The following is a 70,975-nucleotide window of genomic DNA, read 5'->3' as shown; positions in this document are numbered from 1 at the left end:
AGTCCACTGTTTTATAGGAATTTTCTGCCCTTAGGCAGTCCAGGTGTCCAAGGTGGGTTGAATAGTCCGGATTTCTTTTCGATGGCCCTCCCGGACCTCATTAAGTCTAGTTGTCTCATTCCGGGAAGGCTCCTTTCTTATGTCAATTCCAAAAGTCCGTCTTATGTTGATTTCATTCCGCTTGTGGCACCAGAAGGTTGGTGAAATTGGCTTCGTCGTCAGGAAGGAATTTCTCCTTGCCTTGGCGAGGAAGTGATTCTTATCAGGGTTGGCCAGTGTCTTTTGTCTAAGTTGATGACCTTGTCCTGTCTTTGCAACTGAGATTAGCAGGCTGAGAGAGAACGGTTACCCTTCTATTGGATTTTACAATTTTACTTTAGCTTTGTTTCATTATACATCGAATTATTATTTTATACACGAATTTTTACCCTATTTTTATCACAGTCCCCCACCTAATAATTCATCAAATTAAAAATTCGCTTTTCTCCCTTTATTGACCTCAATTTTAGTTTAAAAAGTCACATTCTTCCCAGTCCTCCTGGGAGGATTCATCACCTTGTTGGAGCTTCCGCTCCTTTTCGAATTCCCTTAGGGCCTCTGCAGCCCTTCTTTTACCTTTTTCTTCCTCAAGTTTCATTATTTTGGACACAGTTTTCCCTTGTGCTGCCTCTGGATCCATGGGAAGGGATGCTATTTGCATCCCTTGGACGACTGAATGTATCAGTCGAATGAAACAAGGGATCAGACACGGGAGGAAGACAATGCCTGCAATGGAGCACGTTATAAAGAATATTACCTTCTTCCACCATTCCCCCTGTCCGAACAGCTGGTCCCACCATGAAGCCTGAAGAATTGAATTCCACTTCTGGACTGGCACATGTGCCACCTTTTTGATTTCCTGTGCTAACCCTTTGATAGTCTCCCCATAGTCATCGATTTCGATGCAGCATTCTGATTCATTGAATCTGCCGCAGACCCCTCCTTCCTCTGCTAGCAGGTAGTCCAGGGCAAGCCGATTTTGATACACAAAAGCCCTCATTTGTGAATGCTGTTTTGCCAGGAGTTCCAAGGCCTCTGAGGTGTGGTTAGAAACCACTTCTACCACTGCTTGCAGCCGAATTAACCTATTCAGGAGGTAAATAGGTGTTCGATATCCCCAACTGCCATCGTTAGCCCAGGTGGCTGGCCCATAATACTCAATGATTCTTTCAGCGGGCCACTCCTCCTCCCCCCATTTCTGGTTGCCTCCGGCTATGGGTAGCACCCGTCTTATCTCCCTTCTCTGTCGGTTTAATGTTTCGAACAGAGGAGCTCCTAACAAACTGCTTTCGGCTCTGGGCAAGGTGAAAAAGAAGGGTCTTATCATTCCTAGGGTACAGGACCCCTTCCATTTCCGGGGAAGTTCGCTATAGGCCTTCTTTCCACAAATCCAATATATCCCATCTGGAGCTTTCCAGCCTATATTGGTTCTACCCGGCTCGTCCCAGTACTCTCTCAGTCCCGCTAGTGCCTGAAATGGATTAGCCCCGGGACTTTTGTGCCAACAAAGTCCCATAGTCTCAAACCACTCACAATCTTTTTCTCGAATTTGGCTCCAATATCCGGAGGGTGGTTCAGGTTGCCAGACCCGTGTTTTGTCATTCACCGTTAGGGTATTTATGCAAGGAGTATAACCCACCAGGTCGGTGAACTCCTTCCCCTCCCGGCTGATGCAGATAGTTCCTACTATCCTTTTTTTCCAAAATCCATCCCTCCGGTCTCTTTACTATTTTTGACAATTTAGAGCTTTCCCATTTTAGAAGTTGTTCTGGGGCTAATCCTTCTCCTTTCCAGGGCCACCTTTCGGCTGACTTTAATCCCCCACAAATCCAGCAATCCGTCAGCCCCAATTCAGTGGCTATCTCCTGCATTAGTTCTACAAAGAGGTTTTGGTTAGGGGCCGGAAATCCCCCATCCCCGTATTGCCTTTCCAATTGCTCGTACTGTTCACTGAGCGATTTCAACCTTTCCTGCTCAATTCTCCTCTTTCTGGCCTCAGCTTCCTTTTTCCTGAGTTCTAATGTTACCTGTTTCATTTTACTTTCAGGGTCCATCCCTTCCTCGTCCCTTGAAAAACAAAAAACTTGGTCAAACTGCAAACACACACGCTTATCTCTCGGAGGCAATAACTCGAAAATGATGGGTTCTGAGTCCAAGAAACCCGTTTCCTCATGTTTGAGATTCCTCCCTTCCCAATACAATTTTCCACCCATATTACATATTTTTAGTTTCGCTTTGTCGTAGCACAGGGGGTTCACCTTATAGTAGGCAAGGAAGGTAGATTGCCTTTTTCCTCCCATCCATACAGTTTTGTTACATTGTTGACATGTTGGTACCGGGTGAGGAGTTTCGAGCTCCCGCCTTCGTCTAACGAGTGAGTGAGCAGGATCCCTGAACAGCCCGCCCTTAGGACTTGCCCCTGAGCGTTGGCACCGGACCCTTCCTTCTAATTCACAAAGGTGAAATCGAGTGCCATTAGCCCAACAATCACCCAACTGCCTTTTTAGAGGACAATCCATTATCGGCCCGGTTTCTGGTGCTGTTAAGCACCATTCACACTTCGCGGGAGGATTCTCCCCCAGGAGCGCCCCTGGAAGGGCCCCCTTGGCCCAGCACACGGCTAGGCTCAGGACCGTCAGGATTCCCCACCGAAAAACCCCTCTGCCTTGCCCATCGCCCGTATGGGAACATACGGCAGGGTAAACCATCTTCTCGACAGCAAGGGTTTGCTTCAGGGGCCCGTGTGGTCCTGATGGCAAACCTTCTCTTATAGGTTGCCCACCGGGATAATTTGATTGTATCTCCTCGGCAAGGTACCTTGATGGTCCTCCGGCACTCAGTTGCTAAGGGTTCTGCTTTAGCGTCCAATTTTCCCTTTATTCCCTTTTTGAAAATCTGATACCACTCAGGAGAATCTAATTCAAAAAGTCCGGCCCGAGTGGCAAGTACTAAGAGGCGGTCTGTGTTAACCTGCTCCTCGATTAGACAGTTAGTGCACAAACCTTTAGGTCGACTCCCTCTCCAACAATGGGTGACCTAAACCTGTTTACAGTACACGCATTCAAAGTGAATGAAAGGAAAGCACTCACAACCTGGGGTATTACAACTTATCTGGTCGGTCATCTAGGTTGACGCCTGAGTTTGATTTTGAGCTCTCCAGGAGGGGTGGTGACCTTCCAGTCCGAGGCTTTTGAGTCCTCGATCTTTTTCACCCTTGATGAATGAGTCCAACCCTTCTCAGCGGTTCGAACTGCAGTGTCAGTTGTGAGTAGTACCAGGAACGGTCCTTCCCACTGCGGGGCGAGAGGAATCTCTTTCCAAGTCCTGATTAACACTTTATCTCCGGGCCGAATGTGATGAATCGCAAATCCGAGAGGGGCACTTTGGGGGATGAGTCCACGCCTTCTGAGCTCCTGTAAATTTTTGTTTATAGTGATGAGATAAGGTTGTAACTGCACATCCTCGACTCGGGGATGTCCCACAGGCATTCCGTGTTTGTATGGCATCCCATACAACATTTCAAAGGGGGACAGTCCCGTATCAGAATGAGGCATGGTTCTTATGTTCAACAAAGCAAGGGGAAGGCATTTTACCCAACACATCTTAGTTTCCAGCATGAGTTTTGCCAACTGAGTTTTTAAGGTCTGATTCATTCTTTCTACTTGCCCTGAACTTTGAGGGTGCCAGGGGGTGTGATATTGCCATCTGATTCCCAAGGCCTCGGTTAATTGTTTTATGATTTTCGAGGTAAAATGAGTCCCTTGATCTGAATCTATGCAATCCACGATTCCGTACCTGGGGACTATTTCCTCTAATAATACTTTGGAAACCGTTTGAGCCGTGGCTTTTGCCCTTGGGTACGCCTCTACCCAATGTGTCAATTTGTCCACAATAACCAATAAGTACCTATACCTCCCGACCTTTGGTAATTCAGTGAAATCCACCTGGATCCTTTCAAACGGCCGGTATGAAAGAGGACGACCTCCCCAAGCCGCTTGTCTGGATCTGGATCGATTCACTTTCTGGCAAGTCACGCACCCCTGTACCTCTTGTTTTGCCAACTCAAAGATCCCCTTGCACCCGAAGAATTTCAGAAACTGGTCAGCCAATGCCCGTGTTCCCCAGTGGGTCTGTTCGTGCAGGCGTCTCAGGATCCCTCTGGCCACACCTTTCGGGACCAATTCCCTTCCATCCGGCAATTTCCATTTTCCCATCTCCAATGCCCCTCCCATCTCCTTAAATCCTTCAATGTCCCTTTCAGAGGGACATATTTGGATTCCGGAGTTTTCCTCCCCAATCACCTCGGGGATTCTTACTGTGAGTAATGCTGCCCTTTTTGCCTCTTGGTCAGCCAGGTTATTCCCACGCGTCTGAAATTGCAATCCGATCTGATGCCCTTTCACATGCACTACCGCAATCTCTTTTGGTTCCCTGATTGCCTCTAAGATTTGTCGAATCATTTCGCCGTGGACCAAACCTTTCCCTTTTGTGTTTATCAAGCCCCTTTCTTCCCAAATTTTCCCAAAAGTGTGAACCACCCCAAACGCATACCGAGAATCAGTGAATATGGTCCCCTTCTTTCCCTTTAACCCTTTGAGAGCTCTCAGCAGAGCATAAAGCTCACAAGCCTGGGCCGACCATTCGGGTCTTAGGGGACCCGATTCCACCACTCTTCCTGTTCTGCCATCCACCACTGCGTATCCTGATTTTCTTTTCCCCTCGACTACTCTTGCCGACCCATCCACAAACCATTTCTCTCCCCCCTCCAATTCCTGATCCTCCAAGTCTGATCTTACTTTTGTCTGAAGTTCCACGATCTCAGCACAATCATGCAATAGTTCCTCAGAAAGGTCTCCAAACATGAACTGTGCAGGGTTTTGTGCCGAGGTGGTTTTCAACTCCAATCCCGGGGAGCTGATCAGAATGGCTTCATATTTCAGAAGCCTGGAATCGGTCAGCCACTTTTCCGCTTTTTGTTGCAGAATGTTTCTCACATTGTGAGGGGTGTAAACTACCAGAGAGGCTCCGAAGGTAATCTTTCTCGCCTCTTCCACCAGGAGTGCCACTGCAACTATAGCCTGCAAACACGTAGGCCAACCTCGACTCACAGGATCCAGGATTTTTGATAAAAATCCTATGGGTTTCTTTTTGCTGGCCCATTCCTGAGTCAGGACTCCCTGTGCAGTTTGCCCACTAACATCTACAAACAACTGGAATTCTTTATTCACATCTGGAAGGGTCAGTACTGGGGCTGTCATGAGAACCTCTTTTAGTTTTTGAAAGTCTAATTCATCCTGTTCGGTCCACTTCACCCTGTCGGTGTTTAATCTTTCATACAGAAATTTTACCTTTTCACTGAAACCCTCAATCCACTGCCTGCAGTATCCCAGGAGCCCTAATAATTGGCGTATTTGCCTTTTAGTTTTTGGCGCGGGCAACGCTATAATTCCCGCGACTCTCTCAGGGTCCAATTTCTTTTTCCCTTGGGACAGCCAATGCCCCAGGTACTTCACTTCGGGCTCCGTGAACTGCAGTTTGGATTTTGAAACTTTCAGACCCTTAGCTCCAATAAAGTTTAACAATTCCACTGTACATTCCCTCACCCGCTCCTCTGAAGATCCTGCTATTAGCAGATCATCCACATACTGCAACAATTTCGTCCCTGCCTTTGGGGTAAACTGAGTCAAGAGGTGCTCCAGGGCCTGCCCGAATAGATTAGGGGATTCTACAAATCCTTGTGGAAGCACTGTCCATCTCAACTGCTGTTTTCTGTTGGTATCGGGGTCCTCCCACTGAAAAGCAAAGTAATCCCTGCTTTTCTCATCCAAAGGGCAAGTCCAAAATGCATCCTTCAGGTCAATCACACTATACCACACATCCTCAGGCGTGAGCCGATTCAACAAAGTATACGGATTGGCCACTACCGGAAACCTGGTCCTGGTTCGGGCATTCACTGCCCTCAAATCCTGAACTAACCGATAGCTTCCATCTGCCTTCTTTACAGCCAGTATAGGGGTGTTATGGGGGGACATGCATGGCTCTATTGTTCCTCCCCTCAAGAGGTCATCAATAACCTGCTTCAATCCCTTTCTCCCTTCCAGGGGAATGGGATACTGTTTGACCCGTATAGGGTCCTCGGGGTTCTCGATTATAATATGAATAGGGTCTATTTCTAGCTTCCCCACCTCCCCTTTAGAGTGCCATACCTCTGGATTGATGTCTGCCTCATCCTTCTCAGTGAGTTTAAACATTTTCACCACAAGATCGGAACTTCTTACAACTATGCTAATTCCAAGGGCGATAATCATATTTCTCCCTAGCAAGTTGTAATCAGCTTCCTCTACCAACAACAAATTCCCTAGGCAGACTTTATTTTCTGATTCAATTTCCACGCTTTCTATCACAGGTACTCTAAAGGGATCCCCTTTTGCACCCACCACCACAACTTTCTCCTTACCGACCGTGCACCCTATTGGTAGATTTTGTAAAGTGCTCCTTTCTGCCCCGGTATCCACCAGAAAAACGGTTTCTTGACGCTGGGGACCTACTTTTAGTTTTACCAGGGGCTCGTTAGATGTCCTGGTCCCCAAGGTGAAGAGCCCCTGACACCCCTAATCTTCCTGAAATACTTTTTCATCTTTCATTCTCTTTTTGCAGTCCCTCCGAAGGTGTCCTACCCTTTTGCAATAGTAGCACTCGGGCAGTTCCCTTCTTGTGTCTGGGGCTGCTTTTCGGGGGCCTTGAGACTTTCGGGGTAAGGTTTTATATTTCCCCGAAGCCTGTTCCTGTCTCTGGGCCTCCTTCACCGCAGCTACCAAAACCTTAGCTTGTACTTTCTGCTTTTCATCCTCCCTCCTCATGTATATTTTCTGGGCTTCCCGCAACAATTCCTGCAAGCTTTTGTCCTGCCAACCCTCTATCTTTTCCAATTTTCTCCGAATGTCCTCCCATGACTTTGCCACAAACTGAGTTTTGAGCAGAACTTCCCCCACAGGGGAATTAGGGTCCGTCCCAGAATATATCTGTAGACTTCGCCTTAATCGCTCAATCCATTCAGTGGGGGATTCATCTTTCCCCTGACATTCATTGAAAACCTTGCTAATGTTCTGACCCCTTGGGACAGCTTCCCGGATGCCCTGAATTATGATGTTCCTTAGATCTACCATGCTCCTTCTCCCGTCCTCTGTTTGTGCATTCCAGTTTGGGCTAGAGCTGGGCCACTTTTGATCCCCAGGTGTCCCCTGTGGGTTCCTCCGGTCCCAGTCTCTGATACCCGCCTGTTTTATCATCTCTCTTTCCTCACTATTGAATAAAGACCTCAGGATTGCCATCAGGTCCTCATATGTATAAATGCTGCTCCCTAGGAACTCATCCAACCTGTCCGCCACACCAAAAGGATCATCCAACAATCGCCCCATTTCCTTTTTGAACGCTCTTACGTCTCCTGTGTTGAGAGGCACATTTACAAATCCAATGATCCCTGGGGCAGTTGGTACTTCCCTTAATGGAAGTAAACTGTGTCCCACATTCTCATTCTCTCCCCATTCATCACCCACCATCCTTGCTTTCAATCGGGTTCTGCTAGCAGGGGGAGAACTGGTAGCAGTGGGTTGTCTCCCTTTCCCGGACTGCGGGGGCGGGACTGCCGCCTGTGCAGCAGAGGGGGGTCTTTCCTCCGCTCGGAGCAACCCTGGTGGCGGCGGAAAAGGTGACCGAGAGTGCCCCCAAGCTGGCGCAGACGGGATCTCAGAGGGGGCTCCCGCGGTCATGGCATCTATCAGCGGGGGCGCCGCCGACGGACCCAGGCCAGACGGGAGAGGCAGGAGCGGGGGTGGCAGTGAGGGAGCTGCCAGTGGGGACAATGGAGGGGAGGCATGACTCCCCACCTGAGATGCCTGTGCCCCCAAAAGCTGGTTTGGAGGATCGGAAGGGGCTGTGGGCACCACTTGCTCTGGAGAGGGTGGGGAATTCAGCCCAATGTAGGGAGGTGGGAGGTGATCTAGGGGCTCCCAGGGCTCGGTCCCGGTTCCGGGCCGCCCTTTCTGTTTTATCGGGAACAAACCAGCTCGGGTGTTTAGCCAAAGCCGGGCGTATTCCTTCTCCTCGGGGTCCGAGGGGCTCTTGTTTGTCACATAGCGATTTAACTTACTACATGTCCAGCTTTCAAATGATCCCATTACCGGCCATGTGAGGTGTTCCCCCAATTTCTCTCCACCCCACACATCCATGCAATAGTAAATCATTCTTTCCTTAGATTTCTCTTTCCTCTGTGGACAATCTCCCCAATGCTCCAACATCCACCCCAAGGGACTATTTCGAGGGATTTTCATGGTTCCCTTTCCCTTACCAGTGGGGGGTCTTTCTGGGGTTTTTTTCTGGGGCTTACTCTTTTTCTGTCCCATGTTTCGCGAATTTCCTTACCAAATCTTCGAAATTCCCTGCAAGTCGACTTTTCTGCCTGTGTGTTGTGTCTTTGGTTGTTTCTCAGGGGATGGGGCTTTTCGATCACTCCCCCTCCAGCGAGCTGTGCCGAGGGTTCCTGATCGGTTCTCTAATCCTTTTGGATTTTCTTTGGACCCTTACCTTGGTCCGCTGGCAAAAAGGGTTTACCGATTCCCGAGCTCAACAGGACGTACCCTTCCCCTTTTTGCCCACTCCGTGATCGGTCCCCGAGACTTCCCTCGTCCCGGTTTTGACGAGCAATGTGAGAGAGTTTCACACGAAATCGCTTCCTTCGCGGCCGACCGCTCCCCTCGCGGGAAAAGACGGAACTGCGACCTTGAAGTCCACACTTGCTTCGTGATCAGATCACGTCTCACACACTCGCCCAATCACCCGCTCAACCAGCAGTACTTACAGCTCCTTTTCCTGCGTGGATGTCTTCGTGCACGTAGACGTTTTACGAGCAATTGCAAGCCGCGGCTTTTCCGAAGGCCCTTTGCCTTCCCGAGCTCTCTTTGCCCCCGGATCCGTTCTTTCCCCTGTCCTATTTTTGTGGTTTTCTCGCTCCTAAATTTGGTTCGGAGGTTCGGGTGGAGCCGCGGGGTCTCCTCACTCACCAGGCCGCCGAAATCAGCGGGGGTACCCTCCTGGATCGCAGGTCCCCGCAGCTTCCTCCGAATCCGAGTCACGGCACCAAATCTGTTATAAATGCAAAGGCAAATTTCAGGTTAATAAATGACAATTTATTAATAACAGAATATCGAGCACCTGAAAAAGAGAAAAACCACAATAATAGGAAATTGTCAGCGCGCGCTGGGTGGATAGAGGTCCGCACCGATGTGCCAGACGCCCTAGTCCACGCCAGTGCAGCTCTCAGTCCACTGTTTTATAGGAATTTTCTGCCCTTAGGCAGTCCAGGTGTCCAAGGTGGGTTGAATAGTCCGGATTTCTTTTCGATGGCCCTCCCGGACCTCATTAAGTCTAGTTGTCTCATTCCGGGAAGGCTCCTTTCTTATGTCAATTCCAAAAGTCCGTCTTATGTTGATTTCATTCCGCTTGTGGCACCAGAAGGTTGGTGAAATTGGCTTCGTCGTCAGGAAGGAATTTCTCCTTGCCTTGGCGAGGAAGTGATTCTTATCAGGGTTGGCCAGTGTCTTTTGTCTAAGTTGATGACCTTGTCCTGTCTTTGCAACTGAGATTAGCAGGCTGAGAGAGAACGGTTACCCTTCTATTGGATTTTACAATTTTACTTTAGCTTTGTTTCATTATACATCGAATTATTATTTTATACACGAATTTTTACCCTATTTTTATCACAGCCCTGAGAAAGGGAAACCAATATCTGTGTTAGAGTGTTTTTAACCATAAGTAATCACCCAAGAATGTGCAGTTGTGTGTTTTTGCAAACAAGGTGTCATTACTTATGTGTAAATGAAATTCCACATTTTGACATCTTACCAATAATATGGTAATTACATTGAGTACATAATAAAAAATATTAAACTGAGCTTGATGACTATATCAGAGTACTAAGGAGGGGTTGTAGTTGAATGAATGGATGTGTCTACTATAGCTCAACTTTCTTTGTGCAAGAAGACATGGGGAAATCCTAATAAAGAGGCAACTGGTAAATGTTCAGTATGTTTAATATTTTACTCCCTCATTTAGAGAACAAAGAGTTTCCTGTTTCACACTACTGGTTTGGACAAAAGCAGGGCATGGAAATATGTAATCTGCATTTTCTGAATAGTCAAGATTCACAAAGATGATTTCATATTTCCTGTTGTTTTATGTTGGCATGCTAGCAGAAGAGGACAATAAGTAATCCAATGTATAATTTTTTTTTTTTTTTTGCTAAAACCCAGAATCAGGCTCAGAAATATTCCCAGCTCTGTTGTTTGTAATGCAGTGTGAAGCATTGGTCTAATCTAAACACAGGACTACCACCACAGAGCGTAAAATTTAACTGATCTTTTAAATCAGTCTAAAATTACCACTCCTATCTCCAAGACTCAGCCTAATAAACTGATGAATATGTATGAGTTTCTGATATCCAATGAGAAATCCAACTGTATAAAAAGAATAAAAGGATGATGGGAGAGTCTGATTCTTCTTAGAAAGCTGCTTCTGCTAATCTGATGAGGAAACTCTCTCTGTGAGCCATGTTGCTTCCATCATGTGGGACAACTTTGAGACCATGTCATTTTGTAGCTTTGGAAAAGCACTGCAAAATTATTTTTCCTGGCAGTTTTGACAACAAAATGTGTTTTACCTTATGTTATAATGATCAAACGGATAGACTTTCTGTAAATAATTCATATAAAAATTCATAACATTCATATGCAATTCAGATCCAGAAATGTGCACCTGTGACATTGCCAACACAGAGAACTAAGTACTCATTGCAATCAATTTCACTGGGCAGTTCTAGTTAAATATGCCCTATAGTGGTGCATTTTTCGGTTTACCAGTTTTCTGTATGCATTTGTTCTTTGTTTTATAAGTTATACTGTTTTTATATAAGTTATAATGGTCTCTGTGATAAATTTGGGGTAAAAATTCGTGTATGAAATAATAATCCGATGTATAATAAGAACAATGTTAATAAAATGTAAAATCCAGTAGGAAGCAAACCGTTCCCCCCCTCAGCCTGCCGGCTTCAATTGCGAAACAGGACAAGAATCATCAGACTAGACAAAGACTCTAGCCAGCCTCGATAAGAATCACTTCCTCGCCAATGCAAGGAGAAATTCCTTCTTGACGACGATGCAGATTTCATCAACTCCCTGGCCCGACATGCAAACTGAAATCAACATAAGACTGACCTGTGAAATTGACATAAGAAAGAACCTTCCCGGAATGGAACAACGGGACTTGACAAGATCCGGGAAGGCCATCGAAAAGAAATTCGGACCATTCAGCCCACCCTGGACACCTGGACTGCCTAAGGGCAGAAAAATCCTATAAAACGGTGGACTGAAAGCTGCACAGGCGTGGATTTGGGCGTCTTGTACCCTGGTGTGCAGACCCCTATCCACCTGGCGCAGCGCTGATATTTTCCTATTTTGTGGCTTTCTCATTTTGCTGGTGTTCGATATTGTGTTATTAATAAATTGTCTTTTATTAATCCGATATTTGCCATTGCATTTATAACAGTCTGTCCCATCTACCCCCATGTTAACTCCTTCTTGGTTTCCCCTGAGTGATTGTCAAGTGTCAATCATAATTGTGGGTCCTGTCCATCACTTCACAGCCTCGCCCTGATGTCTAGAAGGTTCTAGTGAGGACGTTGAGTGATTGGCAGGGTCCCCGGTTCTCCCCTCCCTTGATTTATGGATTTGTTCTACTGCCTGTCATTTATGTTCAGGGTCACTCCCTTCACCTTTTGGATTGGTTCCAAGCTGTCCCCTTCCCATTTCTCCACCCCCATGCTTAAGGTGCTGTACAGAGAGGAAACCTAGCTTTGGCAGGCTGACTCTCTGGGGTATGAAGGAGTTCCCCATGGACTTAATAAAACCCAGCTGAAGTTCCCCACCAGAGTCCTCCCTTTATTCCTTCACCACTGTTCACGCTTCTGCAGGGCAAGGACCCACAGGATCGGGGAAGTATCTCAGGATACTGAACCGTACCTTCGCTGCTGCTTTGGTGCCAGGGCTAGCCAGTACATGGGACACGGGCCCCGAGAGACACACCAGACCACCACAATGCCCTATATTTATTTAAGTTTGAAAGAGAAGAGAAAGAATGATTTAATGCTGGTGTGTGCCTTATCTATTAATAGTCTGTTAAGTAACTGTCACCTTTTGGCAAGTTTAATTTTTTCTGACACTGGTGGGAAATAGTTAAACAGCAAAATGTGAGATGTGCTTTTACATTATTATGAGAGCTAACACCTCCCATTAGTGTTCCTGGTTGTTATATGAATTTATTATATTGTGCTGTTCTCACCTCCAGGCATGGGAATGTCTCATCTTTCTGGCCTGGGGAGGGTTTTTTGTGCCTGAATGCATATTTGCTTTTCTCTTAAAACCAGAAGACATTAATATCCAAACCCATATTTTCTCCCAGTCCTGGTGGACGTGCCAGCGTTGGCCAAGAGTGTGAAGTTTCCCATTTGGGGAAACAACTTCCCCTTTTCCTGGCCCAGGTCTGAAGTACAGCTCTGGCCCCATCTCCTTCTCTCTGTTCACCTCCTCCTTCCCACAGCAGGTGTTTGCTTTTTCTTTCTCTGTTCAAGGCCTTTTTGGATTAATTTCTGTTCTCCACCACTTTTATGCAAAAGCGTCCCTAAGGCCCTTGATTTCCTGAACCCTTCTAGCAATTTTCAGTGTGAGTATCTGTGTAGCAAATGTAGAAATTAGGACAGTTATGAGGTCACCTATCCCAAATTGGACAGCTGGAAGCTGCGTGGGGAAAGGCCACGGCAACACTCTCTGTCCAGGAGCACAGAGTAACAGGGTGCAATGGATAAGCACCTGCACTCCACTTACTCCTTGTGGGAGCCAGGCCCTGAGCCTGCCCCTGGCTCTGCTCTCTGGGGAGCTCCTCGCCCAATGTGCCCACCAGCGTCAGCTTTCTCTGGACATCCTCAGCATCAACCCGCAGGGTTGTTCCTGGAGAGACAAGGGGAATTTGCAAGGGAAGCCCAGAGCTCCTCTGTCTGCGTGGCAGGGCTGAGGCAGCCAGGGCTGCCTGTGGATGGAAGATAGGACACAGTCTTGCAGGGGAGGAGGGACGCGAGCACAAGAAGGAAGGGATGCCTGTAGAGAAGAAAGGATGCCTGCTTGGAGGAGAGTTGCACACAGGAGAAGAATGAGGGATGCTTGCTGGGCAGGAGTGAGGCATACGCGGGACTGGGGATACACGCAGGGCATGGGGATGAATACATGCAGGACAAGAGCGATGAAGGCAAGGAACAGCGGGAGAAGCCACGGCAGAGCAGCCCGACGGCGGCAGGGACAAGGATGGGGCGTGCCTGGCTGGAGCCTCAGCTCTGCACTGCCCTGAGTGACTTCGCGGCCGCCCACTCGCAGCGCGGGGCCGGTGATGTGCGGGCGGGCGGCCCAATGGGGCCGGGGCGCGCCGAGCGCGGGCCGCGGGCGGGGCCGGTGCGGCGGGACGGCTCGGGACGGCTCGGAGCGGCACGGACGGTGAGTGTTCCCGGGGCTCCTCCAGCGCGCCTACAACTCGGGGAAAGTTGCGGGCGGTCGCCTCGCCGCTGGACGTGCGCCAGCTCGCGCGGGGCATCTCGGCCGCGGCGGCGGCGATGGCAGCGGGAAGGCGCCAACCGGCCCCGGCGGCTCCGCCGGGCCCGTCCCGGCCCTCGCTGCTACCCGGCTCCGCTGCCGACCAGGCGTGTCTCCGGGGGGTCCCGGGGCGGCGGGGCGGGCACGAAGCCCGGAGCACATCGGTGCTGGCAGGACGTGGGGGACGTGTCCGCCGGGCGCGCTCCTGCCGCCGCTCCCGGCTACCCGCGGCGATGAAAAGGCACTTGTCTGATTCAACCCCCTGGAAAACTTAACCCCCGGGCTGAGCCGGGCCGGGCCCGGCCCAGGGGATGCGCTGCCCGCGGCCCCTGACGGGGCTCGGCGCTGGGATGGAGCCGCGGCTGTGTCAGACTCGGGGCTTTGTGCGAGTTGGTAGAAGCAGAACCCGGCCGAGGGGCGGGGAGGTACCGCTTTCCGCTGTGGGTTCCCGCATAGCGGCACTGAAAAGGGTTTCGGTTTGTATTTCACTTTTATCTTTTGTGCAGGGTAGTATTCCCAAAACAAAGAGTGTGAGGAAATGGGAACGACTTCTCATCCCATTGAAGCAGGGTGAAATTAAGTGAAGTCGTGGGACAGCTGTGTGGGTTTATTTTTATACATCTCTAATTCGGACTGGTAGAGGAAGTGTCACCCTACTCCCACTAACAATGGCTTCTTGTTGGGAGTCTGGGAAGGGAAAGAGAAGAGCAGGGAATTTTTCAGGACTTAAAGCTTCTAACTTTCCTTTGCTGGGGCACCCTGATGTTGGCTGGAAGTATTGTAATGGATAACATCAGGTCCCAGTGCTCACAGAGGTAACAAGTCTGCAGGCATGACTGTGCTCCAGTTCTAAGTTTTTCTAAGTAGAAATAGTGGTGAAACATGTCGATGGGAACCGACCTCCAGTTAATGCTTCCTTGGGTCAGGCTGCATGTGCCTGCTCTGTAAGAGCATCCATACCTTCAAGCAGGGCATCACTTGGACTCATTGATTTCTTTTCAGGAGAGCTGCTGGTATAGATCTGAGCAAATGCCATTGAATCAGCCTTTGGGGTTGTTATTGCTGTTATACAATTCCAGTGGAATGTGAGAGCTGGGCTTCCTGTTTTTGGTCAATCTGTAGAAGTGACTATAAAAGATAATAGATATCTCAAGTAAATTGCTTTTGCATGACAATTTGGAGCCATTGTTCAGCCAGTAACACTTGTGACTTTTCCAGTGAGCCTGGTAACCTGAGAAGCAAAACTCCTTAGTGCTGGGAGACTTGCTCAGAGTAACTTTAAAGACAACAGCTGGAACCTGGATATAAAGAGGGAATAGTTACCGAGATCAGCATGTGCTAGTGCTGTGCATAATGATGTATAGAAATTCAATTTATTTTGAAAAGAAATCTTGTGCAGAGGAGCTGCTGGTAGTTTGTGAGTGGAGAGCAGTGATTCAGGGGGATTAGTGGGCACAAGGCAAGTCTCCTGGGTGCAATATTCTACAGCTGATTCTGCCCTGAGGCTGTTTGATGGCCTTATGTGGGATGTGTGCACACACAGAGACTTAAAATTCCAGATGTTTGTTTGCATCTAAATAACGCTTGAAAATAAAAAGTAATAAAAGAATTTGTTAAATGAACCCTTTTCCAAACACTGTTGTTATCATAGCCTGTTAATCTTGCCAACGGTTTAACAATTTGAGGATGTTGCTTGGTTGTAACCAAGCTCCTTTGAAGGAATTTTTTGCTTGTGAAAGATGAATTACTCATTCTTTGTCTGAGTGAAGAGATTATAATGTGATTATTAAACTCAGTTACTCAGTGCTAGATATAAATAATTGTGTTTAGTCAGGGTCTTTGTTCTCTTATCAAAGTTAATCTGATGAAGTTTCCCCTCCTGTAAAATATACAAACATCTCCCCAGATTAAGAATGCCCCAAACTCCGGAAACCTATTTACCAGTTTTGGCTAGATGAGCTTTACAGTGGATGGGGCTCTGGAGACTGATGACTTCATTAGGTATTTGGATAAATGCAGGGCTCCCTTACTGACTTTTCTGCTCTGGGTTTGAATTGTTGTGAGATTAAGATGGTGAGTGAAGGAATTGCAGCCTTGTTAAATGAGTTTGTGCTGAATCCACTCATGTGGGATCTTCTAGTAACTCTTTCCTGTGTTTACTTGTCTTTCTAGTGCAGTGACTTTAAATGGCTTTGGAGAAGCAGAAATACAGCAGTTCTGACTTTAGGGAAGCAAAGTAGAGTGCTGCTCGGTGATTGATTGTCAGGGATGTTAGGGACAGTTAATTCAGTAGCTGTGCTTAAGCAGCTGCTGGTGATCTAAGTGATCGGTGTGCCTTGTGAACCACTTTATCTGCACTTTTTGTGTAGTAAAACTGCAAGTGCTCCACTTGGAGCTTCAGTATGGCAGTTGCATTTTTGACAACGTATAACAGTGCATTGGGAGAAGATAAACACTTTTCTTTTACATGATTGGCAGTGAGTTTAGGGAGGGTGTGCTCATCATAGATACTGTAATGCACTTCCTTATCTAAGTAGATGATGTGATCAGTAGCTCATTTCACACCTGAGGTTGTCTTGGTGGTGATGTTTTAAATGGTGATAATTTATTTGGTGACTTGTCCCAACACACAGATAATGTTCTTGGTAATCTATTTTACACAGCATTAAATAATAGGTGGTGAAACACAAAGGGGCTGTATTTTCAGCAGAGCCAAAGACCAAGTAAGTTCTGCTTTATATCACTATGAGGTATTTCTTGTTTGTGGTTGAGGTTTGTTTGTTTTTTTAAGTTACAATGTTTTGCATCTCTTTGTTTCATAAAACTGAGAGATGAGAGATGTGGATTGGAATTCTCTGGGGACATTTGTCCCTCTTTAGATACAGGCCTGTTAGCTTGATTTTCTTGCACATGAACTGCCTGTGGTGGAGGAGGTGATGGCAAAGCAGCATCAAGCCTGCTTGTATTATTCCAGCACAGGTTTTGTACAGATCCATCAGCACCCTGCAAAGCACAGTTCCAGCTCTCTAATGGTGTTCACGAGGGCAGCTCTTGACCTGCCACGTTGGAAGGCAGTTTAACCCTGTGCAGGAATATGGTGGTGCTTCTGATCACAGAGTGGAAAGCAAAGGTGGGAAAGGAAGGAGGGAGATACCAGCTGCTACAGTGTTGCTGTGCAGTTTGCAAAGGGTTGGACCGGTGAAATTTATGCGGCTGCTACTTGGTTTTTATCTGTGTACCACCAAGTAGCACTAAGCAGCAAAAGAAACAGTTATGGTTTAAGTTGGTGTTTTGTTCAGCCTTTGAATATTACTCTGCCTCCACGTATATTAGAGCAGTAATTCAGCATTAAAAAAAGCATATTCTCATCTCTCCAGGCCAGCTGTTGAAACATGCGACTGATAAGCTATCAACCTGCCTGGTGCAATAACAGATATTAATTTTTAACTTTCTTGTCAAATTTGGAATAGCCACAACATGATATGTTAATATTTATCAACCAATTACTGGTCTTGGCATGCTCAGCACTTTTTGGACTAAGTACTAGTAATTTAGTAATCTGTGTATCTTTTTGGACATTGAGCTCATGAAGTAATTAGAGTTGCTAATTACATCAAAAAAGCCAAACATGAATCCAGAAACCCCTACCAGCAGATGTATGAAAGGTGGATACTGAATTTTAAAAGTTTACCAAATAGCCTTAATGCATACGCAAAGCAAAACATTCCTGAATATCTTTTCTTTTCAAGCATGTTGCAAAACTGAGATCAGCTCTTGTAATGAGGGTGATGCAAGGTTGAATTAAACCAGTATTTGTTGGGTTACTGTAACAAATGTCACAACATCACCTATCCCTGGCCCCCAAGCCCCTTGATAGGCATCTGTCGACATCTTTGCACATACATTCCTGTTGGTACTTTGGAAATTGGATTATTGCATAAGCAGCAGTGGTTGTTTTTGTGGTGGGTAGTGTCTTGGCAGAGCTCTGCCCACAGCACTGCTGGTAGGGGAGGGCATGAAAGGACTGTTTCCCCTGTGACCATCCCAGAGAGTTGCTCAGACTCTTATGCAGAATCAGTTGTCCCTGCTTGCACCATTAAAGCTCTTTTTTAACTCAGAGGTACCTGCTGCTCTTGCTGCTGGTGGGTAAGTAGGTGGGAAGTGTGAAAGCTGAAGGCAATTGGGCAATGGTCCAACATCTGGGCCCTGGGTGCTGTGGCTGTGAGAAATGATGCTCAGGGGCCATCCTGGAGGTCCTCTGAGCAGTAGCAGCTCAGCTGACAGTGACTGGGCTGTAATCTCTTTCAGCCGTGTGACTGCTGATCATGAATGAACTACTGTCGTGTCCCCTGCTCCGTACACAGGGGTTTGGGTGTTCCTGTGGGTGTACTGGGTCTCTTGGATTTATTAAATTAAAAATAGGTATCTCCAGTGTGGTCTGTGCAGGGAGTAAGTATGAGGTGGGTGGTGTTTAGACACAGCAACATTAGTTCAGCTTCAGTCTTAGCAGATGCCTACTTTGTGCTCTTCAATGCTGAAGTTGTAGGTGATGGGTCAAGCCTGTCCTGTCCTTGCTAGTGTTTCCTGCCCTGGATATACTTTCTGCTTTTAGATCAAATTTCTCTGAAGTGGAGGCTTGGATAGCACCTTTCCATGTGTTGTGAGATGCACTTGGAGCACTGCAGAATGGTCTGTGAAAAGTCTTCTGGTTTGTGCAAATACTTCCCAAGTGAAGGGCTGAAGGTGTAGATTTTCTCTGCTTTACCTGAGTGGCATTGCCATGCTGTGCCATCAGCATGGAGACAGGGGATCCTGGCTGTCAGAAATCCTCCTTCCTCATCTCACTGTGCTGCAGCCCCCAGTCCACCCCATCTCCACTGGCAAATGGCACTGGCACACCTGGGGTGGGTGTGCTGTGACACTGGGGACATGCTGCCTGGGGAGGGTGATGGAGGCCCACTCTTTTAACTGTTGATTGAAGAGATGATTTGATTATAGCCAAAATATGGGGGTTATGTGTTTGTGGCTGCAGAGCCCAGTCGGGGCAGCAGGTGCTGCATTTGACATTTCAGGTGTTTGGTGTGTTCCTGTGTGATCTTGCCAGCCATGTAAAGAGCAACCTGTACCAGCTAAACAAGAAATTGTGGTTAATTGATGCAGCTGAAGACAGAAGTCCTCACCTAATAGGGCTGGAGAGTGGGGTGGGAGAAGACATGCACATCTCCACTCTGCTAGTGCCACGCTGTTTGATCTGGAGGTGGTGGCATTGGAGGTGATAGAGCTCTTCCCTGTGGTGGGCACATCTAACATCAGTGCTGACCAGCAGTTGCCCTGTCACCAGGACTGTTTGTTTGGCTGCTCTACCTTCTCCCAGCAGTTCTCTTCCTATCAGGGGTATGGCCTTCCCTGGGCAGGGTGCTGAGGTGTGGTGGCCAGCCAGTCCATTCAGTTACTGTGGCATCTGCTGGTCTCCTGGGAAATCTATAATCTGTTGGCTTTTTTTTTTGGTAATAGATTAAAAATGCCAAGGATGATAAGCAAGTCCTGTCTGGCCTGCTTGGAAGAATTATATCACATGTGCTCCTCTAACAGCTAGGGTTTCCTGTCTGGGTTTGTGGGTTCATGCCTGGGCTACTTAAAGCTAGTTTTGTACTGGGTTTGTGAGTGGCATGATGATGAAAAGGGGGCTTCTATGCCCCCAGGAGAGCTGCTATCAGTAGAGATGGAGCTATCCACAGTCATTCTTTCCCTTTTGTTTTGCCAGCTGATTCCTGTTAGTCTCTACCTTTCAGCAGCTGAGCCATGAGGGTGACCACTGCCCATAAAATGCAGCATCCTTGGCAGGTGGGCTGTTTGCCTTAAGTCCCCTTCCTTGTGTCTTTCTGTGCTGGCTGGTCTGCACTCTCCAACACCCTGTGCTGCTGGGTAATATGCACATTCCTGGGGGCAAATTGACTCCTGCAACATCCAGGCTGTCCCCATGGGCTGTGGTGGCCTGTGCACTACTAACATTTGAGAGTTAATATGGAAGGAATAAAATAATGATTGATTTGACATGCATCTGAGGATGTGGGGAGCAGGATCACTGTCTGAAATGGGAAGCTCTGGTTAGGACTGCTGCCAATTGCTCATGTCAATCAGTATGGGCCATATGCTTCTAACCAGTCTCCTTGTCTCATTTCCTCCTCTGAAATGCTTACAGCTGTTTTTCCTGCTGCTTCAGTAGTTTTTTTGCTCCTGTAAAAAGAGTGACAGCTCAGATGCTGCTGGGAGTCCCCACTGAATAGCTGGGAAGAGAGACTATTACTGTGATCTTCAAGAGAAGATAAAGTGTAGTGTCTCTGCGGGAGGCCTAATTACTGATGTTTTAAGTAAGCTTTTTTGTTTTTTCTTTTTAAAGCTGACAATAGACTTAGCTGTCTCATTCACTGTTTCCTCATCGCATACTGCCCTTAGTGATATACACGAGAGGAGGTAGTTGATGAGGTCACTTATGTGTGGAACAAGGAAGGATGAAGTGAAGTTGTCGATAATCATGTGTTGAGGTGTTCAACATCCAGTTTTGCTGCTATGCTTATAACTTCACAATGTTGCTTAGATGTTGGCTTTTTTCCTAAAGAAGTCTGTGACCAGAGTGATAGCAGTGCTTGAGGTTCATCATTGTTGGTCCTCCACTTATCCCAGTGTACCATCTCTTCATCCTGCCCTTTCTGCATTCTGCCAAGAGAAGTAATTGCAGGCTTCTGTAGTTGGGTTAATGATCCAGCCCTGGCCAGGTGAAGAAGGAGCTGTAGAGATGCTGACGTCTATGCAAGTGTTTCACAGTTTATGGATGGGTGGTAAAGGGGCACCTGAAGACAGTGAGAGAGGCTATCTGTATCTGCTTTTAGACAAATGACCTGTGCACTGCAAGGAACGTGGGGCTAATGTGGCAAAGTAAATGGCTGTGTTGAGTTGGCTGGAATGCCAAGTTAAGATAGGGTCTGTAACAAATAAAAACTAGTGGTATGTTATGTCTGAAGTCAACATGATCTTGGATTCGTTTAGGTGCTGAGAGAACAAAAAATCTCTGCTTTTAGTGGGTCGGTTGCCTATTAGCCATAAGCCCTAAATAAGCAAAACTTGCCTTCTTTTCCAATCCTTTGCTTTGTCTTTTTTGCAGTCCCAATGCACAAAACAGTGAGGTGTCCCAACAGCTTGTTGTACTGGTGTCTGAGATAGGAAACCTTGTATGGGATCCTCATGGTATGTCTATGGCTGGTGACTGTTTTCCTGCCTCGTCCTTTCAAGGGTCTCACTGCTGTGCAAGGAGCCACGGATTGGTTTTTTCTCCTGTAAAAAATATGCTGGGGCTGTACTCTCCTCAGTCCATGTTATAAATTATAAACTGCTGTGGCAAATGGAAAATAGAGTAATTCTGATTTGTGTTCCTTTAGAGCCCTGTTCTTTAGACCAAAATACACAGGATAAGTCTGGACCTTCGCTCTATTTGCTTTTCATAGCCTCCTTTGTTTTTAATTTATATATCTTTTTATTCTTAATTCCTCCCATCCCCAAAATAGAACAGACATCAGCCTGCAAGCAAAGATTGCCAGGCATTGGTCTTGTGGATTATAGTAGCTTTTTGGCCTGGTTGGAGACTGAGCCCCACCCTATGTAGGCTTGGATTAAAAATAGTCTTCCCTTTCATCAGGCTGAAAACTGTACACAACGCATCTATGTCTTGGTTTCTGGGGTATTGGCAGCCACAGGAAGCCCTTCAGCTATAAAATACCTCAGAAAATCTGTTTGCTGCTAATTAATCCAAAAGTGCTAAGGTGACTGCTGTTGGAAGGGTGTAGAGCCAGATGTCTGACTGCCAGCCACATACTTATCATAGATGTTGATCAAAGCTTAGCTGTGCTTCTTGAAGGACCTGAAAAAATTGAAAACTCTAGTCCACAGCCTGTGCATTAGGCTGCCACTTTAGGAATGTTTCAGCTCAGGTGCTGCAGGGTCATCCAGTGACCAGGAGAGTCAGCCTCCAGCCTCCAGCTCAGTCCTGTCTGTCCAGACCTGAACTGCACACTCCTCCCTCTTTGTATAAAACAGAAAAAACATTGAGGGCAAGAGGCTGACCAGTATCTGGTGTAGTGATCTCATTCCCCCACTGCTTCTTGGAAAAGCCAGGCCTCAAACCCAAGCTTCTTAGGCAAGTCTGAGTGGTTGGCCATGGGATAGCAGAGGGAAGATCTAAGTGTCTCCTTGCCCAGGGCATCTGTTCTCTGCCTCACGAACCTCAGGTGTTGACTTCTTGTGTTTCATTTGTTTTCCACTGTCCTTGGCCATGCTTGGTGGGGCAGCAAGGTGGTAGGAAATGCTGCTGGCAGGCTCCAGCCTGCTCTGTGGGGAAAGGAAGGATGCAGCTGACCCAGGATTTGGAAGCAGGCGGTGCTGCCTGGCAATTCCTCCAGCTTAGCCCCAGCCTTTATGGCTGTTTAGGACAGGGGTGGGAGTAAATGAGCAGGGGAGTGTGATGGGAGAAGGGCAGGGAGACTGCCCAGTGCCCGTTCTATGGCTGCTAATGACTAGCGTGCTCTGTGCACCTGGTTTATGTGACCTTGGTGATCAAAGGTCTCTCTGTAATCAGAGAAAATGCTGCCTTCTCTTCAGTTTTTGTAGACTCTGCCTTGGCCTGTTCTGTTTCTGTTAATTCTATTCTAGAATAGACTGTAAAAAAACTTAAAAATGTGAAATATTGTATTGTCTCATAAAACCTTTGTAAACAGTCATGAAACTGTCTGTAGAAGGACACTAGAAGGATTTTATTTCTCCCCAAAGACTAGGGATGAGCTTTTAGCCTTTGTCTAACTCAGTTGCATGTTTTTTTACTTTGAGAGTCAAAGGGCTATTTATTCGTATCTCAAATTCTTAAAGTGGAAAAACTGACTCCTACAGTTAGGTCTTTACTACAGACTTTTTTTTAATTCTTTTTTTCCTAGAGGAAACCAATTTTTTCTTGAAAATATGCTAGCCAAGCTGTTTTAAAAAATTGTGTAAATACAGGAACTTACACAAGGCAGTGAGTTGCTGTCCACTGCAGGGGCAGGTCAAGACAAGGAAAAACCTGCAAAACACCAACTTGGGGAAAAGCATAAAGAAGGTCTGATAGTCTGGTAGATGAGACAGGCTGAGTAACATCAGAAATGCTGCTGGCTTATATCACTGTTTCCCATACCAGCTGCAGAATGGAGCTGTGGCTCAGAGAGATGCTGTAGGTAATCCTGCCCCTGGCCTATGTCCTGTTAGTGCAGCTTCTGCTGGAGTTTTGTGTGCTAGAACTGCTTCTTCTGCCTTGTGTCCAAATTATGGGGAGACTGTCTTGCTAGGGGGAAATTAGAAAGAATTGACTGCAGAGTTCTGGGGACATCCTCTTGGATCACTACTGAAATTGTTGTCTCTTTGAGGTGGTGGGAAAGGAAGCTTTAGAAAAATCCCCTTTGTTTTCTCTTGCTTTTTTTTCTGAAGGTCGACATATGAAAAGTATTTCTATACTAGAAAGAAAATAGGAAGGTGTGGTGGTTTCATGTTTGCCGAATTCTGTTTGCCAACTGGGAGATAGGATTCTGGGAGAAAAAGGCAAAACAGGCTCAACTTAAAAGTAAAACAAATAGATTTTATTAACACACACTAAAGGAAAAGAAAAAGGAAAATGTAACTTTCAAACACCTTTCCCCCTACCACCAACTGTTCACTTTCCCACTCAACATAGAGAGAAAACTATGATTTTCAGTCAGTTGCAACCATTTAAACACAATCCTGCATCACTTTGGGAGAGGAGCCTCTCTAGTGTTTATGGAGATAAATGCCACAAGAAAAGGTCAGGTGGCTCTCAATGTCACAAATCTGCAACCACCCAGAATTTTGCAGGTTCTGTGCAGTCCCACCCATTTAATAGTTTCACAAGCTGTTTATGGGCCTCAGCAAATTTGGGGTACCGTTTTAAGAATGCTTCTTCTAGTATAAAACAAGGATTCCCCTATCTCTAAAATCATCTGTATCTCAAAAGAAATAGAGACCTCCTTTTATGCCCAGGAGCCGGGGACATACTCTATTCAAAATTCTCAATTAAATCTAATTTATATCAATACACACAACCCATTGGCTAGAACTTGCATTCCCCCAAACAGCACTATGATATTACAAGAAATAGTCCATTTCTCCATAGTTCACATCCAGAGAAGTCTGGTCAGAAATGTCCACTTCCTCCATCCCTTCTTCCAATAGTCTTTATCAGTTCTTTCGCTGACTTCATTTCATACTGTCTCTCTATGTTTTAAATCACTCTGTCTTCCATGGAGGAGAGAAAGGGTTAATGTCTTTGCCTAGAGTTTTTCTCTCCTGCTGACTCTTGGAACTTCAAGGCTGCAGGTGATGGGGGGGGGGGGGGAGGGGAGAAGGGGAGGATGCTCAGGAACGCTGATAGATGACCCTCCCCCACCCCTGGTCAGATCCAAAGCAACTCAAACTTGGATCAGCTCCCTGGAGCTCCGGAGAAAGATTCTCATGATTCTCTCCTCCCTCGGACCAGAGGCTCCGGCAGCCAAGCCAAGAGCACGGCAGCCGCGGCCCCTGGCGCAGGGTCAGCACTGCTGATCTGCAATCTTCCTCCTCTACCCATCGTCAGGAGCCAGGGGAGAGAGGGGACACTGCCGGCCCAGGCAGCGCCCCCCCCAAAGGCCTAGCCGGGCGTGGCCCTAGGGAGCCCAGACCGAACTTCTGACTTACGAAGTGATGTTAACTCCTTGCCAGCCGGAAGAGGAAAAAAGGGCCGAGTTACCTGGGATCTCTGATTTAAGCCGGGGTTCTCCATAGGCGTGGACAATTCTTCTATTGGTCAGCTAGGCTGCCAATCCAATGCTAAACCACCACAGAAGGCATGTGATTCTGCATTATATCTATGTGGCTTATTTTTTTGCCAATATATTACTGCTTAAATTAGGGGCTCTCCAGAGCTGAATGCACAAGATGTTTGAAATTCAGACTGAAGACCTTGGATAACAGAAGCTTGTATTCTGTCTGGATTAGATGGAAGGTGATGTGCAGTGGGTTGTTCCTGAAACAAGTTTGCACAGTCACCTATGTGCCATTTCAATGTACTTCCTTGCCTGTTGTGTTATCTGTAAACTATAGCTGAAGTCCATTTTTTCTATGTGCTCATTCCCTCAAAGTACCTTTTTTGATCAGATTTGGGTTTTTTTGATTTTTGTATTGATCTTTGCCTCAGTGATGTTGCTGGTGCATGTGTTACTGTCCCAGCCCTGGTTGCAGAAGCCCAGGTCGTCTGCTTCATGGATTCTGCTCAAAATAACAGGGAAGGGGTGTTGCTGATCTGCCTCTTCCACTCTTTTCTGTACTACAAGGTCAAAGAGTGTCTTGCTCTACTTTCACAAATAGTAGGACTGAACTTGTTGCCTTTGACTCTGCCCTGCTGGGAAGGTCAGGAACTGGAGGAGGTCCCATGGGTTTTCACAGTCTCTGTCCCTGTTTTCATGGAAGATCTCAGTGCAGCCCCTCTCGGGAGATGAAACTGCTGGGCAAGCACCAAAGTTCTCAGTCTGTCCAGTGCAGTGCTAACCAAGTGGAAACTTGAATTCAAGCTACCCATCCCTGTAATTTGCATTCATATTTTGTGAAGCAGTGCTTCAGCTGGGTCTGAAAGATCATAAATTCTGGTCCTTGTTTATGCTGCCATCACAATCTTGTGCTCCTTCCTGCTAATCAGCCAGGAAGGGTTTGTGGAGTGTTGTTTGGGTTTGGAACAGGGCTGTGGTTTTGAGATTCCAGGATGCTGAGTCTTGTCCCAGGGACTGGCTTGGATGCTCTCCTGCCTTGGAGCCTCTGCAGCAAGATGTTAGTGAGCAGGCTGATATTCCAGCCCATCCCATCCCTGCTTTCCTTGGGCTAAACCAGTGTTTGCCTTCTGCTATAACTGTTGAGCAGCTGCAGTGCTGTGGTGATATATACACATATATATTCTCCTATGAATCCTGTAGTTAAACATTTCCTTGACCCAGCAAAGAACAAGGTGCTTGTCTCCAGCTGGTCACAGAAATAAAGGGAGTGAGTTCCAAACCAATATTGCAATTAAGCTGTTTTTTCCTGAATTTTGCACAAAATGTTTTGCCTCCAAGAATGGATTGTGAGGAATTTATTTTAGGGAGTACATAGGATGTTGTGGCTATATATAAAGTTACCCTGTTGTGATTAGTATTGGGCAGGCGTTCAGGGAGAAAGTTGGCCCTTGCTTTTAAGAACTGTTTCTGAGATAGCAACATTGTCCTAGGGTGACTGTGATGCTTGTATCCCCAATCATCTGTTCTGTGTGTGCTGTGTGTTCTGTACCTTTAAGACTGGTTCTGAGAGTGAGCAGGGAAAGAAGAAGCACACAGTTTGTTTTGAGAAAACAGTGTTCACTCCTCTGCATTTTTTCTTCTTCCTTGGGACAGTGTGTTCGTCAGATGCACGGACAGCGGCCAGAGACAGGGGTTTTTTTCCTTTTAGTTAGTCTAGCTAGTTGAGGCAAAGAAGCTTCCTGGACTGTTTTTTTTTTTTTTTTTTTTTTTTTTTTTTTTTTTTTTGTTTTTGTTTTTTTTTTTTTTTTTTCTCCTTTTTCTTGGGACTGTTTAAATCTGCTCTGGACTGAAAAACCCAGAGGAGGACCAGGATCTTGCGCCTGTGGCCCACCGGGACCTGGAACTCGGCATTTTCCAGCGCCAAAGGGACTGGGACTGATAAGAGGCTGAGAGAGCTGAGCCAACTCACGGCAAGGACTTCTCTCAGTTTTGCCATCTCTCTTTGGAGTGGTGAGAGGTTTTATTGTTTCATATTATTCATTTCTTATGCTTGTGGGAATTTTGTTTGTCAAATAAATAGTTTTTTCCACTTTTCTCCGAGGAAGTTCTTTTCCCAGACTGGCTGGGGGGAGGGGCCGTTAGGGTTTTCTTTCCAGAGGAACCCCATTTGGAGGTTCCCTCCCAAATTTGCCCTAAACCAGGACACACATTCTGAAGGTTAGTAGAGAACAAATGGAAATACATTTACAAAAGCATTCATGTTTCTCAGTGCTCCTGGTAATAATAAGCAAGTTTCTGAATCGTCACTTAGATAGAATTTACCTTTCCATAAGGAGAGAGGGGAAATCAGGCCTTCTGAAGACTGAAAATATTTGAATAAGCAGCCTTAATGTCTGACCTAAACTTTAGCCTGTTCCTTTTTGCACTGTTTGGCTGAGGCTGGGACTAAGCTTTCCATGGGGACGTGGATGGGAGGTTCCTGTGCAGTCCTGCTCCTGCCCTTCTTTTGCCCAGCCCTTTGTAATTTTCTCGTTGATCTGATTTTCAGCTGGGCTCTTGCCACTGTATTATATAAACCAAATGCTCAAGCAAAGGTAGCATAGTCAGACTTCTTGCTGAAAACTTGAAAAACTGACATTGCTTCTGCCCTGCTAAGAAGCTCCTTGAAGTTACTGTATCTGTGCTGGATGGATGGTAATGGCAGTGCCCAGCGTCCATTAGTTAGATCCATCACTAATGGCAACAAGTTTTATTCTTCCCTCCCCTTTTTCTAAGTAGAATATACACTTTTTCTGGGTTATATAGGGTTGTTTTAGTTGGTCCCTTTGCTCCCTGTGTTTCGAAGGTCTGTATAAAAAGAGTTTTGAAAGTAATGAAATGGAGTAGGATTCTGCCCTGTACAGTCCTTGAAACCTGCTGTTATGCAAGAGCCTTTACAACCAGTACCAGTCAATGTTTCACTTTAGCAATTAAAGCTCTGTGCATTGGTTTGATATCAACTTGGCACACAGCAAGGCATTGCACTTTCTTTAGTGCATTGCCCTTTCACATATAACACTCATAGCTGATAGTCTTTCTCAGCATTTGGACCTCTTTGGTATAATCCGTGTTGAACTCTGTGGTGTCATTGCTCCCAGCTATAGATCTACCTCTTCTGCCTGAGCTCCAAAGTTGCTTCATGCCTTCTATCAAATACCATGCCTTGTTTGGCTTTATGTAGGATCTGTAGATGTTTGGGTTTTGGTTTTGTTTTGTTAACTTCTAGGATGAGGGTTTCTTTAATACTAATTCATAAAGCATTAAACTCAACAGCAATAACAGACTAGAGAATATAAGAAATCTGCTGTCAAAGCAAAGGCTGACTTCACAGCACAGAGATCAGTCTGCTACTAGTAGCTGTTTTTTATGGTCTGGAAAATGTGAGATGGCTTACTAATTAACAGTGTAATGAGCTGTGTGGTGAAGATTACGCTCTAGGTACCTGAAGGCTATGGATGACAACTACAGCGTGTGTGTGAGTGGTAATCCAGCTCTACCCCACCTTTCTACATAATTGAAAAAAGTGCAGTAGTTGTGGAAGCCCCTGGAGTTACCCTATCCAGCAGGTCTGTCCTACAGGAGACTTTCTGTTAGGGTCTGAGATAAAAAGCAGTTGGAGGGAAGCCAACAAGTGCATGAGTTAAATACCAGAAAAAGCTTCAACATCCCTTGATATGAGATTTTGGACTAGTTCAATGCAGATGAACTTGTAGGCCCCCTTGCACAATATGATGAGCCACGTGAGCCACGTGCCTCTGGCCAGGATGTCCAGATGAGATACCAGTCCCTTCCTGGAGATCCTCCCTGGCTGGGTCTGTGTGCTGCTGCCCAGGCTGGTCAGTACCTGAAACCTTTCTGATAATGGGAGCTCACCTGCAGATGTAGATGGGCTGTGTGGGACTGAGGAGCCACCCAGTGGCAGTCTCCCACAGCCTCCCACTGGCCAGGAGTGGATGCAGCAAACTGGTCTGCACAGTGGTCAACAGTTGGCCAAATGTCCATTTCGTGGCCAGAGCAGGCTGTGACTACAGAGGTGTAATCTCTTCTTGCATATAGGTGGAAGGTATTAAGCGATTCCTGACCTCTGGTTCTGCATAATTGCCAGTCTTGCTACAGTCCACAGATCTATTTTTCAAACCACATCTTTTTTTACTGTTGTGATTTTATTTTGAAGATTACACTTATTTTATTAGTAATTTAATAGGACGCTCCTGTAGGCAAGTCCCTGGTGGTGTTTGGCATTAGAGAGAGCTCTTGTTTTCAGCTGACTTTTTTTAAGTCGAAATGAAGTGCAGTGTTTGGCTTTGGTAGCAGTATTTATGTTTTAGTATTTAGAAAGTGAATCTTCTCAGGGGAGAAATCTGGTTTAAGTAGCTGAAAACTTTGCAAAGGTGTTGCTGCTGCTCAGGCTGCAGAGTATTTGTCACTAATAGAAAGTTAAAAGGCTTATGACAGACTTGTTTGAAAATATGAACCTCTTCTAAACAAATCTGTGCTCCTGTAATTTGCATTGTGCAACTGTGCATTACAATTGTTTTTTTGGTGCTTCTTAAAACTTTCTTTAGTGTATGTCAAAGGACCTTAGTTCAAAGATCTACATTCCTATTAAATGGCAGCTTTTCCATATTTATACATTCCATGAGGATGCAGTCCACATGAATGCTGTATACTTCTCAATTGTAAATGTGTCTAAACTGAGTGTTGCCAAAAATGGATCAGAATGGTTTCCCTGTTCAGAAATATTGTGTGAACAGTCACTGTTCTGCAATAGTGTAGTTCTAGTGTAAAATACTATTTCCTTGAGTAGTGACTGAAGGTGGATAGTCATCTAGAGCATGTTCTCCAAGTGAGCAGAGGATTGCCTAAGTCATGTCAAGGACAGACTTGGGTGATGGACAGAGCTGGCAGCTGAGATGAAAGATGAAAAAGTATGTTTTTGCCTCCAAGGCTCTCCTACTAGACCTAGTGCCACTCTTTCTCCAGTGGCCTGGTCTGTGGGGTGGCTGAGCTGGTTCTAACTGGGATGCTGTGCTAACAGTGGGCCCTCTGCCTCATCTTCCTTGTGCTGATGTCCATTTGAACACTCAGGCAGCCAGGATGGGAGGACTGAAATGCTGAAGAGAAGGAAAGGGACAGGATGGCCTTTGGATGATGTCAGCTCTGCCGGGGTGCAGTTTTACTGTGTCAGGGCAGTTCCTCTTCCCATGCTTCAGTGACAGCCATTAAGCTTCATCCGATGCTGTTGTAATCACCCAAAATATTTTCTTTGGAGTGTGATTGTTGCAAGGTGCGCTTTGTGATTGTTTAGGTGAAGCTGCAAAACTGGCTTAAAAATATTCCCTACTCCAAAGTTCCTTCCAGTGGCTTCTCCTTTGGCCCAAATATGTAGCAGAAAGGATGGGAAAGTGCCTCAGAACTGATGATGCCCTGCTCAGGCCTGCAGGACTGGCTGGAGAGATCCCAAAGGCACTGCAGACTCCTGCAGTGTTTTCAGTGCTGGCTTGTGCCCTGGGAAGTGCAGCTCATCTGGCAATTGCTTTTCCAGTGGATGTGCAGAAAGGGTTTCCAGGTAATCTCTTAATTTCTTTCTCCCTTTACAAAAAACCCCCACCCAACCCTAGACTCCCCATGGCCCATGATCTCCAGAAAATAACTTGTTCACTTTTTTTCCACTTATCCCCTCTCCACACCCACCTTTTTTGTCTTTTGAATTTAATAAAGTGGGTGACTCAGTACTAAATATAAAGCCTCCTGCTTCTGGCATCATCTGCCTGTCTCATTTCCTGGAGCTGACATCAGCTGAAGCCTCCTGATTTCCTTATGAAATAACAAGACATGAAATATCTTTTGTGCGGTGATCTGGGCATACTTGTGGACTTCTTTGACTGCTTGGCTCCCTGATCTAAGCTGTGAATAATTAGCTGGTTAATTGCTAAGCTGAGCACTGGTAGAGCACAGGGTAAATCAGCAAGTCCTCAGATCTGTTTTGCACTGCAAAATCATACTCAAGTTTGCAGGCTTTTTAAAAATAAAGACCAACTTTCAGTCCCTCCTGCATATGCAAGGTTTTTATTAAATAAGTATGAGCCTGACTAATGTCTTGCTTTCTTCCTGATGACAGGCTCACTGACAGAGCAGCTCAGGAAGCTTTTAAGGGGGAAATCTAGCAAAGATGGACCTGTTTTTTCTTTAAAAAGACTGATAAACTGAGGAGTTAAGGTCAAATGCTTGCTCCTCGGTTGTCACATCTTTCCATAGCTGTTTACATTGATGGGATTTACACTGCCATTGGTTGGCACTGAGGGAGAAAGCAAAAAGTGCATAAACCCTCAATTTGTATCAAAAAGCACAGGTGAGAGTCTTTCTATCTGTTAATAATTTCATTAAAATCCTTACATTTAAAAGAGAATGTGGACAGAACTGGAAGAGGGGAACATCTTGCACATGGTAAATGGTCACTGATGTCAGTCCAAAATGGGATGGTGGCTGGCCATTCAGCTTTGCTCTCTAAAGCTCTGGCTCACAGACACAGAGCATGGTATTTTTTCCTCTGGTGAAGTAGACTAGTAAAGTTACCTGGTTTTCTCTTTTAGTTAGGTATTCTTTTGAACTTTTCCCCCCTCTCTCTCTCTCTCTTTTTTTTTTTTTTTTTTTGTAATGAGAGGGGATGTTTCTGAAAACACTTGATTTGCAGCACCAGAGCAGGCAGAGGCAGGAGACTGAGCCACTTTTGCTGCTCCTGAAGGCTCGCCAAGGTCTGCTGATGCTCTCTTGGCTCTGGGATCTCCCAAGGCTGCTGTGGCCTATCCCTCTGGCCACAGAGGTTTCTCTAGCATGGGGATGCTAGTGGACCAGCATGTCCTATACCCCCATGGCTGACAGTGGAGCTGGCTGTATCCCAGCAAACAGATATTTTAGGTAGGAGCTAGAAGTGCCAGCAGTTAAAACCCATCCCAAAAATCACTTGGACAGATGTAGCATGCCCAGGGACTTGTTCATCACTATGTATTTCATCAGTTATCTTGAACAGCTTCCAACATTGGCATGGTATCTCTTGGCATTAGTGAGGAAAACTCTACTTCCGGAGTGGGCAGGAAAACTTGGTGTCCAGAAGCAGATGGTTGTCCTCTTCTGGACTCACTGGGGAGAGCAGTGGGGCTGCACAGCCCACTGTAGCCAAAGGCCAGTGCACTGGAGGAGCTCCCTTCCTCCTCCAGAACTTCAACAAAGGGTCTGTTCCTGAGGGTTTGTGGTGAAAGACTACTCCTGAATTTACCCTTTCTGCTCCCTTGTCACCTGGAAGGCAGCAGCTGCTGCTCCCACAGTCATCATTGAGTACCTTCTGGAGGGCAAATATGTATTAGTGGCCTCCTGGTGAAACTTGGCAGCTGGAGCTGCAGAGATGTGTCCCCTTGTGCAATGATGTGCTGGAGGAATCCTGCCAGCGCTGGAAGTTCTTTTTGTGCATAAACCTACATTACAATGTTACATGCAGGGGAGTGGATGTGTCACCTGAGCACCTCAGGCACCTTTTTCTTCCCTAAAAGGCTTTTTTTTAAGCAGGAAGAAGATGACACACTGGTATACTGGTTCTACAAAAAAAATCCTATTTTGGAAGAGTGTGGGGAGTGGTGTGAGACCAGGCAGGTCGAGGAAGTCTGCTGGGAGTGCCTGGGGAACTGTGCGTTCACTGCCTGCCATCGCCACACCCTGGTGTGTGAGTCTTTGGACATGACGTGGGGATGAGTGGTGCTGGCACTACCGAGGTGCTATTTTAGGTTTGACTGTAATTGCAGGTTGGACCACCAGGACTGGATTTTGGGTATTCACTGAGCAGAGTGCTCTTAAAGCTCTGGAAAAACTAGCTATCTCTGATCTTTTGCAAATGTAGAAGATGGGTATTTCACGTGCACTGTGTGTGAATTGAACTCCTTGTGGTGGAGCCAGTGAGGACCTGTGCTACCTGGTGATGGGCCAGGGATGTCTTTTCCTTCTCAGTCAGATGGAATGATTATACCTTATAGCCCTGTAGGATGCTTTACACTTACCTGAAAAAAGAAAAGCAAGTAAGCAGAGGCCTGAAGACCCATGGGCTGGTGGCTTTTAGGCATCTGCCCCTGCAGTGCCAATCTGCCACCTGCACACCTGCAGGTGCTGCCTTGCTGTTCCAGCAACACAGATGACAGAGACAAGGAGAGGAGGCTTTTCTTTTCCCTCCCCCAAAAAAGCAGACATTGCTTATGCAGTGGCTCTGCCACTGATAGGAAGTCACAACCTAGTTTGGGAGCTGGGCTCTGGCATGCTCTCCCCAGGACCTGTCAAGCCCCGAAGCCTCACTAACGCTTATAGGATGAATTTATGCTTTGCAATATACTCACGTGTAGGATGGAAAGTGGAGATACTAAACTTCATGAGATGATGTTGTGGTTTGAAAGCAAAACGAATGAGAGGCTCCAAGTCAGAGATATAATTTAATAAGAAGAAAGGTAAAAAGGTAAAAATAAAATAAAATAAAATAAATGCAATAACACAAAGGATCACTGACAGAGTCAGAATACAACCTGAGCAGGATGGTGGAAGCAGTCCAGGTGAGGTGCTCTTCCTGAAGCAGTGATCCTGTAGAAAGGTCTGGTAGCTCTGGTCCTCTGGGAATCCAGTGAGTAAGTGCCGCTTGCACTGTCCCACATACCAGGTTATATTCAGGTGAGAATGCTTGGCTCCTCCCCCTGGGCAGAGCATCTCACAATGGGATGAGGAGTTGTGAAGTGGGTCCTTGATGGCCCATTAAACAGAGATAACTCCTGGAGGGAGTTACCTGTGGGTCATGGGCCAGGCGTTAATGGGCCATTAGCAGAAGACACCCCAAAGGCAGGGGCTTGGGAAAACACTGCCCCACCTGGTTTCAGCAGTTCATGAAGATGGTGATAGAATAAATACTTTGTGTACATCCTACACTGCAACCCAGGACAGATGAGTTTCTTCATTTTTGTTGCATGTTTCCCCCTTGACTTCACAGGCTGGATGCAGTCCCTGGTTTTGGTCAGAGCAGCCAGTTGGGCTCCCTGCACCCAGAGGCTGATGCGATGCTGAAGCTGGTTGCTGGTACAAGTCAGAGCAGAGTTGAAGTTGCTCTTTCCTAAACCCTGTCTGATGTGCACTCAGCCTGGTTTACATGGACTGCAGAAGTGTTTTTTTAATCCAACTTCTTTCCTTTTCAGTTACAACTGCAGTTCTGAGCATAAACCCCTCTATTTTGGTTTCCATGATGTTTACCATCCTGAGGAAGCTGGCAGGCTGTGGGTTTGGGGTTAGGTTTTTTGTTTTGGTTTGGTTTTTTGGGGTGTATTTTATACCTCTTTTAAAACTTTACAGCTGGAAGCTAAATTTTCAGGTGATACCCAAGAAATGGTACCAGGCAGTGACTCACTTTTCTGGCTGATGTAATTTTTAAAGAGAAACAACAAAAAAACCACCCAGTGACCATAATTTTTACAACAGTCATGAGTTCTTCAAATTTTTTACAAATTCAAATATTGTGTTTATTAGTAAATGACATATTTTCCTTTTAGCTATGGAAATGCTCAAACATTATGGACTTAACAGGAACAAAAATCTCTGAAATATATTATTATAGTTTGGAAAGCCGACTTGAACTTTCTGGTGATTGATTCTGCTCCTGTGCATTGCATCAACAACACACAATACATGATGTTTCTATTGCTCGTGTCTTCCTGGCTAGCAGCAGATATCTGTCCCTGTTTCATCTAGAGCAGACAAGGATTAATTGCTGAGGTAATGCAATATATTACAGTATGGGCCAGCTCTGAACTCTATTTAATTTAATCTAATCTATTCAGACAATTTTAAAAGATTTTTTTATTATTATTTTCATTTTTGAGGAACAATTAGGTGAAACAGCAGGCAGCATCCTCCTTCATTGCCGACTAAGGCCAAATAGGTCTGGATCCTTAGTATGCTGTGAGTGTCTGGTTGTTTCAAAGACATCCATAAAACAAGTACATAAAGCCAAATACAAGCTCTGTGTTGCTGTTTGACTGGACACACTGAGAACTAGCAAATCAAAATGCATTCATTTTAAAGAGTAAAGAGCAGTAGAGGGTGGCTTTTTTTGTTTTGGGTTTGTGTTTTGTTTTTTATTAATTATAAAAGTAGTTTGCTTACCTAAAAGCTCTGTATCTTACTGCTTCCTGATCCCAAGTGCCAAGCATTAAAAGACCAAGAGCTGTTTGTTGGGAAGGGTTCCGCGCTGGGTGCCCGGTGCTCACGGGATGCTCGGGCCGCTGTAGCGTATCCCTCGGCGGCATGACCGCATCCCCAGGAAAGCGACCTCCCATCGCTGGGCGGGGAGCGAGGCAGGAAGGAATGCTGGCTGCCCAGCTCCGGGCTGGGGGCGTGGGAGACGGACGCTTCAGCGCTCGGGCAGGGCGCCTTCCCTGGGAGGAGAGAGGAGGAGAGGTAACGAAGGCTGAGGAGGGTGTCCCGGGGCGGGCTGGCATGTAGAGCTGCCCGGCGCTGCGGATGCAGGCCCGTGCTGGAGCTTGTCCTGCAATGACTTGTTTTGCTTTTCTTTTCTCTGCAAAAAGTCTTGTGATTGCTGTAGTAGATAGAGGAAAACAGCTGAGGGCAGAATGGATTTCAGGTTTTGATGTGTCTTAAGTTTGGAATTTGTTATAAATGCAACGGCAAATATCGGATTAACAAAGAAACAATTTATTAATAAAACGATCCCAATCACCGATAAAAGAGAAAACCACAAAAGGATTCACAGCGCAGCGCCGGGTGGAAGAGAAGACCGCACTCTCAGGCACGGTTTTCTCAAATCCACACGGAGCAGGTCGCAGCTCGGGGTTTTATAGGGGTTTTCATGTCCCGAGGCGGAACAGGTGCCCAGGATAGTCCAAATAATTTTTGGATGGGCTTCCCGGATTTGCCGGACTCTGCAGACCGTATTCCGGGAAAATCCTTTTCACATGTGGATGGAGCTCGCCGGCCCATGTTTATTTCAATGTGTATTCCTCGGTGGAGAATTCTCTTTTTCGTTCGGAGAGGAATTTCACTGTCTGGGTGCGATGCCGATTCTTATCTGGGTTGGCTAGTGTCTTTGTTTCTCATAATGGTCCTTGTCCTGTTCTTTTCGCCTCAGGACTGAGGACCGTGGAAACCTGGCAGGGGAATAGTTTCTACGGACCATACCTTTTTATATTAACACCAATCTAACATATCTTGCTGTATTCTTTTATCACAAATTTTTACCCAATGTCACATTTATCACAAATTTATCAGAGCACCTGACGCGTGCAAACAGCAGCAGCGAGGGCTGCCCCCGACTGTGCATCACCGAGGGTTTAATGTTTCAGGCGAGGGCTGAGAGTGTGTCTTCTCAGAACTCTTGGACACAGTTTTGTTCCATCTCAGTCTGCAGCAGGCTTTTACAAAGCAGACCTGCTTAAACTTGCATGTTAAAGTGTTAAATATTTAAACCTCTGCCTTGCAGAAAGTGCAAGGAGCTCTGAGGGCTTTTGGGAAATGGCTGTAGGCTGCTGGCTGTGGTGGCTGCTGAACTTTTTGGGGTCTTTCACCTGGAGAGGTTGGGCTCTGAATGCTGTCTTGCCATTCCAGCTGGAATGGCATGAGGCATTACAGCCTGGCAGGATTTAGTTTCCTAACAGAGGAGTTTATCTTGCTTGCTGTGGTTTCTGTCTATACCTGATGCTGGAAGCCTGTATAGACCCTCTCTAAACACTTGAGTAGTCACTACTAGCTTAAAACACCTGCATACCAGTACTCTTAAGTATTGAACTGAAATGCTGATTTTTTTTGTGCTAAAAACTTCACTTGTCTGCAAACCTGTAAAACACTTCTAGTATAGCTTTTTCATGTCCTAATTTTGTTTGTACTGAATGTATTGCTCTGAGGTTTTGCTAAGTTATGTTTTATTAAACTGATAATATACTTGCTCTTAGCCAAAAGGCTGAGAAGACGTATTTTACCCTGCATTTATTCTGCAAAGCATCTGTCTCTAAAGAATGATTTCCACAGCTGGAGGACTCTCACACCCTCCTGAAACTCAAAGTAGTGATGAGGTTGCATGCTGTTTACAGTGCATACGTCTCTAACCACAACATCTGTCCTAGGGGTACTGGGCACTGGCTGAGCTACAAAATGGAGGGAGAAGAAGGAGGAGGAGGCAAAGGAGCTTGAAGGGACCTAACTAGAAGTTAGTGCTCGGCTCCAGGAGTGCCTGATGCATTTTCCTAACCTTGATGCTGGATGCATTTACCTAACCTTGAAACCTGCTAATTAGAGTGCATTTTGTGGAGGTTATTAATGCTTCTCCAAAATTCAAGAGTCACAAAGTAGAGCTTGCCTGATCCTGAGCTGGTGACTGCTGTCTTTGGCTCCCTATCGCTCCTCCCCATATTAAGTTAAATTATAGAGAAGTGTAGGGAGCACCCTGCAGTTAGACTAAATGTGATTTCACTGTCATTGCAACCTCCTAGTAGGCAAAGCCAGCAGCTTTCCTTCACTTCTGGCCATTTCATGTTAATTTTTGAGATTAATGTTTCTGATTTTGTGAAGAGTAGATGGGATCTTGGGATCTACACCATCTATTATTCTACAGTAAATAAGTGGTGAATTTACAGAGATTTTTTCCTACTTCATTAGCCACTAGGACAGCTATGCAGTGACACTGATTTATTGCTGCCTAATATTGCTTCCTTGCTCTGAAACAAATTAATTTGACTTCTTTCCCTTTTTCCCAAGTGCTTTCTAAACAAGATTACAGACAACAAGGGAAGGATGGAAAATGTTTATTCTTTTATCAGAAGCTTTTTCTAGTTGGAGATCTGTTACTGAAATTCCTGGGGTTTAAGACACTTGAAACATAATTACAACACTTAGGGTACAGTTTGTAGTTTCTAGTGTTTTGTTTCTTATTTAAGAAAACATTAATTGACACATTTCTCTGAATGTTTATCATCTGGGCAGCCAGAATTTCAGCCTTGGCTCTTTCCAGACAGTTCTGTTTACCTTCAACTGATAAAACAGTTTGCAAACTGCTTGACCACAGCTGTACCTTCTAAAGGTTGCACAGAACCCACCCTCCCAAAATTAATATCTGAAACTCCCTATTGTTCAGCTTGACGGGGATCAGCACTGTCATGCTGGGTGTTTGGCTTGCAGGAGCTTGTTTGCTGGTGTTGAATAAGCAGTGACTGTACTGTGATTTAATTTAGGGATCTGGTTGATTCCCCCACCTGGGTGGGGGGGGGAGGAAGTTTAACAGACTGAGTAATGCTTCTTGCTTTATCGTGGTACACTGGATATCAGTCCCTTTACCTGCCAAGGGTGCTACCTGAAAGCAGAGCTGGAGGTACTGGGGGGATGGAGAGTGTTCTGGGCTTCATGGGCTTTATCCAGCTGCTCCTGAACCAGGGTGCAGGCTCAGGTCTGCGGCTCACCTTGTAAGGGACTGGGCTCCTTTTGGACTGAATAGTGGGAAATCAAGAGACATATGCTTAAAGCATGTTGAGGGTAACCTGCAGGTCTCAGCAAGCAGGTCCCAATCACTTCTGGGGAAGAAAATTTGCACTGATTCAGCCTTGTGACCCTCATTCATCCTTGCTTATGCTGGCAGGAAACCCACTGTCTTTCACACTATTGCTCTGAGAGTCCCCTCATAAAATGAGGGATGCTGAGTTTTTGCAATGGATGGTAAGAGATGGGTCCTTTCTTGAAGACATTTATGGTTAAGGTACGGAATAAGCAGAAAGAAGTGTTAATGCTGCTCTTTTTTTAGGGAACTACTCAAGAATAAGAATTACTATCAACATAAGAATTTCCTGAGAAGCTTGCATGACTTTTCTGTGCCTGAGCCAGGAATTTAAATGAAGCCTTCTGAGTTTCAGTCCATTAGCTGACACCTGACCTCAGCTCCACTCTCTTTTACCTTCTTGCACTTAGGTTTAAATAATCTCTGAATGTTATTTGCTTTTGCAAGTTCCAGGTCAATGAGCATTCAGCTCTTCCTTTCCTGAGATGTCTTGAAAGGATCACCTGTTCCATTTTGTACTAGCTAGGTAATGAAAATATTGTTGTTCTGTTTCCACTGACATGAACAAACTATTTCAAAAGTTGGTTAAACCAATCTAGTGGATTATGATTTCAAATGTTCTCTAACCCTGGAGTAGCTGCTCTACTAAAACTGGAGGTGTGTCAAAATGCAACACTTAGTAGGAGTATTTGTTGAAGAGGCTTTTAAGGATTGATTCATTGGTGCCTTGAGCAGTATTTTATCTGTTTTCTACTGTGCCCTGTAGATTATAAGTACTCTGTAGATTTATGTAATAGATTTTGGGCAAGGTCTTTGTGCTGTAGCTGTGAGCCTGCAGCATGATGGGGGTGTGTGAGTGCAGTTGGTCTCCTCTGTGACCATTCATCCAATCCACTTGGCCCTGGTTTTGCATGACAGGAGCCTTCAAAGAGTGTAAGGTCTGCAGAAAGCTTTTAGTGCTTCTCCTTTCCATTTGAGTCCCAAAGCACTTTTATGTTTCTGTTCAGCCTTCTTCTGGTAGATGAGAGTAACCAACCATCCATCCACTCTGCTCCAGGATTGTATCTTACTGCTTAATGTGCATCAGAGGCACCTCTGGCTCAGAGGACAGGGATGTGTTGGGGGAAATTTCATTGAGGGCTGGGGAAGCTTTATTTTTTCCTTTCCATGGGTAATTGGAGTGGAAGCATTTGTGTTCTTCTGACTTGTGCTTCCCTCCAGCCTCTGGGCAATTTGGTATCCCATGGCCAAGCATCCTCAGCTGCTTGCTCTCTGTCTGTTTTCTCTATCTGTGGGACAGAGTGATTCGTGTACTTGAATCCCTGTGAATTTCTGTTCATATCCCCAGCTTTCAGTATTCTGGATGCTGTCGTGGAGGACATGGCTCTCCTGGGCTTTTATGAAGGGGCTGATTCCTATTTGATGCTGTGAGCAAGTCTGATGCTGATTTTGGGTTTTCTCTGAGTGCTGGCTACAGTTCAGTTCTGTGTCAGGGTTCCAATCATGCTGATCATTATCCAGGCCTGACCACACCCCAGAGAGCTTCCTTGGCTGTGCAGGGCTGTCAAAGGCATGTAAATTGGCTGATGGGTCAGCAGTTGCTTTTACTTAGGATTTAAGATGATTGAAGCTAGTGAATCTGGTTCTGTCATGAAGGGGGAGAAACACTTTGACCAGCATGCAAAAGGGGAAGGATCAGGCTGTCCAGGCTGTCAGTGGATGTTGGGGTAGTGGTTAAAGTGTGATCAGAAGGCATAGGAACAGTGATTTGCTGCATTTGTTCCCATACTGTTGGAGTGGCCCTGCCTTTCTGCAGCCCAGATCCCTGCTGGGCATCTACCCAAGTGCTGCTCAGAAAAATACCTGGCATCACTCTATGCAGGTCTAGCTAGGGGAAATTGACCTAAACTGGAATTGCTGGAGGAACATACTTGTCCAGAGGTGGATACCCCATTGAGACATGCCTCCAAATCCAGAGAGAACCTCTGGCAAGCTAAGAGCAGTGACTAACACCAACGTGTGTCTGCTCCTGATGGATTTGGCAGATTTTCCCCTGCAACAGTGGTGAGTTGTGCAACAACTGGAGCAAAGTTTCAGTCTACTCCCAGGTGAACATAAGTATAGCAGGGGACTTGCATCTCCCAGCATGACAGTTTCAGTCTGAAAGAATATAAAGCAAAACCTGCTGATGGGACTTCTGCTGTTTTAGAGGTGCTTCAGAAACAGCAGCTGGAGGTAATCTCAATATGGAATTGGGATGAAGTGACCTGAAGGGTGCCTGTGCAGTGGGAATCCCTATCTGCAGTCCTGTGTCCTTTCCCTGTGATGCAGCTGGTGTGCTACAGAGCCAGCATGGATCAGTCAAAAGGTGTACTGTGTGTAAAGGCAGTAGCTTGCGGGAGCTGGAGAACTGGGTGGTGTAAGGTGGTCAATTCAAATAGCCAGGCAAGCTTAAAGTAATTCAGAATTAAAATTGAATTTATGTAGTTGGTCTTGGCCTGTTGAGGTGTGTTTTTTGGTGCTTTGCATGGCCAAGAAAATCTGAATTAAGAGTGAAATAAAGCTAGATTTGGGTAATGGCTTTGCAGGTGTTAGAGTACAGTGGTGTTCAATAGTTAAAGCATTGCAGGCCTGACAGCAGAGCTGTATATTCACTGCTGTTGAGCCTGATGTGTTTGGGGCTGGGGGGACACTACTGAAGGGGAGATCCACAGATGAGAGATGCAGCTATTCAGCCAAATCTAGCACCACAAAGCAATGCCTGCTCAAAGCATTGTGTGCCCCTTTCTTCCTGAGGCAGGGGAAACAGCTCCCTGAGTGGATAGGAACACCACAGTGTTTGTGAGCCCAAGAACCATGATTGTGCAAAGAGCAACACCAAATTGATTTCAGAATCTGCATTATCATGCTGAGGGTAAGGGGTTAGACACCACCATGGTGGAGCCTCTCTGGATGGGGTAGCATCTAATCACTGCTCTTACCAGGATGACATCTATCACCAAAGTGTGGTGAAGGTCTGGTTTCAGTCAGCACCTCTGACCAGTGGCTGTCTGGAAGGTAATTGCCAATTAAAAGTTTATGTGCTTCCATCAGCTTGGTGTTTGCTAATAACCACATGCAAGGTGCGAGTGCTGTCTTGTAGGAATTTGATGAGCAAAACAGTGGTGAGCATTCAATGAGCACACAAACTGATTATGAGCAGGAGAGGATGGATTTTATGATAGGTTTTCATTTACAGGCCATCAATCCCTCAGCTTTCCTGTCTCCCTCCAAAGCATTGGAAACTTTACCTCAGAGGACTCATCAGACCAAGTCTGTGCACCATAATGTCCTCCTGTTGCTGTCAGGTTTGGGACTGTTGTGTGTAAAACCCCAAAGGATTTGCCTGGACTGGACCAATAAAAGCAGCTATCAGAGCTGATGATGGAGATGGGAGTGGGTGTATCTGTGCCCTCTCCTGCCTGCAAACATTTTCAAAAGTAGCATGAGCCCAGGCCTGTGCCTGTGGAGGAGTGTTCCTGCAGTGTCAGATCATTGCAACATCCTCTGCAGCTTCCAGTCACCTGGGAAGGGATGCAAAGAAAACTTATGCTTCTATCCCTTGCCAGTGACTCTTCCCTCACTGTCCTGAGGGTGGCTGCTCTGGACTGTCATGGCAACTCTGGAGCTTGCAGAGCCCTTTTGGGATGGTCACAGTGCTGCTGGCTGCTTTCAGAAGGGGCTGGGGAGGGTGAAGAGGGGAGTGCACACAGCCACCCCACTCCGCAATGCTGCTCTTGGCAGGGACCAGCCCTACCTGCAGAACAGGGAGGAAAAGGAGGATTAGGTGAGCCACAGGAAGCCTGGGAGATGGATTCTATGTCAGCTGAATCACTGGGTTTCCTTCAAATTGGCCAGGCAGCTGCTTCAGTGCCTGAGCCTGAGGGCTCTGGCACTTGCTGTGGTTTGTGAGGGGACAGAGTGCCTGGCTGTCCCATTGGTTATTCCGAAAGATATGTGCTGGGTCAGTGGTCATGGGTATGTGGGGTTTGAGTATTTTTAATTAGCTAATGCTAACTGACTTGCCTTCTGACATCAGGAGCTTTTGTCATGAAAAAAGAGAAAAACCACAGGTTCCTCAGAAACAGGGAATACGTACAGGTTGAGTCACTGCTCCAGACTAGGTCTAGCTCACTTGTTGTGTTGGATTTTTATTTTTTTTTAATCAGGTGGAAATAGGACATACTACTGCCTTTTTGTTGGTATTTTAATGTGTCTCTGCATTGGCTTGTTTGAGTAAACAAGTTGATATTGTTAATCAGTCATTGTAGAGATATTAAAGTAAGGCAGGCCTGGAAGGGATGAAGCACTCAGTTTTCAGAGTAACACAGAGCTGCTAAGAAAGTAAATTCTTCCATTTGGATCAGCAGCAAATTCCAGCTTTGTTTCTGTTGGAAGTGTTCAAGTGGCTGTCAGGAAATATTTGGTTGTCATGTGCTTTCAAATTTGAATTAGTCTGCCAACTTTCAAGACATACAATTGCCTGAATATCCTCCCCTTCATCAGTTTTCTACCAATCTTCTGTGTAGGATGCAGCTTCCAGGGCTTCCCCTCTTGGGGAAGAGTCTTGAGAAGATTTTTCTCTGTGTTTGAGTGTTTTTAAGTCGCTGTCTGAGCAGTTAATCCACCCAAATATCCTGGTTAGCTTCTGGCACTTGTGCTGGAAGTGCTGAGTGCCTCAGCAGAGGCATCCCTCCAGTGACAGCCTCTGCAGTGGCTTGTCCCCAGGTGGCTCACAGCTGTCAAAACACACGCTGGGACAGCTTTCCTTGACCTGCCCCTATTGCAGTTCTGCAAATAAACTAACCCTAATTCAGTGACTGCAGTGTGTTTAGAACCTGTAAAATTTGTTTGCACAGGAACTTTTTCCCTGTCTCAGGGAAGGAGTTGATATTCCAAAACCTGACATGTACTTAAAGCAGCTCTGATCTGTATCACAGGCAGTCTTCAGAGGACAGGAACAGGCTGCACTGCCTGCCAGCCATGCTCTTCTAGGTAGGTAGGTGCCTTTGTGCATCCATGTGTTACAGAACTGCCCTTGCTCTTCTTCTATGGGCTTAGGGATGAAGGCAGGATGAGGGATCTGAATCAGTGATTGCTTCCTTTTACACTTTGTTTATCTGTGCATTGACTGATGGGCTGTCAGCCACCAGACTAAAGCTTTTCTCTAGTTCTCTCTTCGTCCCTCTAAAACGGGTGTTTAAATGTGAGCTCTTCTCTGCCTGCCATAGCCTGGCAGAGGCTTTCTTGCAGCAGGAGTGAGTGTGACATGGTCAGGCGTGAGCAGTGTGGTGTCCCCACAGGGCTTCGAGTGAGGGAGCTGATGTGTGATCCCTGTGCCAGTGTGATAAAAGGGCCTTTTATGTCCCACAAGACAAAGCCTCTTGTTTAAAAATGCAACTGAATGAAAAACACTATTCTGAATGCCCTAGACTCAGTTATTAAAACCAAACATAAAACCCCACACACAACAAGAAAAAGAAAAGCTCTCCTACCCCCCAGCCCAGTGTCCCAATGATGGTGTAATGCCTCTTCATTGCAGAAAAGCTCTGTACAATTGCTTTGGGAGCTTGTAACTTTGTGGCCCACTAACCTTTCCATAGACTGTTTTGTTATAACACCCTTTCCCCTTCACAGACAGCCCTGACAAGGTCAGGTGTTTGCTTTTTCTCTGTTGGTTTGAATTCTCCCTCCCTCCTCTCAAGCAGAGAAACAGAAGGAAGAAGTGATATTATAAAAACTGAGAGGGAAACCTGTTTTATGGACCGAGCTGAACAGTCTAAGGACTGGAAGGAAATTTTTTTTTAAGTCAAGACCCATACAAACAACCATAGGGCATATCCAGAGTATAGTATTTCCCTGATAAAGTCAAACAGAGCAGCATTTTTAAAAGCTCTTGGCTTATGGTGGTGTTTGCTGCTTCTTTTGGTGTTAAAGATGTTAGAGATAGCAGCAAATTAAATTCCAATTAAGTGCTTAGATAATGATGCTTTGGGAAATCCCTTTTTAAGAGAAATCCTCATGGTTTGAAAATGATTTGGTGCAAATGAGAATTGGGAAGAAGGTAGAACCTGTGGAGGAGCTTTGGCTGAGTTTTCAGTCTGTAGCTCAGCCTCTCCTGCCTTGGCAGCTCATGCCACCTGCCTGCATAGCTAAATCTGGCTCTGTTCTTGGTAGCATTCCCCAAGTGTTTTTGCCAGTTGTGAAATCCATCTCCTGTATCATGCAACAAGCTTGCTCAGAGCTGATTTTCTTGTTAAGCAACTCCTTTATCCCCTGGAAATAGCCAGGTTCTGGTGGCGCTGAGGCACCCATGGGAGTGCTACAGGGAAGGGGCTGCTCCAGGAATGGAGATAGATCCCAGACTGGACATCAAGCAAGACAGTCAATGCTGCACACAGCATTCCTGCATCTTTCAGGGACCTGCATGGTAGCATTGCCTTGGTCAATTAGCCTAACTTGTAATCTGTGAAACAATAAAAAAAATTTACTTTTATAAAAAAATATTTTTTACCTCTGTTAGTCACCTTTGTTGTGATTCCTTCTCGTGCCCCATTTTTTCAACTTGAGCCCAATGAAGTTTGTTGTCTTGCTGTTCGTGGCTTTTACTGACTGTTCAATATCTTCTTGTGCCTGCTAATGCTGGGAGGTGGGGTCTGAAGTGCTTTCCTTCATGTCTCTGCAGTGATGCAACTTGTTGACTTTCTCTGCTGTGAGCACCTGTCTGAGCTGCTTTCTCAGGCTGTCACACCTGCCCATCGCTCTCATCTCTAACAACTTAATTCTTTCCAGACTGAGTGAAGTGCTACAGAAAATGAGTATTTACAGCTACAGGCCAACTTGTGTTCTTAAGTTAACAAGTGCTTGTGAAGGCAGCTGGGAGTCTCAGACAAAGGAGGGTTGCTAATCAGAGCACAGGCATTTGTTAAACTGAGTCTCGTTGTTTGAGCCAGAGCCAGCCTGTTCAGGATCCTGCCTTCTGACAGTCTGTAAACCTCAATCCACCTCTCATCCTTTTGCTTACAAAGGAGGAGGCAGCTGTGTCTGTTTCCATAGGCAGAGGAGGAACTTTTTATTTCTCAACTTCAGGATTGTAGTGAACAATGTGGGAGCTGGAAAATCTTGGGATGCAAATCTCATTTGAAGTCACACCAAGCCTTCCTAAATCTCCATTACAGACCCTGAGCTAGAGCTAGCATTGGTGTTAGAATGTGCTTATCAGTGCCTGTGTTTCTGTTCCTTGTTGCATCAGTCACTGCTCTCTCATGGTTGTGTCAGCCAGAGTGCCACCAGGGCATCTGATGCCCTGTCACAAATGTCTGGGATGGGGATGTGCATAGGTGTCTGACTTTCTCCCATCCCTGTGGTGATATCTCCTGTCCAGACTGGCTGGGTGGCACCTAATCAGTGCTTGGAAAGGAGTATGGTGGCAGATGGGTGGAGGAACTCTGTGCTTCATCCTCTCTGTTTCTTAAACACCAAGCAGATCTGATTCAAGTGGAGTTTCTGCAAACTCACGGTTTCACTGTTTCTCATGCCTGCTGTTCTGTGCTTGCTCATGGTGCTTCTGCCATTTAGGGAGACAGTGGCCATGCAAACAGCCTGTTCCTTGCCATTTTTTGGGAGTCTGACTCTGGGGAAACAAGCAAGTGTTGATTCAAACAGCTTTCTTGCAGAAGAGCAAACTTTCCTTTTTGCAAACAGTACCAGGTATATTACTTTGTGCCAAAAGACCCTCTTCACATACTCTTCAGAATCTTTTATTTGGGTTTGGTAGCTGTGTGCTCTCCATTAATAGTTTAACTCTGGATTCTGATTTTGTTCAAAGTTGTGAAAAATCTCTGGAGATGTGAGTTCTGACCTACAGAATACACTGACAGCAGGTACCTTAATATGTGCAGAACAGCATAGTCATAAAATAATATACAGAGCTAAATATTAACAAGGCTAATGGGCTTTTTGACTTGTTAAAGAGTGTATTTCCCATCTCTGAGTTTGACACATCTGTTTTCTTATTGGAAAGATAAATGTGGTTCTGGGAACTGTGGTGACACTGGTACTGATTGTTGCTATGCTGCTGTTTGAAACTGCATGTTGTTGAATGCAGCCTGATTTCACACAGTGTTCTTTTTCTCTCTTTAGGTATTCCCTAAATTAATGAGATGGCCAACACAATGCAAATCTCCAAAGATGAGCTGGAGGAACTCAAGGAGGCTTTTGCTAAAGTTGGTAAGTCACACTGAGGAGGGCACCCTGCTCCTTTCTGCTGCACATTTGAATTGGATTTATCCCACCCCTGTGATGAGCAGCAGTGCCAGCAGGATGTGGGCATTCTGCTGCTCTCATGATTGTCTCTGTGCCAAGGAGTCCCTTGGCAACTTTGTTGCTTCTGGCTTGTCACTTTGGCCAAGGAGCACAAAGGAGGGACACGGACAGTCTGGCTACCAGGGAGCACTGGCAGACAGCCTTGTGCTCTTGCTCCAGGGTGGGCTTTGTTGCTTCCTTATGGCAGAAGAACTATCCAAACAAGTATTGCATTGCTCTGGCCTTGGCAGCACTTCAGGGCTTGGACAGTGCTTGGTTTTGGTGGTGTTGGTTTGGCAGATTGGCTGAGCCATGTGCATGGTCATTGTAGGTGCTGCATTTCTGGCTTGCACAGGTGCATTTTGGGGCTTGTAAGCAAAATGGAATTTGTTTACCTAGCCATCATGGAGCAACTTGTGGTGATGATCAATGCCCTGTGCTGAGCACACCTCCATTGCCTTCTGGTGGCTCCATCTCTGCTGACCTCCCTCAGCCTGCCGTGCTCCAGGGGCTGCTCTACCTGCCTCCCAGCTTTTCCCCTGAGCTGGCATCCCAGAAGCCTCTGGCAGGCTGCTTCAGGAAGCTGAAATGGGCAAAAACTGGCATAATGAAAAAAGTTGTTTTCTGTTGGCTTAGTTTCTTGATATGGCTTACTGAAGGCTCAGAGAATCAGCAGGGAGGGGTGGGATGGGCGCTGGAGTGCAGCTGTGGGGACTGAGGTCAGCATGTGCAGCTGGGGAACCACACCTGGGACTGGCACTGGCCAGGATCAAGTTGCACAAGTGGTGAGAGCCAGCATTTTGTTTTCCTAACTGGACATGGGCATCATTGAGCACTGGTTATATATATACAAAATCATAGTTGCCTCTTATCTGTATCAGGTGTTACCACCTTCTAGGGCAGGGTAGCTATGAAAACTCTCACTTGCTCAGAATTTCCAGTCTGCAGAGAGAAATGTGAATTTCAGAGGCAACTGATTCTCATGGAGCAGTATCCCCTGTTGGAACTTGAAGCAAGTTGCATTTTAAGGAGTTCCCTCTCCTCTCTTGCTCTTCTCAAGACTTTTGCAGCAGGTAGAAGCGAGCTGCCACAGAGGGAGATGTTCCTTGGGAGGAAGCATAGTGTTTGTCTAATGTGCCTCTTAGTGCAGATCTCAATAAGGCTGGGATGTAGGCAGCCTGTTCTGTCCTTGGATACGTTTAAAATTATTAACCTCTCTGGAATGTGGTGTCTTTTTGTCATTAGTGTGGGGGAAATGATCAAGATTAGGTTGGAAACATGGAGAAATGCAAGTCAAATCCTGATTTGTTGTGGGAAGCCAGCTTACCCTGCTCAGGAGGTGGGTCCCTGTTTGGTTTTAAATTATAAAGGCAGTGTCAGAACTTAAATATTAATGAGAAATGTGCTAATTACCCTGGACATACCCACAAATGAGATAGGATCTGCTAGTTCTTTTCAACTGCCTTGTTTTATATGCTTTAGGCATGGTAGAGCCTGCAAGCATGTGGGACACACCTGTCAGGAGTGTCTAATGCTCTCATTCCCTTTATTCTTGCCTAAAGGAGCTGTGTTTGCCCTGGGATATAGGACTGGTCACTGGCTGGGTGACTGGCTTTCACTGTGAACTTCTAATAGCATCTTTAGTGAATGTGAACAGAAGTTGGACTAAGACTGCTATGTAAAATGAAGCCTGTTTTTCATCTCCCAGCTATCTGGAAGATTTGGAATGCAGTTGAGAAGCATGGTTATAGCAAAACTCAGCTGATTGGTTGGCTTCTAGGATGTCATGAAGGAGATGTGGGGAGGAGGAAACGTTTCATAGGGTGATTTCTGCTCACCAAGATGTGCCCTGCTCCAATGCATGGCTGGTTGAGCTTCCTGGAAACCTGCTTGGGGCAAATTGCTGCTCTGGATGGTAGGTTGATGGGGCTTTAAAGGTGTGTGTTTGACCAGCTTTTCTGTCCACAGCTGGACTGGATTGAGATATCTGGGGATGCTGGAAGGCAGTGAGGTGTGTTACTATGTGCTCTGTCACCACTTGCCTTCCATGCCACTTGAAGGTATTTCCTCTCTCCTGTGCAGCTGATGTTCTCTGAGAGGCAACAAAAGGCATGAGTCCCATAGACATCCTACTGCTTATTAAAACAATCCACAGGTGAGGAACCACTGTTTAAGGTTATCACTAAAGCCAGCTCTAGCACAGACAAGTAGCTCCCACCATCCCACAGGCAGTTGTCTTGGAACTGATCCAAGTGGTAAAGAACAGTGGGGGAAAAAGCTTTGTAATGTTTGAAAACAGTAATTAGTGGGGCATTGGAACTGTCTAGGCTTTGAGTGACCCACAGGTTAGTGGGATAAGAGCAGGTTGCTCCAGATCTCATTGGATCTCTGAATTTGTTCTGTGGAACAGATGCCTGTTTGTGTGTACTTGGCCAACAGAACAAAATCCGCAAACTTCCTCAGTTTATTTGTCTTCGTTTTTTCTCCTTCTAAGATAAGCAGAGATAAGCGTCTTTTCTGGAAACATGAAATACTCAAAAATCATAACTCAACTGAACACTTTGTTCAGTGCTGCAAGGTGGTAAAACAATTACCTTAGGGCAAATAGGGATCTGTGATCCTGCTAGTGTGTCCTGCTGAGCATATGTCCTTAAAAGGAAACGTGTGGGTTACTCTCCCCTATTGCATCCTGTTATTTAAGCTATTTTAAGTACTTGTCCTTGGGAGGAAGCTGAGCCAGAGCTTGAAGCAGCTTTTGGGATTCATTGCGGCTTTGCTGCGCCACCTGCATATGGCAGAGGCCAGTGCCATGCATTGCCGCCGTGACCTTTCCCAGGTTCAGCATGCTGGCATGCATGCATCTTTAAGTAGAAATAGGAAACTTCAGATGTGCTGTAGTTTCCTTTCCATCAGGCAGTCTATAATAAATTCAGTCTGTAGCTTGTCTGTTAAAACAATTTCGCTTTCTTCCATTAGTAATTCTGGGCAGGCTGCTGAACAATTTCATTTGGGATAGCTTCTATTTTGACACCCCTCTTCAGCTGTTGAATACCATCTAAGATATTGTTAGAGAGTTCTGTCTGAAGTCAGGGCCTGTTGCAGGACATCCAGCAAGGCACCATATGGTGGGCCTGCAGTGATGCTGGAAATAGTTTTGAAACTGGCTGGTACTGCAGAGGTGGAGTCTTTGTTTGTTTTTAGTGCTGCTTCTTTGTACATTTGATGCCAGAAGGGAAACAGAGACAGTAGGAAGGGAAACAGCTGCCCTGTGGGATAGGAGTCTCAGGCCTATTTGTCACGTCAGGCTTGTTGACATGTTAAGAACAGGTCCATTTTCCATCTCATAGTCAATCACTACTTGACTCTGCTGCCAAGCCAGAACCACAGGCCAGCACCACTTTATGGTAAAACCAGGAGGCTTTAACACTCAAATCTGCCCTTCTGTGGCCAAGAAGCTAAAACTTGAAATGAGAGCATCTTCAGTGCAAAACCAGTAACTTGATGTGTGGTCTTACAGTTAAACTAACAGACTGATTTACTTATAATTCCCACTCCCAAGTGTCTGGTACATAGATGCCCTTTTCCTCTGTGAAGTAAATAGGTGATTAATTTTTTTTCCTCAGAATAGTATGGAAGAGTAACTCTTTCAAGAAGATGTTTGGGATATTGTTAAGAGTTGCAAGAGCTTAGGTCCCCAGTCCTGAGAATCAAAGGTTTTGAGTGAGTTGTGTCCTTCACACTTGATTTTGTGCTGTTTGTCTGAGCCCAATGCAGCCTTTCCTGATAGGCAAAATCTTTCTTTGTGTCATGCTCCTGACTTATGTGAGCTCCCATGTGAGTGTGCATTTCAGATAGCTCTTTGTGTGGCAGAGCTCCTTTTTTTTATTTTATTTTAGTGAGCAAAGATAAATCTTCTTTGAACTAAGCACACCTGGAGGACTGGGAAGATGCTGATTGCAGGAGTGAATGAAACCATCAAACTGGGCAGATGTTGACCCAGCTTAGAGTAAATTCCTCATACCTGCCCTGCAGGGCTTCATATGTAGAACCAAGCTCTAAATAGGTTTCAGCATCCTTTTATCCATGTGTCCCTTATTGGAGTTGCAGACTTTGGAGCTCAGTTTCCTGATGTCTCACCTAAGAGGCTTCTGCCTCATGAAACACCATATAAAAAAGGTTTTATCCCTTTTACATCTGAATAGGCTCAGACATAGCACATGCAAGCCTGAATCAGAAACACTACTGAATGCTTAACCTAGACACATCAAGAGGAAAACCTTTACCAAATCTGAATCAAAATTGGATCCCATCAAGAATACAGTATATATTTTGAAGTCTTATTTTTCTCTGTCCTTTGCCTGCTACTTACATCTACTCTAACATTTGGGTAGATGTAAAACTTAGGTGGTGGATTGATAGGAAGAAGTGATGAACAGATGTTTTTGGATTTACCTGCTTAATTTGGCAGCATGCTGAGGGATTGTGGTTGGTTCAGTCAGGCACAGGCAAAAGCAAGGGAGTTGGCTGCAGGCTGAGGGTGAAAGCAAAGTTTTGTTTTAGGTTCATAGGCCCTGGAGATTAGGAAATCCCTTCTTGACTTATTTTCCTCACTGGCTGTAAGGAGGGGAAAAGATGCATATTGTAAAGTTAGATTCAGTAATAAAAATACTGTAATAGAAGAAGCTGTGATTTATCTAGAGGGGAAATAGTTTGCTCATGACATCTCAGGCTGAACTGTTAATAAATCTTGCCTTTGTAAGCTTGTATTATTTCAGAATAAAATTCTAAAATTGAGGGCCAGACAGCAGCCTATTGGTATCATTAATCATTGCCCCAAACCACTTTATTTCCTCAGCACTATTGTAAACACTGACTTTTCATGAAGTAGTTTAATGCATTTATTAATCCACTGGAATTGATGCTCTTCCTTAGTCTGAGACACAGAAACTGGGGTATGGGTTATACCCACACTCTGAGGGCCAGCCTGGCAGAACGTGGCTATAATAATGAGCGAGATGGCTGATCGAGAGTGCCTTGAAAAATCAAAAGGGTTTTAATAACGATGGAAAATAATACAAAAAGCAAAACAGCAAAGTCGAGCACAGCACAGAGACAAACTCCTTGGTTGCTACAGCACCTCGAAAAGTGTGGGGTTCCTTTGTTCTCTCTCTTTAGTACTTAATAGCTTAGGTGGGCTTTTCTGGCCCTTGGCCCAATGAGTGTAACAATAGTCTTTGAGAAACATTTCCAGGGTCCAATCTACACTTCTGTGCTGGCTCCGAGCCAATTACAAAGAGAAATCCACAGAACTTTCCAACTAACTTCTTAACATGTCAAAAGGTAAAGTGAGACTCTTTTCCTATTTGGAAGCACCTGCTAGAGGTGTAGGGATTGCATTTCCACACTGGGGTGTAGGAGGGAGTACAGGTTTGCTCTGGTTACTTCACATATTTGCCACTGAGCAAAGTTTCACTTTCTTGCTAACTGATAAAAACAATTTTAAAATCCCATATTTCCATATGGATCTGGAAAATGAGGACGGTTTGAGTGGTGGTGGAAATGTGCTGCTTGCTGGAACACTGCTGTGAAACAAAACCTAAAAAACACAGAATCCTCATTAAAAGTAAATTGACCTCCACAATTTGGTTAAAAAAATAAATAACCCTGTACCTTAGAGCTATCCTGATTGTTTTCTTTATTCTTGAAAGTGTCTCCCTTTAAGCATAAATACTGACCCCAGTGGCTGTGATGAGATTCCCTCTTGAAGAAAACCAAATGCTGGTGCAGCTCTACAGGCACAAAATTAACTTCCTTGGGCTGTCTGTAGCACTTGCCTACAGCAAAGGGATTTTAGCATCCTATTACTGAGGCAGTAACAGCACAACATGCTCTGAATCCCTGCCTCTCCAAAGATGGGGCTGGAGGGTCATGCTTATGTCTTGAGGTGTGAATCTGGGCTGTACAACTACTTCAAATACTCTGTCTCCTTGTGGACCCAACTCTGCTGAAAGCTGGGTGCCAACTCTGCTGTGATCAACACTCTGCTCATCCTGGTTAGCTAGGGGAAGGAGGCACCCAAACCCTGCCTGTCCATAGTGACAGGAAAATCTCACTTGCCTGAAGAAAGTCTGGGGCTGCTGGATTTGCCATGTGTGGTCAGTAGATGTGATGATGTCCCCAAAGAGGTTGGGATCTGTTATGTGCAAAGCTTCAAGTGTCACACTAGAGTCTTGTTTTCTTCCTCAGTCTAGTAGGTGACACTATCTCACTAAACATATGGTGCTGCTGTGGCCTGGTGATAGACTGTGAAAGCAAATGTCCTTGCAGAGCATTCTTGCGCAGCAGTAAAATATCTGGTTGCAATTTGCTGTCAGTGTTAAATGGAGAACATAATTGACAACATGATAAAAATGAAACTGCAGAGCTGACTTGGTGTTTTTAGTTCAGAAAATAAGAGATGCTGTGTTTCATTGCCGTCTATTTTTAACATGCAAAGGCTGTGGTATTTAGACGTAAAAAAGAGACATTCTGGAGATTGTTTATGAAAATACAGATGTTCTGTTGTGAAACTTTAACACCAGACTTGTCATATGTGCCCAGAGTCATCATGGTCAGTCCTGCTTCAAAGCTGCTGTTGCCTAGAGCTGGAGGGTTCCCATGACTTGTGCTGGGACACTCTCTGAGCATGTGCTGTGTGTATTTACTGTGTGCCTTTGGTTCCTACGGGTGTCCTTTGAACAATGTACTCCTTGATATTTTTGGTGTGGCCATCCTGCTGTGTTCCCATGCCCTGCATGGATTCAGCAGGTCCCCAGTGTGCAGGTTGCTCTCCATAAAGCTCTTGGACATGGGGGGGGGGGGGGGGGGTCATGTTTTTGCCCTTCTGTTGGGGGTCAGTTCTGTCAGGTACAGGCACATTTCTAAAAACTTCTGCTGCCTCTTCTCTTCCTCAGACCTCAACAGCAGTGGATTCATCTGTGACTATGAGTTGCATGAGCTGTTCAAGGAGGCCAGCCTGCCTCTCCCTGGGTACAAAGTGAGAGAGATCATCCAGAAGCTCATGATCGATGGTGACAAGAATAAAGATGGGAAAATTAGTTTTGAAGAGTTCGTCTATGTAAGTGATATTTCTGAATTGCCAGCAGCCTGGGGGGCCCCTTTTAGACAAAGCTAAGGAAGACCATAGAAGAGGTTGAACCTGACTTCTCAGTCACTTATCCTAATCCTAATTTTCTTTTGACAAACTGATCAATTCTGAGGACTAGCCATGTAAAAATCAGTTCTTTGTACAGGTATCTGTGTATGATCAGTGTTTTGTGCAGCCTTTAGATTGGGATAGAGGGGAAATACTGGTTTTGAACAAAAACCAACCAACCAACCAAAAAGAATCCAAATGGTTTTCCTATATGATAGCTTCATTGGAGGCCAAAATACTGTTTCCACATGAGGTGACAACTGGAAAAAAAGACTTGCAATGATCCAAGCTTACAGTATTTACTGGAAGCTATTCAGTTTTTCCAGGCACACAGATGAATGCTTGTTTTCTCCATGTATCAGTATAATTTCCTTTCTCTGTTTAATGGGACTACAAATACTTGCTAAAGAGTTGAAAGGGCATTTCAAGACACACTTGGATTTGTGTTAGGTGCTGATCTAGGAAAATTCAAATCTCTTGCCTTGAAAGGGAAGAACAGGAGTAAGGTGATAGGGCAAGTTGGAGGATCAGTCCTTTTTAGTAGAAATATGACAGAATTAAAAATTTATTTATTTTAACAGAAGCGCAAGACTTCTGGGATAATGGTTCGATGTACGTTCTTCATCCTTTTGATGGTCTGATGACTGAATGCTGAAGGAGAAATTAAAGTGTGTGCAGTACATTGAGGGAGCTGTTTTCATGTCAATTAGTTTTCTTGATATTTCTTAATTTACTTTACTTTCTGTTTCTTAATTGTTTTCAAACCCTCTGAACTTTTTGAGTTCAGAGTCAACTAGTAAGTTGGAGTTTGCAGTTTGTAAACACTTGCATGCTGGGTGCATGTTTCAGCTGTTGGTTTGAGCTGGTCCATAACTCTTAACTTTGCACTAGGAAGGAAGAAATAAATCTCTTCTGTCACATTTGAAAGGTACCAATGATTGAGTAAAGACAAAATATCTTAGGGCAGCTGAGGTGTACATTAGCAGCAATGCTTAGCTGCATGATTTTCACAAACTGAACTCTTGCTCTGAGCATTTTTGCTGGAGTTTATGGTACAAAGAATGACATGAACTGACTTTACATTGGGACCAAGTGACTTAGTGTTACCTCAGCATTAAAGCACATATTCTCAAGAAGATATGCAATACCAGTAGTTAACCCAGGAAATTTTAAAATAAATAGATCTAAAACAAAATCCCTGTGCTTAAAGCCGACCAGCCAGAAATCCCCCAACTTTTGGGCTCTCAGATCTTCAGTCAGCTTTACCTGATCAATCTTTGCATGCCATCAGGAGATGATTTAACAGCACTGTATCATCATCTTGACTTGCCACCTTCCCTGTGTTTAAGGGACAGGGAAGGTAAGGTGTGACAACCAGCAGCCTGGTCCTGTAGTGACACCTCTGCAGCCTGACCTCCTTTTAGCAGAAGCATGTTGTTGTCCTTCTTTGTTGCAATGCATTTCCACACCCAAGCAAATGATTCTAAATATAAGGAAGAGTTTTAGTTTACCTTTAAACATATAAGGAAGCCAAACTAGAAAATTCTGTGCCCTTTTCATCATTATTGGCCTGGTGCCAGTAAGAGAGCACCTATTGGGCTTTAGAAATGTCTCTCAAAGCCTGTAGCTGCTTCTATTGGCAGCAAGCCAAATTATTCCTCCTTAATTGTTGTATACTTAAGAACAAGCTCAGAGGTGCTCAAGCACTTTTTTGAACCGCCTTAGCCAGTGTAAGTGTTCTCTGCACTGTGTTCGACTTATATTCCTTTTGTTCTATAATGTTTATTATTTTTGTCATTATTAAAACCTTTTGTTTTACAAAGCATGTCCAGAGAAGTTGTCTCACTATTATTAAGCCACTCTAGGAAGTTGCAGGTCAACCCTCAGACTTGATAAATCTTCACATAGCTTATAACACTGGCCACATGCAAGATTATATCACTTCTTTACAGTGCTGTTTCATTGTCTTTTTCTGGATAGTGTTTAGGGAACCCATACACATTTAATTTGTGTTTTCAGCTTGGTTGAAACTAATTTAGTTCAGTTTTGAGGGAGTTACAGTAGGCTTTCCAGCCTCTGAATCTGGTTTTTTACTAATAGCTGCTCAGTTCTGTTGGGCCTTGGGGCCACTAACAGTAGCATCCAACCTGTGCAAATGGCACAAGCATCTTTTCTGCCCTCCAACAAGAGAGTGTTTTACCAGTTAGCCGAAGCTTGCTGTTGAGGAAGGGGGAATCTTTACCTGGAACACTCATTGTTACACTTTATTGAAGATTTGACTTATATACTTAAAGAGAATTGTTTCTTGGGTTGTGGACAAAGTCTTTTGTGTGAACTAAAGTCACAGTCTCATGAGCATCTGGCTTACACAGAAAGGTTAAAATTGTGCCACAGCTTTCTCAAGTTTGGCCCTGCAGGACCTGCTGCATGTGTTACCTGTGCTCAGACTGCAAAGGTTTCATGTTTTTTTCTTGTAGTCTCTTGAAATCTACTTGTAAAAGTAAATATTTACAAGATGCTTCATGCCTAATGCTTCTGTTTCAATAGGCACTTGCAGTGTGTGTTTGAGAAAGTGGGGTGACTCTCTGCCCACTGTCCATGTCAGATTTAATACCACTACACCCTTGCTAGGCCCTTCACATTTGCTGATTTTACTGTGAAGTTTGCTTTAAAACTGAGAAGAAATAGTTCCTTCTGTGGTCCTTTTTGTTTTATGAAGATTAATTTTTCTTGTCTAACAGAGCACTTTAAATTGTAGATTTTCCAAGAGGTGAAAAGCAGCGATATCGCTAAAACGTTCCGAAGAGCCATTAACAGGAAGGAAGGAATCTGTGCCATTGGGGGCACCTCAGAACTCTCCAGCGAGGGCACCCAGCACTCCTACTCAGGTACCACTCTGCTTCCCACTCTTCTCTTGGGTTTTTGGAGGTCCTATGCCAAAACCAGCCCATTTCTACCACCATGCCATGTGCTGTGCTCTAGTTCTCTGAGAGCTGAGTGATCTCATGTCAGGGTGAAAGCAGGACAGGATTTATATGCTGCAAATTTAACAGTGTATAAGTTAAATGCATTCTTATTTGCTTTGTTAATTGTGCTTGCTGATGAAGTCCTTGTGTCACACATGAGTATGATAAAATTGTTAAGTAACAAGTAAATAACAGGAATATTCTGCTAGTTGTGAGAGTCTTCTTTGAACTTTGTGTGACTAATAAAATGTGTGGTAATGATAGTGGGGCTGTTATTTCCCTGGGCAATTGTACTCTGCTTCTTTTGGGTAAATCTTTGTTATGAAAATAACCTGTATTAAATTTACGATTGGTTATCTTAGAGGAAGAGAAATATGCCTTTGTAAACTGGATAAACAAAGCCCTGGAAAGTGATCTCGACTGTAGGCACGTTATTCCAATGAACCCAAATACAGATGACCTGTTCAAAGCTGTGGGAGATGGGATTGTGCTATGGTAAGTCATGATGGCTCCTGAATCAAATGAAAAAAAAAAAAGTTAAAATTAAGCAAAATAACTTTGCAAAACTGTAGTTAGGGGAATCTTCATCTTATTCTAGGCTGGTTTTGTGACTGGTGTGTGTGCAAAACATTTTGCACATATAAAAAGAGCCTCAGTCTCTCGGCCTTTCATTGCCATTGTGTGATGCCTCAGCTTTGGTGCTTTGCGGGAGCAGGAGTTGTCCTGGTGCAAACAGCCTGGTGCTGGGCTTGAGGAGGGGCACATGTGATTAATAGCCCATTCTCTTGGATGTTTGGGCAGACAGTGTCCTCTGTGGGAATGTTAGTTAGACCTTATTATGCATTAACCCAAAAGTAGATTTTCTGGGAATCTTCTTGTTCTTTTTAATAACTGCACTAAATAAGTTAGGTGACTTATTCTGTTACATGCTGAGAACAGAAGGCATCCAGGGCTGCTAAATACCAGCAACCTTCTGTGTATGAGGTTTTTGTTGGCTTTATGGGTTAGGTTCATTTGTTTTATTGTAAGTGAATTAATATAGTGGAGAACTGGATTAACCTGGAATTTCAGTAACTCTGTATCAATACACAAAGTTTAAATGTTACCTGTTCTCTTTATTTTATTTTTTAACTTTAGCTCGTGATGCATAATTTTAGTTTATTTATTTCCCAAATTTCAAGTAATTAATGGCTTTGGGCAAAGACTGAACTGAGTAGGAAGTAGTTCATAATATAAAGTTTAAATTTGCCATATTTTGTGTTGATTAAAAATTCATTGTGCTCACATGCTCCCCACTGAGCTCTCCAAGTGTTTGTTTTTTTATGGGGCAGGTTTTCTTGCCAGCAGTAGTAAACATTTACAATAGGAGGAAGTTTGTTGTCTTACTAGAATGCGCAGTAGATGTCAGCAGAGCAATGAGTCATCACTAGTACAGGGACTGCACTGTGAATAATTCATGTACTCTTTTTGCTCCAGCAGCTGAGATCAGTAGTGGCTGGGAACATGTTTAAAGTTTCAGGCTTAGCTATTAGTTACAAATACATTCTTGATAATGTAAATATTAACCTCTGATATATGCAATCTTGATTTTTATGAAAAAAAATCGCACAAAAAACAAGCAGGCTAAAGGAAATGTGCTGTGGTGAATATTGTCACAGTGCATTGAGTTTTGTTTGGATTAAATACTAAGTGTTGTTCAAATATAATTCGTTTTCCTTCTAACAGCAAAATGATCAATCTTTCTGTTCCTGACACAATTGATGAAAGAGCAATTAATAAGAAGAAACTCACACCATTTATAATTCAGGTATAAAGCATTTCTGTATTTTATTTTCTGAAATTCATATTAAGATAGAATTAATGAATGTAGCATGATGGCTTAAGGCATTATTGTGGAATGTTGGAAAGGAACAAGTTTTATTGCTTCTGTTTAATTATTAAATGCAGTTTTGTACCATGCATAATTGACAGTTCTGTGGGCATGGTTCAAAAATGCTGAATTAATGACAAAATGGGTAAAGTGTCTGAAATGTTGTGCACATGTGATATTGCTGTGGTGATTATGTACAGCACTGTCTTTTTTAAATGATGTGGTTATTGGTGTTGGCTATGAATCATTTCATACTAGGGTAGGTTGTTTTTGTGACGATGCCTCTGTGTGTATGTGTAAATTAGCATTTCTCTAGCCTTATTCTTGTTGATGCCACTAGATGCAGCTAACTCAGAGACTGAAATTAAATACCAGAGGCTGAAATTAAACCCTGGTGCCTAGTTCAGTTCTTATTGATTCAGCCTGCTGCCATCACAGCTCCCTTAAAACTTCAGCTGGAGAGTGGCTGGGACTGTTTCCTTTGAGCTGCTGCTGTTGGAGCAAGGACAAAGGGGAAACCTCCACTCTGCTGGTGCTTGATGAAAGGAAAAGCAGCATCTCCCTGGACTGTGTCTGACTGGGCTTTGCTGTTTGCAGGAGAACCTGAACCTGGCCTTGAATTCTGCATCTGCCATTGGCTGTCATGTTGTCAATATTGGTGCAGAGGACTTGAGGGAAGGGAAACCCCACCTGGTCCTTGGACTTCTCTGGCAGATCATTAAAATTGGCTTGTTCGCTGACATCGAGCTCAGCAGAAATGAAGGTAAATTAAATTCTAAGTGATTACTTCTAAAGCATGAACACAGCATTGCTTGTGCTGTCAGCCCCAGCCCTGCCACTGCCTCTTCCCTCCCTCCTCTCTGCTGGAAGAAGGATCATCAGGGCATGTGCCTAGCTGAATGTTCTCCAGCCTGTTTGTGGCTGAGCTGCAGGTTCGTGCAGGAAGGTTGTGCCATCCTGGTGATGTATCAGCCTTGGAGAGCTGGCTGAACACCAGTAAGTCAAGATGCAGCTGGGCTTGAGCCGGGCAGTGAATGAGCACATTGCTTGGTGATGCCCTAGGCTGCTCCAGCTGCAGATTCCTAATGGTGTTGGGATGTGGCAAAAGCTGCTTGGATCCTTTTAGGATTAAAGACAACTGCATATCTTTCTCAAAAAAAATTAAAAAGGGGGGGCTTCAGCTCTGTGGTAGTTATTTGGTTCTAAAATCCTTCTTGCTACTGTTAGTGTGCAGCTCAAGATTTTGCTTTGTCCTTGGTGGTGAGAGACTGATGCTGCAGATCTCTCCCTGTGTTCACTTGGTCCTGCATGACAGCCTCCAAAATTTTAACTTTTCAAATCATCTGAAGAGCTCTGGTATTCTTGCACATGCTATCAGAGCATCCAGATGGATGGAGAGGCTTCAGTGTCTTTTATTTAAGCTTCCCCATCACAAAGTGTTGACATTGTTTATCTTAGATTGAAAATTCATGGCAAAGGAAGCACTGGCCAGCTGAAACAGTGCTTATCTTGGCTCCTCTGGTTTTTTTTAACGATGCTTATGAAACTGCTTGGAAGCATTTTTCATTGAGATAGAAGTGCATTTGCATTTAGCTTCCTGTCATCGGCTTAAAAGACTGCACATAAAGTCCAGAGAATTTTGTTATACAAGAAAAGGGAAAATACTTTTTTACACATATTTTCCTAGATAAATTATACTTCTCTCTGTGTAACAACCAACTCAGGAAAACTCTGCTAATACCCAGAATATTTTGACATAATCAGTAGTTGGTATTGTACCCCCCTGAAATCTTGCCTCAACTTGAATTCTGGCATGCAGGTTTGGCTCTTCCCTCACAATCGTTTTTCTTGTAGCACTGGCTGCCTTACTTTGTGATGGTGAAAATCTGGAAGACCTTATGAAACTGTCCCCAGAAGAGCTGCTCCTAAGATGGGTCAACTTCCACCTGGAAAATGCAGGCTGGCACAAAATCAGTAACTTCAGCTCAGATATCAAGGTACCAAAGTTCTCCTAATTTGCAATGCCTGGGAAAAGATTAGGAGCTGGACAGGGATGTGTTTGCCTGTGTAAATGAGGCCTTTCATCCTCAGACAGGACCTTTCTTGACCCTAATTTACTGAGTGGTCTTACCAGGGGGGTTTTGGATATTATATTTGAGGTCCTGCAGTGCTGTTCTCTCTTGCCATGAAGATGAGCCCAGTGTTGAACTGTCTGTTTCCTCCAGTGCTGCTGTTGTTTTAATCAACTCTGAAACTGGTATCACTTATATGTTTTAAAATGTCCTTAATCCATATTTTGGTGGAAATAACGAGGGAAAATGCTTCACTGGAGAGTGAGACTTCCACATATGATGACAGGTGATGGCATTTCATCTAAAATGACATGGACTGGAGAGAGGAAAGGAAATGACCTTTTATTCTTCACACTGCGTTTAGTAGGAATGGCAGTGGGGACTCTTAAAGCTGCTTTTCACATGTGAGTGGGGGCACTGGTGAGAAATGGAGGATGGTGACTCAAGGTCAGTATGGAGCATCTGGATACTGGTCTCAGCAGTTTTCTGGAGCTTATTCACATGGCCAGCAGTTTTAAGGAGGGGAAAGAAGATTGAGATAGAAAAAAAAATTGATAATTGAGATGTATGAGGAGCATAGATCTGACCTGTTGTGTGCATGGTCAATCTTATTTCCAACTTCAAAATTACTTCGAGTTTTGCTGATAGCTGTTGGCTTCTCTGGTGCATCCCCTAGGCTGCCATGATATGCTAAGGTCTTCCTTAGTGCTGAGGACTAAAAGGACATGTAGTTGATAAATAATCACTACAGCTATTGGCTTCTCCTGGTTTGTGACCATCCATGGCCTCTCTCCTCTAAGCTGTTCTAGCTAATGTGCAGGCACAAAAGCAAACATTCAGGCAGCTTCTAATCAGCTTTTTGCTTGGAATTTATCTTCACTAAGCCATTTTCATCATTGCTGTGGCAGTAGGAATAGCTGCCTTGGGGCATCTGGGGGCCATGAGTGTGAGCAGCATGGGGTCATTGCCTCCTCCAGCCACTGCAGAGGTGGCTGTGACACCAGAGGTTGTAGCAAAGGCAGCTTTCAGTCAAACCACATAATTGTCATCTTAAATATTTCTAACCTTTTCCCTTTGTTTCCTTTCCTGCTGCCTGGATTTCTGCCATTGTGCTCTCTCTTAAGCTTACAGATTTTGGCAATTCGGTAAAGGTACATAAGCCAATTATGCACGGTGACTTGTTAAAAATGAGCTTGAAATGAATTGTTATGGTGTATTCACTGCTGTGCAGGAGAGCTGAATTTTCTTTTTCATTCATTTCAGGATTCCAGAGCCTATTTCCACCTCCTCAATCAAATTGCACCCAAAGGGCAGAAAGAAGGAGAGCCTCAGATTGATATTAACATGTCAGGTTTCAATGTAAGTATTCAGGCTGTTGTGTCCTCATCCTGTAGAATCATGAACTACCTGTACCCTATCATTGCCCCATGACATCAGGGTAACCAGATATCTTAATTTCTAGAGCGTGTACAGCGTCAGTGGCCATGTGCACACCTCAGGTGTGTGCTCAATTGAGTGCTTGCTGCCAGCCTGGTCACTACCCTCCAATTAACAGAGATGATTGAGAAATCCTTTGTGGGCTTGCTCCATTTGGGAGCATATTGACTTCTTTTGAACCACCAAGTTCCAAAAGCATTAGAATTTGACAGCATGTGAACTTAGAAAGCACCATGCTAAGAAAAATAGCGAGACAAGCCATGACAGTGGCACAGCAGCAGAGGCTGGTGTGTGTGCCTCATCCCTTTGCTCGGTTAGTGACTGATGCCAAACGTGGATTTGTGACATTGCTCCAGATAGTGGTCAGGAGCTTCCCATCTGCTTTGTAGCTCAGTCTGTTCCATGACAGCTCTTGTCCATTGCATCCCTGGCAGGAAAAGGATGACTTGCAGAGGGCAGAGTACATGCTGCAGCAGGCAGATCGACTCGGCTGCCAGCAGTTTGTCACACCAGCTGATGTGGTCAGTGGCAACCCCAAACTGAATCTGGCCTTCGTTGCCAACCTGTTCAACAAGTACCCAGCACTTACCAAGCCTGAAAACCAGGACATCGACTGGACCCTTTTGGAAGGTGAGGGCCATATCAGTCACAAAATTAGCAGGAGGAGACTATCTAAAGTAAACAGTTGTGTCACTGGAGGCTGTGCCCTGCAGAGGTATCTCCATTGAAGTAACACCTATCATTTGAGGCTTCAGTGCTGCAGTGGTTGTTTACTCATTTGAGGCAGATGAGAAGGGCACTTGGCAGCCTGTTCAGCTGCTCTGACCCTGTTGTGGAGCCTGAACCTGTAGGCACACTGCCAGCAGCCTGTCACTCACCATGCTGAGGAACTTGGTTTTGCCATTTCCTCTGATGGGCAAGAAAACCTCAGAAATACAGTGAGGTGTTCATGGGAGTGCTAATTGTTGACACAACTGGGACTGGGCTGTGACAGCAGTTTGTTAACACCTATGTGAAAGACCTTCCTGCTCCTTTTTCTTGCAGAAAGTGCAAAAGGCTCTTCTGAGGCCTGAGGAAATAAAAATGATATCCAAGATTAGATAGCAGGGTCACCCTCTTCCTTTGAAAAAAATTATAGTATTAAAAAATACTCTTTCTCTTCTTAAAACCTCCTGGTGAACTCTGCTGCTCAAAGCTCCCTGCCTTGCAAGGTGGAAATCCCTGCTCAGCTTTGAATTTGCAGAATTTGCAGTGAACCTGTTTTCTGTCATTTAGGAGAGACGCGCGAGGAACGGACCTTCCGCAACTGGATGAACTCCCTTGGTGTGAACCCCCATGTAAATCATCTCTATGGGTAAGCTTTAGGCTCTTGGGAGACCCAACTTTTTTTTTCTTTTGAGGATTGTTGTTGAAATTGCAACAACCTGTAAAGAATAGTAATTATTCATGATGTGACAAAGTCAGAGTGCACTCAAATCTTGAAATATTAGACTTAATCCATGCTTTCCACTTTAGTGATCTCCAAGATGCACTGGTAATACTACAATTATATGAAAAGATCAAAGTTCCTGTTGACTGGAATAAGGTTAACAAGCCTCCGTACCCTAAACTTGGAGCAAATATGAAAAAGGTAAACACGTCAAAAGACTTTGAGGGAAGCCATGGACACTAAAATTCTTGTTCAAGGCTTCCAGTCAAGTGTGTTTGTGAGCGATTTTTCTGTTTAAACTCTTGTCCTGTGTAGCTTGAAAACTGTAACTACGCTGTAGACTTGGGAAAGCATCCAGCTAAATTCTCCCTGGTTGGCATCGGAGGGCAAGATCTGAATGATGGAAACCCAACGCTGACACTGGCCTTGGTCTGGCAGTTGATGAGAAGGTAGGACCCCTCTCAAACATGTGAAACTTGCAAATGGAGTACAGAATTTGGGAAGTTTCTTCCATGAGAACGTTGCAGCACCTGGAACAGGTCACCCAGAATGATTGTAAAACCTCTGTCCTTTGGGGGATGTCTGAGACAAACCTGGACAAAACTGTGATAGAGCTGCACATGAGAGGCTGGAGCAGGCACCTCTGTACAGCTTGTTGGTGGACCTGTGATCATCCTGTGACAAGGATCACCTCTCTCTCACCTGCTCAAGTCTGGTCCACAAGCAGAAACCCTGACCAGGCACATTACACAACTTTTATGTTCCGATTTTTAATTGGAAATTGAGAGGGAAACATTCTGGGGCTGCTTTATAGCCCTCTTTTGTGTTGGCATGGGGGAAAGAAGAAACTTAATAACAGATAAAGTTGATGTTCCTGTTACCTAGTTCTGAAGAAATGTAAGATTATGCAAATATATGTCTGGAAGAAAGGTGTGTGGTAGCTCCGAATTTGACATTAGAGGTCTTGAATGCCAACTCCTGAGGTAATACACACTTTTTAGATAATGCGTTACCCCCATTGGAGCAAATGCTCAATGATCAAAGAGTTTAACAAGTGTCTTGAGCCCAGGCAATTTTGTGAGCTCTTATTAAAGGACATGAAATGCTAGAAAGGCTAAATGCTTTAACAGAAATCACACTTCAGATAAGATACATGGTTCTTTCTTTTTGCTAAAGGAGTTTAAAAAAAACCCTGAGCCCAGAGCTGAGACTATGTAGAGACTTTCCAAGCTGCCATGGGTCATGTTGCATCCTGGCTGCATGGCTTTGTCCTGGCTCTGTGCCTAATCTTGTTTTCTCTGCTGGTTCTCAGGTACACGCTGAATGTCCTTGAGGACCTGGGTGATGGTCAGAAAACCAATGATGACATTATAGTCAGCTGGGTAAACCAGACCCTGAAAGAAGCTGGCAAGTCCACCTCCATCCAGAACTTCAAGGTGCAAGTTCCCTTCTTGCCTACAAAAGGAGACGAGTACCCAATTTTTTTTTCCTCGGCTGGAGGAACAGCAGGGGCATCTTAGAAAAGAGTTTAAACAGGACAGGATTCAGTCTGTGCTGAGAACAGAGTGGCTTCAAGCTACAAGATAGGAGACTGTTTAGGACTGCCCATAGCAGGGAATAGTGTCAGAGGAGGGGGGGTGGTCAGTATCTGGGGCAGAGATGGGAGTTGAGATGCTGGCAAGCAAAGGGGCTGGAGCTGGTGTGCATTTGGAGGTGAGCATTGTGCCTTGGGCTGTGTTCAGCAGGGCAGAGCTGCTGCCTGCACAATGATTACTTCCTTGGATTTTCAGAGCACTTGCAGTAAATTGGAGTAGTAGTATTGTATTATCACCAAAGGTGAGGCAGCAGTTTGGTTTTCCCTCCGGTCCACCTGGGAGTAGTCACTAACACTGCTGCTTTGAAAAGGCTCATTTAAAACTTCTTTGGTTGCACTTTGCAGCAGAATTGAGGTGAGAATTATGCTTTAAGGATTGGACACTCATCTTTACATCTCTGTCCCTGTATTCTCTAGGACAAGACTATCAGCACGAGCTTGGCAGTTGTGGATTTAATCGATGCCATCCAGCCTCATTGTATCAACTATGACCTAGTAAAGACTGGTCACCTATCGGAAGATGACAAGCAAAATAACGCTAAGTATGTTTTCTTTTTCAAAAGCTGTTTTGCATTGGAAGGGTGCACATTCAATGTGCTGGCCTCAAGCTGCAGGTGTTTTGACCACTGCTTATTGCTGTGGTTTTCAGTCTCTTATCACCGTACTTTTTACACAGGCAGCACTTACTGAAATAGAGTTGCTGTCCTTGCCTGTGACGCTGGAGGGAGCAGTTGGCTGAACTCTGGCTTGCTGAGAGAAATGCAGAACAGCTTCGGCAGTTCTTACCAGTAATACTCTATTTCTCACCTGTTTGTTCAGGCATTTGAAGTGTTCAGCTGGTGGCTCAGAGTTTTGAAATGGAACCTTTGTATGTCTTATGTCTTGTTGAATCATCATAGATTGTCAAGTTTAAAGTATGCCTATTAAAACATGCCTTTGAAATGTGTGTTCTGTGACTGTTCTGCAGTGGCAGAATGACAGCAAAATTTCTGGCAGATAATAGTCTCACTTGGTTATTCATAAGGAGCAAAGAGAAGAGGAAATGTTACATGATTAATCCTTCATTATATATGCTATTAGCCCTAACAAATATTAAGATTCTTTTTTAACCGTTTGTAAAGTGGACTTGACATTCAAAGGTCAATTTGCACATTAAAAACACTTTACTGTGGAAAAGGAAAACAGCAAAAGATGAGAAAAACTTGTAAAACAAAAGGATGTGGTGTGATCAAACTGTTCCGCATATTGAATCTTAATAAAGAATAGGTGAAATTGTGTTGGATGGGGCAGGATTTGACTCATCATTTACTGGTAGCAGTCTCAGTGCTGACCACCTCATCTTTCCATGGTGAATAGGTATGCTGTGTCCATGGCAAGAAGAATTGGTGCCAGAGTTTATGCTCTTCCAGAAGATCTTGTGGAGGTGAAGCCAAAGATGGTCATGACCGTGTTTGCCTGCTTGATGGGCAGAGGAATGAAGCGAGTATAAAAGGGATGATGCATGTAAAAAAAAAAAACAAAAACAAAATGCAACAGAAACCCAACCTGCCACCCTGGGTGCATGAGTAGCAGATTGGCTGTGACCACATTGAAATGCTGTTGGCCTTGGAACTGTTGAAGTTCAAAGGACTTTGTTTTGCTTTGCAAGACAAATTTATCAAAATTCTCAGGGGGAGGAGTTTTAGCCAACAGATGTGCTCTTTTCCCAAAGGAAAGTTTAACTTATCAAGAGCTCACAAAAATGCATTCATAGCAGACCTGCATCTTGCAATATTGCTCTGGAGCTGTTTTCACTCCATTGTTTCTCAGATACTTGACGTGGGTTTTTACCCTTGAGAGCGATAAGGTGGTTGGTATGAGTTGTAATGGAAACAAATCTAATTTCCATCTGCAGTCCACTTTAATTTCTATCATACAGTCCAAGCATATTTTAGGTTTGACCACATCCTTAATTTTGCAAATAAAGCTACAATACAGGTTGGGACCTGCAGGCCAGCTCGCAATGCTAAATGAAAAATGTATAATTAGGAAGATGTATTTCCTCTGTTATTCTTTGTACATGGTCCTTTTTTGTACATCTAACTATTTTGATTACTTTACAAATAAAGCATGGCAGTTTTTTCTCTTGCTGCTTATAAAAGGTTTTTTTGGTTTGTTTTTTTTTTTTTTTAAGGTTATGCTACATATGATACTACCACCATCCTTGAACCTCTTGCAGTAACATATGATCATGTTGCTGATGGCATGGTTACACCTGAGAATGGAAGTGAATGCATTTTGGTATGCATCTTGGTTCAGTTCTGTGCACCTAGAAAACATTTTTTTCAAAAATCTGCATGAAAATTATAACTTTTTTATTTAAAATGCTGTTAGATACAAAACCATACTACATTGTGGAGAGGTTTTGTGCAGGGAAGAGGCAAATGATATAAACAACAGGGTTCAATAAAGTGAACAGAAAATGTGCTGGAATATAAAATTATTTTTACAGATAAATGGAAGGGAAACACTGTCGCCAAAGAATGAAGATGCTGTATCCATAGGATTTAATATTCTTTTGCTTTGGCAAGCTGTTTGCAATATTTTGAGATCATATTGCTATTCCAAGCTATTCAAAGTGATGTAATATGGTGGCAAAGCATTAGTTGAAATAAAAACATTTAAATACATGCTTCTCCTTATTTACACTGACCCAGCATGGCAGCCTGTCTTCAGTTGCAGCTGATGCTTCTGAGCTGCAGTGCCACACACAATCTTTCTTCATCTTTAATGGCCTGATGTAAATCTGATACTAGGTACTGGTCCTTCAGAGCATGTTGAGGGGGGTTGGTGCTGCTGGGAGCACAGCAGGGAAAGGTCCCTTAGAAGCAAAGTTTGTTTGAAGCAGCAGCTTCTGTATTGTGCCTTGGGGGCTTCAGAGATGAACATTTGTATGAGGGCTAATTGAGTGAAAGGGACTTAATTTTTCTGTGTGTAGGAGATGAAAAAAGGGCAGGTGAAAAGGAGGAATTTGACAGGGAGCTGAAGAGGGGCTGGGGCACCTGGGAGGAGATGAGCAGGAGCCCTGCCTGCTGCAGGGGTGAGAGCATGTGGGCTGTGATGGCACCGGCTGGGAGTGCTCCCTGCTCTGAATGTGGAGTGTCAGCAAACCACCCCAGTGATTCCCTGCATGAAGCCTTGTGCAGAGCTGGCTGGTAACTTTCCACTGGTACAATTTTTTCACTAGAAAAGTATGTTAACAAAGCTTCCTACAGGAAATTGTATGTTTTCACTCAAGATGGAGCGATATACCATAAGTAGAGTCACAGCCATCCCACTGAAACAGTGTTCTGGTGATTTATGGCACTGGCTGGGGCCGTGGTGTAATTAAAGTCAAAATTCTTGGACTTTGGACAATTACAGAATGGGAAAGCATCTCCTAGTGCTGGATGTATTTAAGAAAGAAAAGTTTGGGGTCCAAGCAAAGCAGATCTCTCACACTGAAGGTCCAGTGCAGAGCAATCAGGACAAACTCAGTGCTTTCTCTCCTTAACAAGCAGGTTTTCAAATAGTTTGTTTTGTTAAACACACCGAAAATTTCCAACAGGAGATGTAAACTTTAGCACATTTCCTTCTTCCTGCAACTCTTTTTGCTCTTTAATATTAAATTACTTGTTAGTATTTACACTTTGTTTTGCTTCTTCAATTACATGCTTTTTGTTTTCTAGGTTTTTTTAGCAGTGTCAGCTTTGATGCCTTGGAAAGGCTGACCTGGAACAGAGACTGAACAGAGCTAGAGAATAAAGTAGATATTTATTGAAAAGCCTTTAAGGGTACACCTTGGTCAGCACAAGAGCCTGACCAGGGCTACACCCAAGGTGGACTTAAAATGGTCACAAAATGGAAGACCGGTCACAAGATCCTACATTTTTATAAGTTTTGGTCCATTTGCATATTGAGGTTTAATTGTCCAATTACAGCTTTGGGTTGTGAAGTCTCATCCTTCTTGTTTTCTTTTTTCAGTCCACTGTGGTTTATGCTTTTGGGCCTGAAACCTGTACTCATTGTTCTTGGTCTTCAGCAGGAAAAGGATTTGTTTTGTCTACCTACTCTGTGAAGAGAGCTTACTAGCACTTAATATGAGACTCAGAACTACACACTTAGGCAGCACAGAATCTGAAAAACATGAAAGCTAAAACTCAAGGCATCAGTATTGAAATTTTTTTTTAACAGTTGGACTTGCTGTTTCCCTTGGGGGCGCATGTTGTCCTTACCCTTAATCTTAAGGTCCTCCTTCAAATGTCGTCACAAGCCCATACTGCCTCCTCAGGGCCTGTGTTTTCAGGCCTTTTTCTTGTATTCCTTGCAAGTTTCATTTTTTGTGGATTAAAAATGTAGCCACATGTTCTCCCTGAGCATACTGTGTATAAGTTATTAAATATTTCTATGATTTTTTATCATAGCACAGAAGAAGCAATTTAGTTGTGCTCCTGTTGCTGTTTAATGAGGTGGTAGTATAAAAGTGGAAGGAATATTTTCTCAAAGTGTTCAGAGAAGGCAAGGTTCTTGTCCATATAAATTTTTCACTGTGCACTGGTTTTGCATTGATTGAAGAAAGCTGTGGCAAAAACCAATTAGTGAGTGGCTTTGAATGTTGACAGCCTGATTAACCAATTAAATATAGGATACGCCTCTGGGCTACACAGGTTAAAAATCAGAGGAATTCCAGGAAAATCTCTTTTTTCTTCTGGCCTGGTAGGAGATAACGGGCATTGAGGCTGGCCCTGCTCTGCCGCGTGGCCCCCGAGCCTGGTACGACTGGCTGGTTCCTGCCACTGCAGCAGTCCTGGCTGGATTTGGCCTAATGACTGCTGGGCAGAGGGAAGGGAGGAGAAGAGGCCCCATCCCGGCTGGATTGGGCCTCTAGTGACTGTTAAAAACCTTACTGCTAAAGCTGCACTTCCATCATGACCTGGGAGGCCTAGCAGGTCCGGGCCAGCCCCCCCTCCCCCCCCCCCAGCAGCTGCCAGGCAGAGGAAGGGGGGGAAAAGCCCAAGCAGTCCAAGCCATGGGCATGCTGCTATGAGATCCAAGCCATCCCTCCCCCCCAGCATCCTCTAGCCACCACTACCAAGACCTCTTGTGGAGGGAGGGGCCCAGCCATGTGAGAGATCCTGGCCCAGCCCTGGCACAGCCTGAATTTACCACCTTTGGTCACCTCCTGGGAAAGAACCATCATGCCCTCTGCAGACCTGGGAGAATGTTCACTCTTTCCTTTCACAGATGAAACTTGAAATGCACTGACCTTTCTCTGAGTGAGAGAAAAGACAGAGTGAAGACACAGAGAGACAATATGAAGACATCAAAGTCAGTAAAAGAAGAGTTACCTCTTAGATGGAAGAAGATGAGAAGATGCCTTAGTTTTAGGCTGAAAATCTTTTGTGAGTGTCCTAGGGTGACTATGATGCTTGTATCCTCAATCGTCTGTTCTGTGTGTTCTGTACCTTTAAGACTGGTTCTGGAAGCAAGCAGAGAAAGAAGAAGCGCACAGTTTGTTTTGAAAAACTATTCACTCCTCTGCACTTTTTCTTCATCCTTAGACTGTGTGTTCATCGAATGCACGGACAGCGGTCAGAGTTTTTTTTTCCTTTAAGTTAGTCTAGCTAGCTGGGGCAAAAAAGCTTCCTAGACTGTTTTTTTTTTCCTTTTTCTTGGGACTGTTTAAATCTGCTCTGGACTGAAAAACCCAGAGGAGCACCAGGAGCTGCACCTGTGGCCCACCGGGGCCTGGACCTCGGCATTTTCCAGCGCCGAAGGGACTGGGACTGATAAGAGACTGAGAGAGCTGAGCTAACTCACAGCAAGGACTCTCAGTTTTGCCATCTCTCTTCGGAGCAGCGAGAGGTTTTATTG

The 70,975-nt window shown here is 44.8% G+C and overlaps 1 protein-coding gene across 5 annotated transcripts; it reads left to right on the top strand.

Annotated features, from left to right (window-relative positions):
• Positions 1 to 13,605: 13,605 nt before the first annotated feature.
• On the top strand, positions 13,606 to 67,750 carry LOC310922287 (plastin-3-like). Of its 5 annotated transcripts, none has more exons than XM_083882731.1 (16): positions 13,606 to 13,631; positions 46,359 to 46,445; positions 53,474 to 53,637; positions 56,474 to 56,603; positions 57,044 to 57,176; positions 58,407 to 58,488; positions 59,149 to 59,314; positions 60,406 to 60,548; positions 61,887 to 61,982; positions 62,495 to 62,690; positions 63,336 to 63,414; positions 63,576 to 63,690; positions 63,805 to 63,938; positions 64,802 to 64,925; positions 65,501 to 65,625; positions 66,440 to 67,750. In XM_083882731.1, the coding sequence occupies exons 2-16, from the start codon at positions 46,379 to 46,381 to the stop codon at positions 66,570 to 66,572; spliced, it is 1,887 nt and encodes a 628-aa protein (XP_083738857.1). In that variant the 5' UTR covers positions 13,606 to 13,631; positions 46,359 to 46,378; the 3' UTR covers positions 66,573 to 67,750. The 5 variants fall into 5 exon arrangements, with proteins under 5 accessions (XP_083738857.1, XP_083738861.1, XP_083738858.1 ...); XM_083882735.1 differs by lacking the exon at positions 13,606 to 13,631 and adding an exon at positions 14,120 to 14,203; XM_083882732.1 differs by lacking the exon at positions 13,606 to 13,631 and adding an exon at positions 17,730 to 17,873.
• The last annotated feature ends 3,225 nt before the right edge of the window (positions 67,751 to 70,975 follow it).

This window comes from Zosterops lateralis (assembly GCF_965231275.1).
Source record: "Zosterops lateralis genome assembly, chromosome: W".
NCBI classification, from domain to species: domain Eukaryota; kingdom Metazoa; phylum Chordata; class Aves; order Passeriformes; family Zosteropidae; genus Zosterops; species Zosterops lateralis.
This window is presented reverse-complemented; position numbering and strand designations above follow the sequence as displayed.

What these genes read in the sequence shown, in the direction of transcription:
- LOC310922287 (XM_083882731.1), top strand. Translation starts at nt 46,379, where the DNA reads ATGGCCAACACAATGCAAATCTCCAAAGATGAGCTGGAGGAACTCAAG. An exon ending in GGAGGCTTTTGCTAAAGTTG is followed by an intron (nt 46,446 to 53,473) that starts GTAAGTCACACT and finishes TCTCTTCCTCAG; the next exon opens with ACCTCAACAGCAGTGGATTC. An exon ending in ACTTCAGCTCAGATATCAAG is followed by an intron (nt 60,549 to 61,886) that starts GTACCAAAGTTC and finishes CATTCATTTCAG; the next exon opens with GATTCCAGAGCCTATTTCCA.